The sequence below is a fragment of the Haemaphysalis longicornis genome, unplaced genomic scaffold, assembly GCF_048455015.1.
Source record: "Haemaphysalis longicornis isolate Haplotype H1 unplaced genomic scaffold, Haemaphysalis longicornis Haplotype H1 scaffold_9, whole genome shotgun sequence".
Taxonomy (NCBI): Eukaryota; Metazoa; Arthropoda; class Arachnida; order Ixodida; family Ixodidae; genus Haemaphysalis; species Haemaphysalis longicornis.
Window position 1 is genome coordinate 21,317,408 of NW_027526460.1, and position 71,232 is coordinate 21,388,639.

General features: G+C 47.9%; 3 protein-coding genes across 3 annotated transcripts in view; 2 read left to right on the forward strand and 1 right to left on the reverse strand.

Annotated features, from left to right (window-relative positions):
• Nucleotides 1–5,106: 5,106 nt before the first annotated feature.
• Nucleotides 5,107–10,020, reverse strand: Sa1 (stromal antigen). The gene is made up of 2 exons (XM_077682409.1): nucleotides 9,167–10,020; nucleotides 5,107–8,400 (listed from the first exon to the last, which is right to left on the reverse strand). The coding sequence occupies exons 1-2, from the start codon at nucleotides 9,827–9,829 to the stop codon at nucleotides 5,767–5,769; spliced, it is 3,297 nt and encodes a 1,098-aa protein (XP_077538535.1). The 5' UTR covers nucleotides 9,830–10,020; the 3' UTR covers nucleotides 5,107–5,766.
• Nucleotides 10,021–10,166: 146 nt separating this feature from the next.
• On the forward strand, nucleotides 10,167–58,046 carry Ctps (CTP synthase). Its single transcript, XM_077682410.1, has 15 exons — nucleotides 10,167–10,325; nucleotides 10,731–10,911; nucleotides 10,996–11,165; nucleotides 12,137–12,238; nucleotides 12,299–12,415; nucleotides 12,492–12,575; nucleotides 16,094–16,273; nucleotides 16,462–16,650; nucleotides 21,599–21,687; nucleotides 26,749–26,843; nucleotides 27,040–27,146; nucleotides 27,999–28,095; nucleotides 28,886–29,038; nucleotides 44,769–44,998; nucleotides 51,770–58,046. Exons 1-15 carry the CDS (start codon nucleotides 10,242–10,244, stop codon nucleotides 52,055–52,057), a joined length of 2,166 nt encoding a protein of 721 aa, XP_077538536.1. The 5' UTR covers nucleotides 10,167–10,241; the 3' UTR covers nucleotides 52,058–58,046.
• Nucleotides 58,047–69,780: 11,734 nt separating this feature from the next.
• Nucleotides 69,781–71,232, forward strand: part of LOC144152031 (uncharacterized) — a 12,789-nt gene continuing 11,337 nt past the window's right edge. The window contains exon 1 of the mRNA XM_077683223.1: nucleotides 69,781–69,935. Within this exon, the coding sequence (XP_077539349.1) occupies nucleotide 69,935 (1 nt within the window). The 5' untranslated portion in view covers nucleotides 69,781–69,934. The remainder of the gene's footprint in view (nucleotides 69,936–71,232) is intronic.

Sequence of the window (71,232 nt, forward strand, 5' to 3'; positions counted from 1 at the left end):
TCACGTTGAGCTTAACAATGGGCCAAGCAATTTTAAACTCATTGAAACTCATTGTAAATCAAAGCCTGGGGTGCAAGTTACATGCTGCTAATGCAATAAAAGTTGTGTGCATGATGGGTGTTGCAACTGTTGACAGGAATTAATGCATATGGCTCAAGAAATTGACCGCTACGTGGAAAAGCACCCTTGCCCTGATCCGTCGGGTTACTTCAAAGAAGTGGGGCGCCGATGAACGCATTCTTCGCATTTTGGTAAATGGCGTGTTGGTTCCAAAGGCGACGTACGGGTATAACTTCTATAGACTCACAAAAAAACAACGAGAGTCTGTAGAATACCTTAACCGCGAAGCCATGCAAGTTGTCTCTGGTCTTCCTAGCTTCGCAATGGTTAATAATCTCCACCTTCACTCACGGATGAACACCACTGAAGACAGAGCTGAAAGCTTAGACGCCTCACAACTACTACGCCTCGAAAGCACTCAAGCCGGCAGGGCCATTCTTCGTCAACTTGGTCACTTGCTGGACACGAAGCTTCTGATCTACCAACCGCCTGAACCATGGAAACAAATAGCCATCGTTGATCACCGGCCTATTCCCAAAAACACAAGTACAGCACATCCGACACGCCACCAACGAGCAGCAACGACACACCTGAGAGAGCTCCAGTGTACCGACGACGACGAAGGGGTGCGCAGGATTTACACTGACGCAGCTCTTCAAGATGATCAGGTCGGCATAGCGTGGTACTGCGACAAGACCAACACTAAAGGAGACAAGGCTCTCCGTGGTACCCCATCTGTGAAGGAAGCGGAACTGAGGGCCTTACTCCTAGCAACGGAAGACGTGCACAGAATTGCCGCCACAAGCCCCACTGAGGCACCAACCACTTTCCTGCTCTGTATGGACTGCAAGAAGCCGTGAGAGAATGTGGAAAAAATAACACGCACAGTTAAACAGTCGCAAGAATTCGTGGACTCGCAAGAGACCTTCGACAAGTCGACCGCACAATTACAATTCGCTGGGTCCCTGGTCGTAACGGGATACCGGGCAACGAGGAGGCACACAAGGCAGCACGAAAGATGCTTTCCAACCGCAATGATTGCCATAAACCTCCGTCGCGACCGACGTCTTCCCCACTCTCCAAGCGTTGACACCTCCATCTCTGGAGCTGCTGGCCGACGAGTTGGAAGAGGAAGGGAATGACCAAGATTATGACAACGACGAAGTTATTGCCAAAGCACGTGCTGAGCGACGTGCAGCACTTCGACTTCGTCTACCTGAAGAGGATGAACCTATCCCATCCGGTTATAACCAGTGGGCAACGGTCACACTCCGACGTATTCGGACGAACACTGCCGTAACGCCGCACATCATGGCACGCTCTCGTCCACACCCCGGCGACGGTACCTGCAAACAGTGCGGATCACCTGACAGCCAACAAGTCGCTGACCTTGACCATCTGCTATGGAGCTGCCCTGCCTTGAAGGACCAGAAAAACCGCGCACATGCGCTCATTCCTCCACAAGTCAGGCCACAAAACGCTGCGGGAGTGGACCCATCCCGGGGTCTACAGAACACAGGAAGATGCTCCTCAACTCTCTTCTCGTATATGTTGGAGAAGCCGCCATACAGGACCACATTTAGCTGCAACACTCACTGCCATCCCCCCCCCCATCTCCCCCTCCGGTGATGACAAAGGTCAAGGCACGGAGTGTAATTAGGATTAATAAATACATATTACAACAATTAATGCATATGTGAAAAGACGTTTTCATGCAGTGTCTGGCAATGCTTCATTGGAATCCGTAGGGCTTTCCGCATCAATTCATGACCAAGTACGAAGCACGGAGTTACCACCACACCTTTAAACCAAAGTGAAGCGCGGCAGTTGAAACAACGGACAGGTTACAATGCTACAAAAAAGCAAAGACCATTTTATCGATAAGAAAGGTAGTAGGCACCGTTTTTCAGGACATTCTAGGAATATTCCATCAACTAACTGCACAATGGTAAGACTATAAGGAATAAACTACCCCTCTGTTGAGACAACGATGGGGGAACACGAAGCTTTCCAAAATTAAGCACAAACACCAAACGAACCAACCCAGAAGCGACTATGCACTCTTTATGCAAACACCTGTTTCTTTTACTGCACTGCGATTGTGCTGTGTAGTACTTTACTGATACCAGGGTTTGTACGGGATTCAAATGCAAAAATTCAAGGGTTTTCAAGGACCAGAAAACACATTTTCAAGGTCCCCATCTTGTGTTTTATCTGGGATTACTTACAACTTTTTTAACAAAATGCAAAATTTTGATATTGCCTAATACCTAAGAATATTAATGCACATTTAGATAGGCGCTATGGGTTCATGAATGCTCCCCCAGCTTTATTTTTTTTTTCATAGTTTATATTTAGAGGTTTTTCTTTTTTCTTGGTGTTTTGCCAAGGCTGCTTGATTTCAAAACTTGGTTAATGTTGCCTGCATCTCCTGCTTTGTCAGCAAGAGTATCAGCTGAAATTAACTCAGCAAGTGTTGCTGCAAGGCAGGATGAACTATTTACACGTCCACCATTTGCACGTAAAAGCAAACGCAGATGGAGCGTATGAGGCACAGCAAACATGCAATGAAAGGCTGTCCACAGGCTAAATGGAACATGCAAGATAGAGAACAGAAGCTGGCTTTCACGGATTGTATCGTGACATGAATTCTAGTGAGGAGTGCTGCTCCCAATGTGGCCTCGTAATAATGAGAATCCACAACTCGTAATTTCACGCAATACACTGAAACTTGATTGTTACAATGTTTCTTTACATTTATAACACCTAAAATTCACGACGAACACTTTAAATTCTTGTGAAAAGATAGGGCCATTGGTTATCTCCAGAAAAATCAAGGGTTTTCAAGGACCCTTTAAAAATTCCAGGACTTTCCAGGCCTTGAAATTTACACTTCTAAATTCAAGGGTTTTCAAGGACCTGTGCGAACCTTGTGATACGAGCATTCCATGGCTTTCCCCACCATTCAACCATCGTCATTAGACGGAGGGGCGCATTTTCTGTCTAATTTTTCATGTCCATGCACCCCTCTCCAAATCCAAACTGCTTTGACCGCGTCAGAATGGCAGAATCGCACAGATGCCGGCTTCATAAAATGAGGGACCCAGGTTTGATTCCAACCATGGAAAGCATTTTCTTCATCATCATCATCGTCAGAAAAAGTTGGCTTTCTTGCAGTGCGTTTCAAGGTGGACTGCAGACAATATTAGTGAGAGGCTTAAAACGTTTGCCTTAACAGGTGAGTATTGCACAGTGTTACTTTGGACTGTCTGAAAGAACAGCCGGAAAATAAAAGAAGCCAGCACAGACTGGCACACAAGCAAGATCTATTTCACCAATACAACATGCCATCCCAGATATACTCTCTCAGTGGCAAAATTTCATGAATGTGGATTTTAACTGGTTCTTCGCCTCTCATATGCTCCGGATTTGACCTATCTGGTTCCTCCTTGCTCATAAACCTGAAAATCTGGCTGGACGACAGAAGCTCATCCACTGAAGATGCCATCACCGCCGTGGATGTGTACTATTTCACTGCTCCTGCTCATTACTACAATAAATGTTTGTCTCTCTCTCTCTCTCTCAACAATTCCCACTTTTGCCGCAGGATACAAAGACTTCAAAGCTCCGTAGGCCAACTGCAGAAAAAAAAAAGAATTTTTTTGCAGTAAAAGCCATTGAACTTGTACTATTACAGTACCCACCAAACATCTGTCACAGCTGTAAAGAAAGCTTTATTTCAAAGAATTGATTTGAAGAAGTGACTCGGAGCACATTGTCCGAACTGAAGCCCATCGATTCATTTTATACATTTGCTTGCTAGGGGTGCCACTTGACCCCACAAACTTTCGCAAGGCACAGCATTATAGCTTTTAGTACGTACAACACCACAGATGCATGATGAGCGGAGGATTTTGTTCTAACGCAGAACGCAACACATGCCTGGCTCCATGTGTATGTTCGATGCATCGTCGTCAGCACTTTTTTAATGCGCTTCCCACGTCTCAGTGCAGTTGCAGGTTGGCCTTACTTATGTGAGGGGAGGAATGATCAATAAACTCGCAACCTGCTCGTTAGACATTTTTTGCACATACGGATGGTCACCTGAAATTCTTCAATAAGTACAGTCTAGTCCACTTATAACAATATCCAAGTACCAAGGAAATCCATCGTTATAACCGATAATTGTTATAAGCGGGTTGCGAAATAAAAGGACAGAACAGAGCTCAAAACATTTTATTCGCACGCCAGCAAGGTCGTACTACTACTACTACTAATTTGCGGTTAAGAAGCCACAGTCGGTAACCTTTGTTTGCCGCGTGTGATGCTAGCACAAATCTTTTCCAAGAGCATCCATAGGTGCTTCACCTAGCCGAGGTAAATGTCCTTGGCGGAAACAAAGTCCCCGTGGGACTGTCACGCATTGGGCCTCCTACGAAAACACTACCCGAGTAGGTTGCACAACCGCGTCATTACAGTAGTCACTGTTGCACTTTCGGTGCACAATATAACCGGATCCAATCAATATATCCGATATCATGGCACTGGAGCATTGTAATAAGCGGCTTATTTTACCATAGAAATACAAAAGTTGACGGTGCCATAGCTGTTCATCGTTATACCCGATATATTGCTATAAACAGTACCGTTAAAGTGGACTCAATGGTACTTCCGTCGTGCTTCCAGCAATAAAAGACACCAGCTTTACAATTCTGCACTACACCTCATTCTCGCTAATTTTTGTAGATGCTTTCACCATTCAACTGAGTTGGGATGACGTGTTGTCAAGGATGGAAGCAAGGCTATGCTACACTGACGTTGCCGCAGTCAACACCTGGAAGGAGCTCAATAGATTCAAGAGACAGAAAAAGCTACTGCTGTTCTTAGCAAGTATTATCACTAAATACCTTCTTCTGGCAACAGATCACTACAGTTGCGGTTAACTGCAGCCATTGGCTACTAAACATAAACAGGTCACAGTAAAAACTGCCGCCCAGCCCTGTTGTCTCATGCATGATGCATCAGAGCGGCAGAAAAACAAGTAACTGCAGCGAACGTGTACTTTTATTTATGAAAGGAATGTTGCATGCCACACAGGTAAAGACAGTATATAGCCAAGCAAGGGAACTTTACCTAATGCAAGACAACAATGCCTCTGTCAAAGGTCGCGTGACAAAAATGTGTTTTTTTTTGTGCTTGTATAGTAAGGTTACAAACTTCTGTTACTGAAGATACGGTAATAAAAATGATCAGAAATAACGTGATGAGTAAATGATCTATATTAAATTTTATCTGACAATATACTGTAAATAAGAACTGCTTATTGATGTACAGGGCCTTGCACAATAAAGGCGATCACACAGACACACACACACACACAAAAAAAAAAAAACGTTCATTTGGCGAGACTTTTCGGCTATTTGAACCCAAGCCTTACATTAACACGACATGTGCATACTTGTAATGTGTAAAGCGTATAAGAGCAGTCATGCTCCAGTCTGTCTGCAACGAGGCTAACTCTAATCGTGTGTACAAAGAGTGAAACACAAGAAGTTAAAAACAAAATGGACAATTATTTACTTGACGTCCTTGGATCTTTTCGCTTGCTGGGCTAGTCCTACCACCATGAGAAATCTGCAGCCAAGGAGCAAAAGAAAAGCATGGCGTAAGTGCGAGATTGCAATGTACAAGATGCCAGAGAGAGGCTCAGTGCCGGAACTCGGAGTCGGAGCCCCGGTCGGAGTCCTCCTCCTCGACGTGGTCGTCGTCCTCGCGCTGGCGCCTGCGCCCGCGGTACTGGCGCCCCGGGGCCCTCGCCACGGGCTGCTCGGCCTCGCCGTGCACCAGGCTGGTGCGGTAGAGCAGCAGAGGCTGCCAGTCGTCGGCGCGCGAGGCCGGCAGCTTGGCCTGCACGTGCCGGTCCAGGTACTGCAGGACAACCTTCTTGTCCTGCTTCATCAGCTTGTTGGTGAACTCGCACAGAAGCTCGAGGAAAGGAAGATTGGGCGGTGGCCCCAGGGGGTTCAGCGGGTTCTCGAAGGGCGTGCACGCGAAGACGATGCCCTCGCGGTGGAGGGCGGCCACCGAGTCCCGGTTCTTGACCTGGTCCAGGCCAAAGGACAGGGCGAACCGCTTGGCCAGTTCCTTGATGGCCGCGAAGCCCTCGTCCTGCCGGGAGATGTTCCCCAGCTGGTCTCGGTCGAGCGCGCTGAAGAGGGACGTCAGGGACTGCACCATGGTGCGGGCGCAGTTGACCTTGTTGATTTCGCGCGCTTTTCCCAGCGTGGCCTTGATGATGTCGCCGTAGTCGTTGTAGAACCGGACGTAGTGCTTGAAAACGTCTGATGCCTGACGCACGCTGATGACATTGTAGACGACAAGCTTGCAGAAGGAAGCCAGAAAGTTTCGACGCTTGTGGAGCTCCTCAATCTTGCGGTGTTCGTCCTGCTCGTCGTCTGCGGACGACTCGTCTTCTACAAAGACGTTGCTTTGGATGAAGTCGCCGAGGTTTGCTTGCAAGGAGCGATCGGGTTCGTAGACCAGGCCGCTGAACGGTTCACCTTCGCCGAGCAGCCGGCAAAAGATGATTAGCAGGTCACATATGGTGACGAAGGCTTCCTCCTGAAGTGCCCCAGTGCAGTGCCGGAGCATGTAGACCATGGTCTCCATGAACTCTCTAAGACGGTTCCGTAGAGCATGGATGTGCGACATCTGAATGTTGCCTTCGTCCAGGACTGCAAGGTCCCACATGATACCCGACGAACAGCAGGAAATGGCGTGCTTGACGCCTTCCAGAGAAAGGCTGCGCTCGCCAGCACCTTTGACCCAGAAGTCAAATATTCCTTCCCAGATGGTCCATGGGCCCAAGTTGTGGCAAATATAGAAGATTGACACTTTCTTAAGTGCCGACTGTACAGCGTAGATGTCGTCATCATCAGCATCTTCACCGGCCTCTGCATAAGCAGACAGGGCTTGCTTATATCGGCCGACAAGGGAATCGACTAAAGTGCCTCGTGACACGGCACAACGGGAGTGAACAGCCAGCTCCTCACTGCAGAGGGCTTCATAAGTCTTCGCACATGTCTCCAACACTTCTGTGTTGTCATGGCGTTCCACAATCTCCTGGATGAGCTTCAGAAGCGCGTCAAGCGACTTCTCCTGCCGGCTAGAAGTGTAAATCTCCAGGTCAAAATACTGCGGCAGCACCATGAGATTGGCAATTTTTTCCTGATCTGCAATGTATTTGCAAAGCAGACTAGGCAGTGCCTGAATGAAGTGCTCCGTCAGCTTGACGCGGTCGTCGGCTACCTGCTTCATTTCCTTGTTTGACATCTGCTTTCGGTTGGGGCCTCTCCCTACGGGCGGTTCGCCCGTGGCGGCCTGCTTGGTGCAGCAGACCATGATCTCGATAAGCGACGTCTCCTGCCGATCGTCCAGCTGCTCTTCCTCCGGCCCTGGCTCCTCCAGCAGCAGGTCAGTCATGCACTCCCAGTCTTTCATCATGGGGTTGCTGTCGATCAGGCTGTCCACCAGGTACGCCCCGTGCTCGTGCAGTTCGCTCTCGATGAAGAACTGCACCAGGTCACGGATGAGGGGCGTGTTGACCGAGCGCTTCTTGCCCCGTCGCGTGCGCAGACCCTGCACGGCCGCTTCGTCCGGCTGGAAGAGCCGCTCGTTGAGGAACTCCCCGGCTGCCTGAGCCACGGCTCGGTGCGAGCTGTACACCAACTCGTAGACGTGTTCGCAGTCCTTGTCCGTCAGGATCTCCCGGTGGAACTTGTGGATGCTGATGACCAGCTTGACGGCGTGGACAGCCACCTCGTACTCCTTGTCCAGGGTCATGGTCACTATGCGGTCCTTGAACTTGTTGGTGAAGAGCTCCATCTTGCTGGTGAGCTCTTCGGATGCGTACAGGGGAAGTAGCGCTTGCAGGCAGCGCAGCCGGACGTCCCCGACCTTGTCGTGCAGCGTCCAGCCCAGGTACTTGAGGTAGCTGTCGTCTAAGAAGTGTTGATGGAACTTCTTCATCCACTGACCAATCTCGAGCATGCAGATGGAGCGCACCTCGGGGAGGGTGTCCCGGTACCGATGGACAAATACACTCTTGAACATGTAGGTGAGCATGTTCTTGATCTCCTCCATGTTCTCTTCCAGGTCCTGCCGTTTGGTCATGAGCAGCTCAAGGCGCTCGGTGGCACGCTTGTCCTTGGTCTTCTGCCGCTCGGCCTCATACTGGCGCTGCGTGTTGTCCAGGTTGATGCTTAGGTTGAGGGCCACGTCAACAAGTGCCGTCATCAACTTCATTGCAGCCAACGTGGATGTATGCCGGAAAGCCCGAACCTGCATTGGAGCACGGCGACACTCAGTTGTGTGAAATGGTCAATTTGTCAGCTACAACCCAAGCACACAAGGTCTATTCTGTAGCGGGTTTCGGTACTAAGCAGATTAAAGGTGCTATAAAGACAAAATACAAAACAGGCTGCTCTGTACCGATAACAATAATACCGATCTTACCACAAACTTCAAACAAATAATGGAATTCAGGAAAACAGATGCAGCAGCGGCAGCTCACTAGCCACTTTCCGATTTCTCTATGACTTCACGGAATCTCGTTTGGGAGATTGGCGGCCACTGACCTAAGTCACCGCACAAAAACACAACTGGGCGATCGTACAGGGGCCTCCAGTTAACACGCAGAAAACTGTTTTTGGTGCTGGTCTATATTATGTCACTCCTGCCCATAACATGCCACTGTAGTGTGAAATTTAAAATTTCGATATTTCCTGCGTTTTCTCGATTGATAAACGTCACTCATGAATGAAATATACCAAAACCTAGTTCTTTCAAATTGAACAAATTTGTATTTGTCTTTATGGCACCTTGGCGCACAGAAAAACAGTCATGGAAGACAACCAAACATGCTGGCAAGATCGCTCTCCTGTCTATGAAACACTGTTATGTAGGTACTTTTATGCATGCTGCTACAGAATATGCAAGAAATGTGGTCCTACACAGGAAAAAAACACAGCATATTTCAGCAGAACTTTAAAAACTGCAAAATGCGCCAGCAGTTTAAACAATTGGCTAGCTGATATGACCTGTTTACCTGCGAGTCGGACAGACCGGTGAGTATCGAGATGACGTTGTCCATCAAGAACTGGTCGTAGATAATACTGTACTGGCACTGGCGCACCAGGACTTGCACGAATTCGCAGAAACTTTGCCGGAATTTCTTCCACTGGGGACCGCTCATGATGAGCGGGTAATCGCCGCTGTCTTCATCGAACTCCTCCGTCATTTTCCGGATGATTTGGTTGTGCTCCATAGTGGCCTGCATTTGTGGTGTGATTCGGCCCTTGCATCCGGAGCAGTGGAAAAAGAAAGTCATAAGATCCAGAAGTGCGGCATCTCTGTCTTGCTTGTAGGACTCGATCCAGTCGTCGATAACAGCGGTAAGCGAATGACGGCCTTGCCGGACCACATCGTACAGAGTTCCGGGGTCTTCACTGGTGATGCTTTCGGATATGTTGCGCCTTGCTCCACGGCCCCTGCCTCCGCCTCGCCCACGGCCTCTTCCGCGACCACCTTCTCCTACCCGACGTCGCTTTCCCCGAGACCTGGCGCCGTACTCAGTTTCTGGTGAGTTGTCGTTTGAATCGTTGAGCCCGTCATCCAGCTCGGAAAAGAAATCGTCTGGGTCGAGACCCGGGTGGCCATCGTCGTCCTGCCGGCTGCGTTTTCGTCCAGCAATGGCGTTTCGGAGGATCATATCCGCCGATTTTGGCTGCCTTACTTCTTACAGCAGCAGTCTACCGCCTTCTTCACCGCCACTTCGAAGTACCAAGAAGTGTGTGGTACATAAACACACGGCTACAAAATTTGAGCGCGAAGATACGCGAACAGGAACAGCCGCCATTAAACGTTTCTAGCGTCTTGATTGGGTGCTTGATGATGACTTGAGTAGCCTTCTGGACAGGCGTCCCAAATTTCGCGTAAGATTGATATTAAATTATGCAGCTAAATTTAAATTTCTCTGTAACAAATAAATTATACATAAATGTATTGTGGCAATTGTGAAAAAAATTGCGCCACTTTGCGCCCTGGCGGCGGCAGTGGGAAGCGATATTGGTGGGAAGGATGGCGAGGAGGCCGAAAAGCGGGCCTGAGCGAGCATCAAATGAATGACGCGCGCTCTGCGACTCGCAGTGAGCTTGCGGTCACGTTTGACTTCAGTGGCCATACATAAGACCCCAGCGAGCCCGAACGTAAGTAAAGTCGCTGCTCCGACGCGACATTTACCTTTCATGCTACGCACTGAAGCAACTTGGCGGGTAAATAGGGGGCCATCGCAAGCGAATTGGCGGCTAGCGAGAAAAAGCAGGCTTTTCCTCGCAAATGCGCACATCTCCTTCGTCTGTCAGTTGTTGCTGATGGAAATCACAAAGATCCTGCTTAGTGGAGCCGTAAACATACGGAGATGACGGTTTGCCTGTGTTGCGTGTGTGTTTAGGATAGAGAGCTTTTAACTGAACGTTGCCAACAGCCACGTGCTTCTAGTGGTAGTGGAGACAGACAAGCGCTCGTTGCAGCTTTCGTGCCGGTTCTGAACGAAAGACATGCGTGCGCTTGTTCCTTTGTGCGAGTGAAAGTAATGCCAGTCCCATTTCCAGCCCTCTGTTCCCGTGATGAAGTACATTCTGGTCACCGGTGGTGTCATTAGTGGCATTGGCAAAGGCGTGATAGCCAGCAGCGTGGGAACCATCCTCAAGTCATGCGGTCTCCAGGTCACATCCATCAAGATCGATCCGTATATAAACATCGACGCTGGAACGTTCTCGCCGTACGAACATGGTTTGTGAAACCTCAACTCCCCTGTCTACTTCTCAGCCGCCGAGTTGCGCAACAGCCGGTTTTTTTATTTTTATTGATTTATAGGTGAAGTGTACGTTCTTGACGACGGCGGAGAAGTCGATCTTGACCTGGGAAATTATGAGCGCTTTCTGGACATCACGCTACACAAGGACAACAACATCACTACTGGCAAAATCTACCAACATGTCATCAACAAGGAGCGAAAAGGGGACTACCTCGGAAAGACGGTGCAGGTAATAATGTTTTCGAGACTGCGCATTTGACGTGCCGAACCTTTGTGGCCTAGTATTCATGCTGTTACTTGAGGAGGTTACTTGAAAACTAGTGATTTTAATGTTATCAACGAAGCAATGGAAAAATCTGTATAACAAACCCCTGTACATTATTAAAAAATAAATAAAAACCTTGATGCTGTGGAAACCGCAGCTGCGGTGCCAGGGAGTTTAGGAGACTTAGCCAGGACTGTTGGAATATGTATACAAGAAATGTACGGGCATCATAATCCATCAGGAAAACAGCTTGCAAAAGGCACCAGTCAAGGAGACACGGTCTGTCAAGAATTATTAACAGCCAGTCTGAAGGGCATATTTAGGACGATTGATTGAAAGATGAAGAGATACGAGTGAATAGGAAATACTTTAGTTCTTCTGGCAATGTCTTGTTAAATTTGTCCTGAGAAAGCTTGCAAAGAATTTTTCAGTAGCACCTCCAGAAATCAGTCGTAGGTTTAAGGGTAAATGTGAATGAACTTAAAGCAATGCTAAACATCCAAGTGGTGATGCAACCCTTCTGCCTAGGTAACAGAATATGAGAAAACGTGCATAAAGCATGACCGTGTTTACTTGGGCCAAATTATTGGTAATGATTGAAGCTAAGAGGAAGAAGACAGGCATAGAATGTGATGTAGTACATCTGAGACGCACTTTTGGCACTGCGTAGACTGGTAAGCTGGCACAAAAAATTTGGAGGTCACATCTACATTTAGCTCCTCAAAACTGAGAGGCAAAGATGCAGCAGCTCCTTTGCAAAGGAGATGCTGCATTCACCATCTATGCTTTCCAGTCGCTGTAGGTGATATGAGTGTGTGAGACCACCAGCAACAATTTTACATGCCAATGCACATAAAAAAGAATCAGCGCTGAACGACAGTAAGAGAAAGAACCCCATTGCTAATGAGTGTGCTGAAATTGCGTACCTTTTCCAGGTGGTCCCCCACATCACTGATGCAATTCAAGAATGGGTACAGAGGGTTGCGCTTATTCCAGTCAACGACTCCAACCAAACCCCTGAAGTGTGCATTATTGAGGTGAGCTCATTCTTCTCTGTCAGTTGTACTCGAGTGCTGATTGAACTGCCTTCCTTGCAGCTGGGGGGCACAATAGGCGACATTGAAGGGATGCCCTTTGTTGAAGCCTTTCGCCAGTTCCAGTTTCGGGTCAAGAGGGAGAATTTTTGCTGCGTTCACGTCAGCTTGGTGCCTCAGGTATGCCGGCCCTTTCTTGACGCTCTCCCTTCGTAAACTGCATGCTCGATGTCTTCAAAGTGACGATTCTGTGCAGCCCAAAAGCACAGGCGAGCACAAGACAAAGCCAACTCAAGCCAGTGTTCGTGAGCTGCGTGGCTTGGGCCTCTCTCCAGATTTGGTAAGCCACCGGTCATGATAGCTCTTACATCTTCATTTGATTTTTTCTTTTTATTTAAACCAAGATGTGCCCGCTATATGTACAGAGGCAACTATTTATAGCTAAAGCAAGAAGACGTTTACATTCTCTATTTGAATGTACCAGACTCGATGCACGCAGAAACCAGATAACTTAGCGGAGATTATTGAAGAAAAATGAATTTTTTTGCGCCTTATGTTCGTAATGCACTCACCTGAGCTATGGATGAACACATTAAAGTTTTTTGTGTAGTAAAAAAAACCCCAGAAAATTGCTGTATCATCTGTTAATGAGTGCAGGGAGTTGAATAAGTGTTCATGCCAAATATATTTGGATTGTGTTTTACTCTGCAATGGTGTAGCACAAAACAAGTCCAGAGACCCCATTCTGTCCACCACTTTTGTTAGGTATTGGATCTCTGCAGGAATCAGAAGGGCATGGGGAGCGCTGGCTTGGTTCTCATTAATATGTTGTGCTTGCTAACCACAAATTCGAAAGTGTTTGGTCCATACAAAGGGCACCATATACCCCTAAGCACCAGGTGGTAATATGTACGAATGGCAGTCAGTAGTAATGGGATAAATGTGTTATCACAAATATGTAGCGGCGAAATTTCTCGTACAAATATGCTTTACATTCTGTAATTTCAACAGCATTGCATGAGTGAACAGAAGTTTTGCAAAATCAAGACTTGGGCAATCAGTAGTGGACCTAAATAATGCATAGGTCACACACGCATGCGCAGAACATGAAAGCAAGTTTTGAAGATTGCGTGAAAGTGCAGTGGAGACTTCTTAATAACTGAGGCCAGGCAGTAGCCTAGAGGTGCTTGGTTTTGGCAAATAGGCTTCCTGGCAGCACAAGTTGTCCTGTTTGGAAGCGTTTACTTGCCCTCGTTAAAGGGACCATGCAAAGAAAAAAAAAACAGGTCTGGTTCATTTGAAGGATTGCCTCGTTAGAATCATGCTGACACCACTTTTAATGCACCCTTCGCTCAAATAAGCTATATAATTCGGGAACAAAGGGAATGGCCATGCGACCCACTATCTCATTTCCCGCAACAGAACCTATGATGCCATACCAGCCAGCTCTGCGATTGGTGGAGGCCGGCAAACGCAAGCTAGGCAGGGTTTATAAGCTTGCAGAACGAGCTACAGTTGAACGTGGATGTAAAGAAGTTGACAAAAGTTCTCAATTTTTTGTTGCATCCATGCTTTCGTTACATGCAGGTTTCGAGTTGAGACTCGGGGGAATGAAGCAGAAATGAAGCTAAACACCAGTGCTAGACATCAGTGAAGGTTACTTCACCCTTCATGAATTTATTTCACAGCAAAAAACGGCGGGAGTTTAGGCCTTCTGCTTTCGCACGGCTTAGACACTACACGGCGCTCCAAAGAAGCGTGGTCACTTACCCCCGTGTTAACAAACGTAGCTTGTGTATCACTTTTGCCTTGACAATTTTCGGAGCATTAACTCATTACAAGAGCCAAACTGATGCTGAAAGGGTGCCTCTTTGCGAGCTTGATGCTCTTTCCCGCACTAAAGATTGTTGAAGGGGTGCTAGCTGGGATACTATACAAGGCGACAACATTCTTCTTTCTCACTAGTGGAGACGGCATTTAAAATTGTGCGCTTTTCTTTAAAAGAAACAGCTCTTCCTTTCGTAGCGGCAGCACTCATCCGCGACAAATGGATACCAAAGGTATAAGTGTAGAGGCGCGACTACATGCGCCGGCAGGACGGCCTAGCACCTCAACTTAAGGGGGGAGACTGGTCTTAAAACAAGTTATTTAATTTTCCAGTAAACTTTGTGAAACTTGCCAGTCTTGCTATTTTTTCTCCACTGATTTCAAATATGCCACTATTTTTGCAGTAGGTCAATTAGTACCTGAGATAATTAGAGATAATTAACCATTTTTGCCCAAACAATAGACAAAATAGTGTTAGCTGCAAAACTGTAATCTTCATATTTTCCAATACTATGAACCCTGGGGAATGCAATATAGGAAGCAGTTTTCTGATGCACCACTGGGAACTCATTTTACAGCTCATTAAACCTTGGTGGCACCAGTGGCAAAGAACCATTTCGATTGCCTGTTTCAAACACCAAAGTTTAATGAGCTGTAAAATTAGTTCCAAGTGGTGCATCAGAAAACTGCTTCCTATATTGCATTCACCAAGGTTCATAGTATTGGAAAATATGAAGATTACAGTTTTGCAGCTAACACTGTTTTGTCTATTGTTTGGGCAAAAATGGTTAATTATCTCTAATTATCTCGGGAACTAATTGACCTACTGCAAAAATAGTGGCATATTTGAAATCAGTGGACAAAAAATAGCAAGACTGGCAAGTTTCACAAAGTTTACTTGAAAATTAAAAGAAGTTGTTTTAAGACCAGTCTCCCCCCTTAAGTCTGGAACCAAAACCTCACTCACACGTGAAAGCCCACGGTAGTTTGTGATGCGGGCGAAAAAAAGGACGTGAAGGGTAGATACTTTTGCTAGCTGGGGCGGTGTCACGCTACACATGCAAAACCAGAAGTGACTGCTACCTTAGCCACGGTACAGTGCTAGCCCTCTGTTCACCACCACCACCATCATCATCATCATGACGATTAATTTCTGTTAGCTGATTTCAGACGTTTCCATTACTGCTGGCTCCTTGTGGTAGTGCTAGTATTCGGTAAATTAGTTAAGTTCTGCAGTCGATTTTTGAGTAAAAGTGCAAGAAACAATGACTGATCAGGTCGCCGACTTCGTTACATCCAGGTTAGCCCGCTGCGACGTTTCGTTGCATAGAGGTCAAACACATGGGCTTCAATGGGTGTGGAGATTGGGAATTGAAAAACTTCATTAAATCCAGAAATTCGCTGCATAGAGGTTTGTCACATCCAGGTTTAACTGTATTTTCACCTAAGTGTAATGCATATTCATTTTATAGCAGTAAGAATGCTGGGGTTAACAATGGAAGTTATGAAAGTACACGTAAACGTAGAAGTACTAGTGCGTGCTGCTGTTGGTACTGCACGCACTAATGCTAGCTGGACGGCAGTGCGACACTTTGGGGTTGTCTCAGGCGACACTGGCCGATTGGTGTATACGTTCCAGAGATCGCTGCAGAGTAAGCGACGTATTAACGTTCGCTTAATGATCTGTCTTGGTTACGTCATTGCAGATGTCACAAAACACATGATCTGGCAGGAGAATCAAAATTTTAACTTCCAATCCATTAATTTCTCAGTGAATAAAGCATCGTTTGGTGCCGGAGAAGTTCTGCGGGCTCTATTTTTTCTGCGTTAAGGTTCTGCTTAGCAAGATCTCACAGTTCTCGGTTGTGATTTCATTGAAATCAATTTGCAAAGGGAGGGCTCTGTGTGTAGCATTCAAGTTTTTTCTTCCAAGAAGTGTATGGTTGTCATGCAGAGCGAGTTTTATTAGTGATTGCGTCCGGTCAACTGGGTGGGGACTGAGTGCGCTGGCCTCGCTGGCCCTGTTTGCAGATCGTGTGCCGGAGCGAGAACGAGATCACCAAGGCTGTGAAGGACAAGATCTCCAACTTCTGCCACGTGGAGCCCCGACAGGTGCTGTGCATGCACGACGTGCCCAGCATCTACCACGTGCCCATCTTCATGGAGGAGCAGGGCATCGTCGAGCTCTTTGCCGAGCGCCTGCACCTGCAGGTGAGTCGTCGTCTTCCCACCTAAGGTGGCTCCGAGAGCTGGTTTTCACATTTTCCCCCGTTCGACCAAAGTTTATAAGGATCGGGGTGATTTCCTCAGAGAAATCTATTAACAAAAACAGGGAAGCATGCCAGGCCCGTACAAATTGCCCTACCAAGGAGGGTTGTTGGGAACAATCGTTGCCTCAGGTGCCGGCCCCGAGGCCCCGCCGGCTGATGTACAAGTGGCGCGACCTGGCTGTGAAGACGGAGCGCCTCACCCGGGAGGTGACCATTGCCCTGGTGGGCAAGTACATCAAGCTGCAGGACGCCTACTCGTCCGTCATCAAGGCCCTCCAGCACTCCGCCCTCGCCTGCAACCACAAGCTCAAGATCATGGTGGGTGGGCATCCTTCCCGCCTGTATACGAAGTTCCCGGGGCAGAGATGAATGTGTCCGGAACAGCATGTGTCGGCAAATGTTTCGTCTCGTGCAAGGACTGAGGCAATTTTGAAGACTAGGAAGCTTAGCGTAGTGAACCACATGGCGATTGAAACTTATTTTTATGCAGGTGCTGAGAGAAGCGCTCCTTTTCAGGTTTGCATCCACGTTGCTCGAACGCGAAAACGGAGAGATTTCAGTTCAACTTGTGGTTCTTCTAAATTATGCTTACCTAAAGGTTTTCCTTTGTTCCTGAGTGTGTAAAAGTGCTTGAAACGTTGTTTTGGAGGAGGTGCGTGATGAAGAGCTGCTCTAAATTAACCAGTGTGATAATACAGTTGAACCCCGTTATAAGAAGCCAGTACCGGGGAGCAATTTCTGTCTCTTATATGAGAGGTAGGGAATCATGTTTTCATAGGTAGGGAATCAAGTAGGGAACCATGTTTTCACTAACTGATCAACCCATAGTTCAAGTGGGCACCGTACGACTAAAATAAACTCAAAAGAACATCACAGCATATTGCAAAAGGTTTATTCTAATTCATTTTTTACCCCCAGAGTTTATGAAATAGTTCTGAATCTGCTTTATGACTGTATTTACACTGTTTTTGACAACAGCTTCTATAAGCTTCCTCATCTTTAACTGTTTGCGGAAGATGAAGAATTGTAGATGTCAAGTTCACAAGCCTGGTGAACAGTCAGAGTGCACAGCTTCTTCCACTGTGTGCTCTGACTATCCATCATGCCTGCAGGACTCAACATCTGTGATGCTGCTTGATCGGGAGCTAAGCGATTGGGAGAGCCCAGTGTGCACTCCCGGTATTCCTGATTCCTGGCTTGCGCACAAGCCCACATGCACATTCACACTCATACGCGTGTCTGTAAGCCTTAAAGGGACACTGAAGTGAATTTGTCAAGCTCCCGTTTTTGCTTGCACTGCATAGACTGGCTCAAATGAGCACACTTTTCATTGTTTATCCGGTTGACAAGTCGGTAATTATTTTACAAAGCGCGAAATAAGAAAAACTACCATGCGCGGTTTGCGGCGGCCGCACCAACTAAAGGTTGTGACGACGGTAGGAGACGCACCGCGATTGGACGATTTCCAAGGTTAGAATTAAAAAAAATTTCGGTTTCGGTTCTGTAAAACAACATGCTTGACATCCGACGGCATTGTTAGATGGGCATTCTCGATATCTCAGTAATCGTCGTATCGCACTTCTGCCATGTTGTTGGCTGTAAAATGCATAAGATAAGCCTCCCAGGACGGCTTGGAATCATAGCAATCCCTTGCTGAGGCCTACGCAGTGGATGAACGCCCTCCGCAGCCCCGCAGATGCTTAAATGCCATGTGCTTTTCCCCGATAATGGAGCTTGCCTCACTCATGCCTGTATCGTAAAAAGTGTGTTAGCACCAGGCCAAGGGTCTGTTGATTCTGGCCTGTGCCCACTCCCCGCAAGCAGTCGTTGCTTATGGCAACAGCACGCCAACGAGAACTCGCTAGCGCGCGAGTGTCAGCCTGCGCACGTTCTGTGAACTAGTTCATGGAGCAGTGAATGTTACGGCCAAAAAAAGATGAAGTCAGTATAGAAAACATCGGTCGAAAATGAAAAAGTCAACTTGTAAAAAAAAAAAAAAAGGACGTACCCCCGGGGATTCGAACTCGTGACTTGCAAAACACTTGCAATAACATACTTAGCGCTCCAGACCACTCGGCCACGGGCGAGCGCTGCTTACTTTGGAAATATAAGGTATATAATGTATAACCAGTTAACACTTTTATTTAGTTTTAGCATTTTAAGCAGCTTAGGTGACTATTTGTTGTATTGTGCTCGTGCAGTAAGCGTCCCACAAGTTTTCACAATATCTCACGTTTAGCAATTGCATTTCTTAGACGGAAAAGCGTTTGCAGATGCGTAGTCGTGCTGCTGACCGCTGTGCTTGTTCGCTGAGCGCAAAAAAGTGCTTCCCGCACCCTAGTTTTACGCTGTATGGTAAAAGTATCTGTTGATTTTATTTCCTTAGTACCTATAGTGACTTCACTGACTCTTCTCCCACCTTCAAGAGGCTTTATATCTGCCTACTGGCGTACCAGTCAGCGAACCGTCACATGTGCGCTTGTGCAACGCTTGTGTGAAGCGACCTTGACACTGGAACTAGATACAATGTGCAAACTAACGAAGTAAAGAAAGGCACATTCTTCCATTCACAGACGTGTCCTGGCTTCGTTTCAACTGAGCGAACGAATTGCGACGACCCGTCAGCGGCCGGCGGACGAAACGCTGGGCCAACTGACTCTGTCGGAAGGCAGGCGAGCCGTGCAGTAGCTCAGCCAATTGCCAGCTCCTCTCCTCCTGACGTCACACGAAAACGTCACAGAAAATGGGCTAGGGTGCAGAGAGGAGGACAGCATTTTCGAATTGATTTTTCTACTAAATAAATTCGCGTAAACGCGGTCAGAGTGGTCGAAACGGGGCCTAGGGACTCCGGACTACAATTTGCGCTCGTAATCCCGCAATGTTTACAAATCACTTCAGTGCCCTTTAACCACTTCTGTACGTCGCATTTCTATTAGCAGGGGTTCTCGTCGTCGTTTCATAGCTGACTGAACCTCTGTGTGCTGGCTGAAGTTATAATAAGCAGAGATTGCGGGTGTCTGTCCCCTTCGATTCCACAACTGCAGTTAGTGACTGGTGGCACCACATCTAAAGTTACAATGTCTGTGAAGGAAAGTTTGACATCCACCTAAAGCAGCCATACGGCTACAAAGGAAAGCTATACAGCTTTCTCAGAAACTTCGTAGTTAAAGAAAAATTCGTCTTTGTCCAGGATTCGAACCCGGGACCACCGCTTAACCGGAGCAGTCGCTCTACCAACTGAGCTAACCAGGAGGCTAGTAGTTTGTAGCACGAGAGCTAATTGATCAACAACTTGAAGTGTAGGACATCTAATCCACGATAACATCTAATCCACGATAGTATCAATGGGTGCAGGCAAAGGCACGAGAGTTTACTAATGAGTCCCTGGTGAGGGACACGGTCGAAAGCTTTGGAAAAGTCAATAAAGATGACATCTGTTTGAAAAGAAGAATCTAGATTAAAGGTGTTGTGCCACCAAATTTTAACTCTGTAAAAAGCCTGCTGTAGGCTTCCTCTGCATGCAACGACCCTCAACACGAAGTGCTGGGTACAGCAAGCGCTTAATATATATTTTAATTCGCTTCTAAAAATGACCTAAATGCTCTTCTGGAAATCGGGACCCATCGCTAGCGCCACTAACCATGACGTCAGTGAATTGCCAGCATAACAAAGTTTGTGACCTCATACAACGTTAGCGACTCGAGCGACGTCAACGTGAACTCCAGTTACCACAGTTTGTTTGGTCGCTTGGTCGTATCAGGCACACTATGCCGATACGACGGCGACGCCGACGCGACGCCGACGAGTCGCGAAACCATCAGCCAACTGCCGAATTGCCAGACCGCGTTGTCACACTACGCCGACGGCGCACAAACACGTTGGCCGATGGAAAGTCGTCGTAGTGTGACTGACTCACCTACCGAAGACACCAACAAAACCGGTCGCCTGACTGGTCGCCCGACGCGTCGTCAGGAATCGACCGAGAAGCGAAAACTGCGCCCCGACAACATTCGTGCCGCAATGAACGCGGCTCTATTTTGTTAGTTTCTAGAGTGTAATAAACTCAGTAAGTTCCATGAAGCCCATACAACTCAACACTAGCGCTAATGCGATCCGTATTTTGGCGTTCGACGCTTCGGCTGTGCTCTTCGGAGACGCCGCTACCTCGGAATGCGTGTGCGATCGGCTCGCCTGTAGAAAATATAAGGTCAATTTCGTGCAGAAGAAGAGTTACGTAGGGTAATTTGGGTAATAAGAGATCAGTATCGGCAAAGGTTTTTAACGTTAAACGTAAAACCAAAGTACGGCAAGCACTATCCCTTCAGTGCAAAATCGCAGTTGCAGCCGGGCACACTTATTTCTTCGAGCGCTTTCGCAAAAGAGCAGAGTTGATGGCGATAAGCTGTTGCGGGGGCTTCGTGGAACCTTGCTGCGCAAGTGCTATTTAAGAAATTTGAGTTTACAAGTCAGGAATTCCGTAAACTAGCTAGTAAACACCGACGTACGACTCCAAGGATGGGCCTCCATCTAGTATACCGGCTATATCGCGGTGTGAAACAATTTGTTTGGTGGCTCAGTGGTCTCGCGCGTTGCGCCCACCCGATCAACGTTGCGGGTTCGATTCGCGGCGGGGGCAACTTTTTTTTTTTTTTTTTTCTAGCGTTTTTTTTTTTTTTAGCATTTTGATGGTTTGCATATCCATGGTTTTCATTTGTCTGCATCCGAGGATGCAGGCAAAGAATCCGTGTTGGAGCTGTGGCGGCTTGATGTGACGAGTCGGCGTGTTTACTTCCGTGGTGAAGCACGTATGTGGGGGAGCAGACGCCGCAGTAAAGTCGCAACGTACCGCAGCGCCGCATGGTAGACACACGTTGCAGAGCGTCCTCGCAACACTGTGACGTCACTGCTTGAATCGGCGCCCAGAAACCGAAACCGAATCCTGTTCACATGAATCGTGTGATAATAAATTTTTTACTCAGAATAGGTGCATGTGAGAGTATGTATCATGCTTTCTAACGAAATATAAAACGTTTGCAACAAAGAATGCACAAGCAACAAATTTGGTGGCACACCTTTAAGGCTAAGATCTGTAGTAAGCTGGAAAAGCTGGGTTTCACATGAAAAACCCCAGCGGAACTAGGAAGCCAGTGCCTGAGCGCGTGCACTCCACGCGTTAACTGGCATCAAGTGTGTCCGCCTCCAACCCTGCCCTAATGTGCTGTCTCAGGGGTGTTATTTCTTTCTGCACCCACGTTCTTCTCCCCAGTATATAGATGCGGAAGAGCTGGAGCCTGCCATGAAGACGGACCACCCAGTCAAGTTCCATGCGGCCTGGCAGAACCTCTGCACTGCAGAGTAAGTGGTCCTTTCAACGGCAGAGCGCACATTTGGGAGCTTCGGGCCCAGAGATCTGCAGAGAGGGAGAAATGTGGGAGGAAGGAAGATTGCAAGGAAGCTTCATAAACGATTACACTGTAGCCAAAGCAAGCAGCACGTAGGACTAAGAAAAGGGGGAACACTGCACGGGCGCTGATTTCACGCAGTGCATTTCTACTGAGTACTTGTAGTTGTCAACCGTCCCTTGCATCGTACTGTTACCAAATAAGCGTGTAAAGTAACTGGGCCGATTGTATAAAGCAATTCGCTCCATCCCACTGACCTGGTCCATGACCAGGGGTGCAACAGCTGCTCCAATTGTGCCATTTTGATACAATTTTCTATTTGTGAGCCAAGCTGTGCCGAAGCCATAAAATTCATTCAGATTGCGCCACGCTGTGCCAGAACACCTGACTGAGCGTAAAACTTTTGTTTGGCTAACTTCAGCGGAGAATAAACGGCACATTGACGTCGTCCAATCCATCCGGTCGGGCCAGGAGTCGTGCAGACAGCCCTTCATGCGCAGTCCATAATGCCTGTTCTAGCTCACTCACTACAAAGCGTATAAACGGACTTCAGCGCAGACAAGTGCTTGATGTGCTACCAATCCAGTAAAAAATTTGCCGTTTGGACATGGTCATTGTGCTGTGTGGTGGAAGCACTGCCCAACCCACAGCCCCTTTTGTAGTAGCAGAGCTCACTTGCATGCAATGTCATTAGTACGAACCCGTTTTCAGCATACTATTGGCTAAAATGCAGACTGGTCGACTAATGATTTTGACTTCGGCGCGAGTGCAGTGACCCCTGTAGTGTTAAAGGCCAACTGCGATGAAAATTTACCTGCCCCAAATTCTGTTTCAACGTGTGGTATATACCACTAAAGTCTCTTGTGAACTAATTTTAAGCTCCACACACGCGCAGTATTTTTATTAAAACAGTTTGAAAACATGCCACTTCAGCCAATGGAGCACCTAGCGGAGCGTCGCCACTACTGGTCGCCACTGCGGCGAACTTCCGGATGTGACGTTCCAGTCAGGACCCCCGAGCGGCCGTTGCCTCTCATCAGTAACCCTTTTACGCGTGGTCTTACGCGAGTGAGCAGTGTAATTTGTGCATCTTGCATGAGTAATTGCTTTTACACGTTTCCGTAATGCGAGCAGCTAAAGAAGCGCTGGGTTTCCGAGACATAAAGAGCAAATTTGAAGAGTGCCGGGGCCGGTCGACGCGGGCAATACACCGTCGGCGAGCGAGTACGGCAGTAGCATAACGGCTGATTTCGTGGTCGCGACGGCGACAGCAGGCTTTTGGTCGACTCGACGAGCACGCGAGACATGTGTACGGCCTACGCGAGGCAATACGCTGTTGGCACGGCTGGTTGGTAGGGTTGCCACCTTTCCCCGAAAAAAAAAAAAACGGCAGTTCAGATTGGGGGGGGGGGGGGGGGGGGGGGAGTAGAAGGTTGAGTTTGTGTTGAAAAAAAGACACCATTTTTTTTATTGACATGCAATGCCATTTCTTGTAGATACAGAGAAAGCAGCATAACGTTTGCACTGAAGGCGATTGAAGTTTTGGCTATTGCTCTGCATGTGCTGCACTGAAGAGTAACTGCACTTGCTTGCGGCATTCCGTTGTGCTGTTCCTCCCTTTGGTCCCCTTCCATCTCGGGAATCATGCTCGGCCGCGCATTTCATCTGCTCGCGTTTCTTTGCACAGCTGTCGACACATATTGGTTGTTGTAGTACATGTATTTACGCTTACAAAAGGCCAAAAATGAATAACTGCGGCACGATAGCCAAACAACCGGCCAATGTCGGCCGTTTTTAGGTACAAACCGGCAACCGGCCTGCTGTCTAAAAAACCGGTGGGGCCGGTCCAAAACCGGTCAGGTGGCAACTCTACTGGTCGGTGCGTCGGCGTGCGAACGACTACGGCAGCTGTGAGGTGCACTGCAAGCGTGCGATCGGGCGTCTCTACGAGTGGGCAATACGCAGAACGGCCGACGCGAGACCATACGCTGTTGTGGTGCCGGTCGGGGTGCGAATGAGTACGGCAGGTAGCTGTGCGCCCCCCGCACGATCGCGGCCGGTCGACTCTTCGAGAGCGTGAGTGGCGTGAGTACGGCTGACGTGAGGCGATACCCTATTGTCACTGTTATCACACCGGTCAGATTGCGACAGAATTTCAGCATGCGGCGCACTGCTCGGAATTGATTCATTCAAACAATATTATGCGACATTTCGCTCACCGGTTAGAAAAAATTTATATAAATAGGGGGGAGGGGAGCACATTTGGCAGCACTGAGTCGCAGGAAAGGTCTGCAGTGCTTTCGTCGCTGCATGGCATCATTATCTAAAGACTTGGCGTGGGAACCCTGCTAACAGGAACAAAACTGCCTGCGTAAACAAAAATAACAAAATTCTGGATTTGAACTTCGATAACATATGCGCTAACACCGAACTTTACATGCTAGCCGGCATGTTTCGATGCTTGCCTCCCGCGGTAGCTTTTTTTCTTCTCTCACATACACAAGATGGTTCAATCAGCAAGGGGCATATTCGCTGTGCCGGTGCCCATCTGGCGCTGAACACTGCCGTTTGTGTACATATTTCCTAGCTCCCAGCTTCGCCAAGATGCCTCGCGATGCCTGTGTTTTCGTTTTACCGGACGATTATAGGCGCGCCTCAGCAGCTCACTGCGAAGCAATAATGGTTGTACGAAATTCAAAACTCCTTTTCATGCATGTTTTAAGTGTTCGAAAAAATGGACGACTCAAAACACATCACATGCGTGCTGTCTTCTTGTAGGCAACCGTGAGAGAATCCGCAGGCTGCGCCCACTTGATTCCTGAGTGTAACGTCACTTCCGGCGGGCCTTAATGGCCGCCATTTTTTCCCAGTTTCGGTTTGAAAATAGCATTTCTGATCTTCGTTTACGATGCAATGATGCACTTTTGGGCCTTGAAATTTTACAGGTGGCACCTTTTAAGGTAATACTACCGGAAAATCATTCATTTAAGGAGCCGAAAATTTCGTTGCAGTTGGCCTTTAAAGGAGCCATGAAGACAAAATACAAGTTTGGTTTATTAGAAAGCCTGCTTTGTCCTGATAAAAATGATACCGATTTCATCACAAACTTCCAAAAAATAACGGAGATATTAAAGAAATTGTGTGGAGCTGTGGCGACTCGCTAGCCCCTTTCCAGCAACTTTTCTATGACGTCACAGAATCTTGTTTGGGCCATTGGCGGCGGCCGAACTAATCAATCGCCAGGACACATGACTGGACGATTGTAGTGGGGCCACTAGTTCCGTTTGATCGAATCACTTGAATGCTAACGTGCACCTAACCCACTGGAAATTATGTTTTTAGTGATTGCCCATATGACGTCACTCGCGCCGATAACACGTCACTGTGGTGCGAAATTTGAAAGTTGTTAAGTATTTCTTGCATTTTTATCGGTTAAAAAACATCTTTCGTGGCTAGAATGGAGCTGAGTGGGGTACTGAAGCCTAACACTTTAAAGTTAAACAAACTTGTATTTTCTCTTCATGAACCCTTTAAGCATGGGGAAAAGGGCCATTGAAAGAGCGAACTAATGCGGCTGACTGCTGGCAACCCAATCTTGATAAGCTTCATCAGCTTAGTCAGCTTCGTCAGCACTGTTTGTTTTTCATGAACTTTTTTTTTTAATGCTGAAGGTGTGGCACACAGTTTTATGATCCCGGGATTTCAGTGGGTGCCGCAAGGTGGCGCTAGGCATAGAGTTTCATACAAATAACTAGAGGGGAAACTGGCGCTAGTGTCAACGCGAACATGGCAGCGGCGCTTACGCTTCAATGGGAATGATGGGTAGTTTTGGAACCGGATTGCGTAGGATCAAAACGGGCTTATGGCTGCGCAAATTGTGTTTTTTGACAAAAAAGCTCTTACTGCCCGGTTCTCCGTTTACAAATTACATGGCGAACAAGAAAGTTAGTGACGAAAAACCGGTTTTGTACGAAAAAAACGGCGCGTTTAAATACAAAGCAGACGCGGAGTCGAGAAGGTTTGTGGAGCAGGTTTGCCATTTTTCGCCAACTACAGCAGGACGCGGACTTTTTTAAAAACTACTTGTAAAAGTTTCGGCGCTGGTGGTTTGTACTAGTAAGAGAATTTTTGTGCTCATAAGAAAAAAGAAACCGATTACCTTTGGAGAAGTTATATAGTGACATACATCAAGCTGCGTTCCTATCAGCCGCCGGTGCTGCTGTTCTACGCAGTAGGAGCCGGCGTTCGCACGGAAGGTTTGGCTGTTCCAAGCGATTCGCAACCGTCGTCAGCTTCGACAATACATTGCTCTGCCGAATGAGAGCGCCGCAACTCCTAATTAGCAGACAACTTCGCCGCACAGAGTGCTGTCATTTGTGTTTTCGTGCTCGCTGTGCGGCAATGCATTGATAACCCACCCAATTCGCAACTCTGGTTGTAAACATTCCATTCAGGGCGGCGTCAGTGCACGCGAGGCATGCAGTTCAAGGAGAAACGCATTTTGATCACTCCTCCCAACGCCCCGCCTAGGCAAATGCGTTCGTGCAAATCCAAAACGAAAACGAAACTGCCTGCAATCCATAGTAAGTTTTAGGAGCCATCAAGCGCCAATCCGAATCCACAATTACCCATCACGCCCATTGAGGCGTACGATCGCAGCGCCAGTTTCCCCTCTAGTTATATTGTAAGAAACTCTATGGCGCTAGGCTCCCTTGCGATTCTTTTTTACATCGCTCTGTTGTCGGAGATAATCTGCTTGATCCTAGCCATAGACAGCTTCTCTGTAAAATGTTGGGCAGAGTGTTAATATGGGACCACATCCCACTTTTCGTCACATGAAACAGAATGGCATGCTGCACTTTGGGGATCGTGAACCCTATTCTCAAGAGGCGGTGTGTGTGTGTGAATACATCCATGAGCGCTCGTATGCTTTTTTTGTTGTTGTTCATACTAGTACTATTAAAAAGGCAATTAATCCCGATTTTCCTTCTGTCTTTTCTTCCTTTCCTCATAGTGGCATCATTGTTCCAGGAGGGTTTGGAAGTCGCGGAGTGGAAGGCAAGATTGCCGCCATTGAGTGGGCGCGCAAAATGAAAAAGCCATTCTTAGGTGAGCAATTGACGCCTTTCGTGCTTTTCAGGCTGCAGCTGCTGGCACTGTGTCCATGTTTTTTTGTAAACTCTCCCCCCCTTTTCCTTTCTTTTGTTGCCAAAATAAATGATCCTAAGAATGAAAAAAGACTCGCAAGTAGAGCAGGCTCGTTACACTGCCCTGAAGTGGAGGCGGTTTCTTTTGTGTTGTGCAGGCGTCTGTTTGGGTCTTCAGTGTGCCGTGATCGAGTTCGCTCGCAGTGCACTCGGCTGGCAAGATGCCAACTCTGCAGAGATAGATCCCACAACCTCGCATCCTGTGGTGAGTTGGACATGCTTGATGCAGACCCCTTCCTTGCGACTTTTGTCCCACAGAATGCTATGGGAAAGCAAAGTTTGTCCCATAGAATGCTTTATGCGTGTCTTCGCAGCATTAGCAATGACGTGGGGGGGTTCTGTTATTTGGTCAGTGAGTGTGCTCTATGTTTCATACTCTGGTTGGGATTACTAATTATTGCTTGTCAGAATATATTGTAGCGACAAGACGTTGCACGGTTGGTTTACAAAATTAGTTTATTGAGGCGAACCTGTGCCCACAGCACAAACACCGATCGCTTCAAATGTTTCCCCACGACCGTCCCCCCCCCCCCCAACCTTGCTTCGTCGTACAACCGCGTATTGCACGCGTCTTTGTGGAATGGCGCCACGAGAACGTGCTCCCAGTGCTGAGTGAGACGCCTTGTGGGGAAGATTTCATTCATTACATTTGAAACCCTGTTGAACGAGGTCACCATGCAAGATGAAAGTTGCCACCACATAACATCCCACAAATAGAGCTAAACTTAGCAGGATTGCTTTTTACATTTGTTGTAGGCCTTAAAAATGCATTCCAGGACATTTAAATGAGCATTCTTTTTTTTTTCTTTGAGGTAGTTATTGAAGCATGCTTGAGAAATAAAGAATCTTTGTTTTTCATATTGTAAATCGCTGAATACTCACTTTGATTTGAAACTGTGCAAACAAAGCAATTGCTTGTTTCATATTTGCTTTGAATTCAAAAATTAACATTTACACATTTGCTTGAAAACAAGCCTTTGTTTTCTGTGTCCTAAATCCTTTTATAATATTGCTCTGTTTTAACACTGAGGTTTGGTTGTTTGTTTTCTTTGTGCAGATCATTGAGATGCCGGAGCACAATGTTGGCCAGATGGGAGGCACAATGCGCCTTGGCAAGCGGGAGACGGTGTTCAACACCGCGGATTCTGTGCTCAGTGGGTGACAACACGTGTGCCTCGTTTTCCTTTTCTCTTGTTCTTTCTTGGGCTGCCCTCATGCAGTTTGTGCCAATGCAGCTTCCCGCATGCCTCGTTTTCAAGCGCTAGTTTTATGGGTCCCACCATCCTCATGTTCGATCCCTGTGTGTTTTGTGAGAGTTGATAGCCATGGTAACAACACTGCATGCATGCGATTTATCAATGCTAGGGGATGTTGGGCTGCTATCACTGTGATGCTGCACTAGGGTTAGGACCACCCTGTCTTGCTAACCAAGTAGAAAATACATAACGGCAAACCACTTCTCTCTCCTGATGGGTAATTCTGCAGTGCCATGTAGCTGTTCCTCTTGTACGAGCCCGTCATGAGGGGTATGAAGAGGAAGATCAGGGGTGGTATTCTCATGTTTTGTCCGTTACAAACATGTCCGTTTTGAGCAAGCCCTGATTGACTAAAAGCAAACACCCAGATGTGATGCCGTGCAAGCACAGCGGAGCTATGAGCCGCAGCTTTTTGGAGCATACGATTTTTCTTAGCCTTGTTGTTGGTTCGCTGGCGAAACAATAAACACATAAAAGATAGTTTAAAATAGGTCTAGTCGTTTTAAAATGTATTTACAAGAACAGCTGCGCAAAATTCAACGCAAAGCCCGCCTACAACTGGAAGTACGTCGCAATAAAACAGATGCAAAATGGACAAACGTTTTCAAAATGGACGAACACGAGATTACCGCCCCAGGAAAGTGTCGAGTCCTTTTAAGTAGCCGTCTGGCCGCTGCTGTTGCTGCAGGGAAGCTGTACCAGAATGTGGACACAATTGAAGAACGCCACCGGCATCGGTACGAGGTGAACCCTGCCTATGTCGCCGAGTTCGAGAAGGCGGGCCTCAAGTTTGTCGGCAAGGACACCTCGGGAAAGCGCATGGAGGTCATCGAGTTTCCAAGTGAGTCCAAGAGGGCAAGGGGCCAGGGAGACAACACTGTCTGTGCGCTTACAAGCTGTACCCTGTGTTGAGCAGTGCGCGCAGGTTCTTGGGGCACACTTTTGAGGAAGAAGCAACTACACTAAATAAAGTCGCAGGGCTCTTCGGAAAAAAAATGTGGTTGATCCCTCTTTCATAGGAACCGGTGAAATGGGCCTTCACAGGAGCATTAAAATGTTTATTGTGTATCCATATGAACTTGGGCATCGCTATTTATATTTCGTCGGTATGGCACCGTTAGGCGCATCAACATCAGACACTGGATTACGTGCGCCGGGGCATTGCATAAATCCAATTGAAATCCCAGGCGCTTGCAAACCGTGCGAATGAAACCGAACTGAAACCGAAAGCAGTAGGTGGCGGAGGGTGCCTCAATTCCCCCGCGTACCATGTACATGAAGACGCTGGCATCGAGGCGCCAACTGTCGGTGCTTATTAGCGTCATGATGAACTACTTTGCTTCTCCTCCTAGACGGCAGCACCATCTGAATAAAGAATGTAGTGGGAAAGATATAAAGCGCGTTCGTAAACCTGCTTGCGCTTAACGGGGGACGCGGCTTTCAACTTTGGAAAAATGACCAAAACATCGTTTTTTTGAAACCCACATATTCGGCTTCTATGTTTCCTATTCTATGCGTCTGCAAAGTTTTTAGGCTGAAAAGCGTCGCAAAGTGGCATAAAAAAATACTTTTGTCAGGCGCGGTGACAAACTATCAACGCAAAAGGGCCAAAAAACGGCAATTTTCGGAGCGCTCTATCTCCGCAACGGTGCCACCGGGCGCGGCTATTTTGATATGGTTAGATCGGCCGAGCGATCGTCTTTCCGGTTCCGCTCGTCTCTTTTATCTTCGTTCATTCACAAACGCACAAACGGCAGAAAAGAAACGACGCACAAACGAAGCTAGAAATAGATGCTGAAGCGCTATTGGTCCTCCGGTCGGGGCGCAGAACAACGACCCTCCTGATTGGATGTCACGGGCGCAACGCAAGATGGCGGCCGCCTGAGCTGCGTAGCGAGCGGTTCGAGTTCATTTTCGCCGCTTCGCTCGGCCGAGTTTCTGTTCAATCTATGGTATTCAACACGGACGTTATCGCGGTGGGAATGCCGGAGATGACGAGCCAGATTACGGGAAGTTGTGTGGCTCAAAAGGAGGAGGTCATCGAACGCTTCGTGGTGCGCGTGACTCTACCGTCGCCAGACCCCGGAGGGTGACGCGGTGTGCGCGCTTGCGATAGTGAACTTTTAGTCGGGTTTGCGATGTTTACATGCTTAGTTATTGCTGTGTTTTGACTGTGGGCTCGCTAGCCTTGAGAAAGAAACGGTCGACGCGTCAAACGCTGCGGCGCGCACGGCATAGCCGATGCGCATTGGAGCAGCACATGACTGGGCAACCGGTTACGATTGAACGCCAGTAGTTGTAATTAATGCCTGCAATGTTAGATTTAATCTTAAAAGCGACCTGACCAGCCATATCAGGTATAATCAAAGTTCGATATGTCGCGGTAGGCGTGCGCTGCAATGCGCGGGAGCCATATCGCCTTTCTTGCGCAACGTTTCCCGTGCACTTGTAATTTTCATGCAAACAGGTTTGAGTTAGTAATATAGGAATAAAAATATGTTCTCTGCATTAAAAATGTACGTTACTGTCGCAGCATTTAACAGTGATTTTTTAGTGAAATTATTGATACCATTGCTTAGGGCATACTGGCTTTGCTGCGAGAAATATTGGATGCCTTGAATGTGTAATGAACAATTGGAGCAGGGAACGGTATGTGCGGAACCATGGCCAATCTACGCGCGGGTATGTGCTGCGGACCTGCAACGGTCATCATCAGTGCCTGTCTGTGCGTCTTGCAAGGTTATCTCTGGCTTCGCCGTTTTTTGAAGAGACTGCTCTTCCTCGCCTCTCGCTTGGACAACTGATCTAATTAAACACCATTGGAAGTGGTGGAGGTGCGGTTTCAACGTCAACCAGCACGAATCCTGGAGCTTCGAAGCCGCAGGCTCCCAATGCCCACTACCCCCGTTGACGCTGTTGATCAACAAGCACCAGCGATGCCACAGATCGTCTGCGCTGGTTCCATCCGTCAGCGCGATCCCCCATTCTTCAATGGCGAGGGCGATCATGATGCTGAGGATTGGCTGTCGACATACGAGCGGGTGAGTGCTCACAACAAGTGGGATGATCCCGCCAAGTTAAGCAACGTCGAGTTCTATCTCACGCAATTGGCTCAGACGTGGTTTTTGAACAACGCACGTGACTTCAAAATATGGGGCGATTTTAAGACCCGCTTCCTTCAAGCATTTGGCAGCCCGGCCGTACGCAGACTACAAGCAGAACAACGCCTCCGCGGAAGAGCGCAGACGCAGGGGGAGAATTTCATCAGCTACATCGAAGACGTTGTAGATCTGTGCAGGCGCGTCGACGTGACCATGTCTGAAGCAGATAGGGTGAAGCATATTTTAAAAGGCATCGATAATGATGCGTTCACTATGTTGCTTGCCAAGGACCCGAAGACCGTGACGGAGGTCGTGAGCCTCGGCCAAAGCTTTGATGAGCTGCGCAGGCAACGAGTGCTGGTCCGGCGATCTCTGGGGACAAATGCAGAACTCTCCGCTTTGACTTTCAATTCCGAGTACTCTTCACTTGAGACGAAGATAAAGGACTTCGTCCGCGAGGAAGTAGCACGCCAACTATCGATTGTGCCGTTCGTTCAAGAGCCACGCCAGCGGACGGAGGCACCGCCTTCATGCCTTCCTTCGTCTCTTCAGCGCACCATCCGGGAACAGGTCACCGAGGCCCTGCCAACTAATCGCCAAGTGGTAGCAGCTCCTGCTCCCCTTACTGTTCCCCAGGTAGCTACTGTTGCTCTTCCCCTGGCTTCACCGGCTGCTTTAACCGGTCCCCTGACGTATGCTGAATGTGTCACACAGCCACCCCGACCGTTTACCCATTCGTTCGAACCAACCATCCCAGTGACTGTGCCGTCCAGCTATCAGCAAGTCTCCCAATTTCGACGTCCAGTGCAAGTGGTCGCGCAGCAATCCAATCCGTGGCGCACGCCGGACAATCGCCCTATATGCTACTCTTGTGGATACGCCGGACATGTCGCCCGTTACTGCCGCCGTGTGGTGCCGCATCCTGAGGTTTTCAACACTCCAGGATACACGCCTAGGCACGTTCAGCATCGCGTATCCTCGAGGCCTTCCCCAACATCATTTGAGCCCGACCAGCCGACGTTCACCAGTCGCCGATCGCCTTCTCCCCGCCGCCGCTCCCTGTCGCCTATGCGCCGTCAGCCTGCTCCTCCGGAAGTGGGAAACTAATACCCGCAGTTCCAGAGGCACGAACTGCGTACTCGGCGAAAATTCAAAGTCCTCGTGCCTATCCACCGAACGTTATAGATGTAGTTGTTGAAGGAGTCCCTGCTCTCGCTCTAGTCGACACCGGTGCCGCCATATCTGTTATAAGTGCTACACTCTGCCGCTCGCTGAAAAAAGTAATGACGCCGCTTTCTGGACTTTCGCTTCGGACTGCGAGTGCAGCACACGTGTCCCCGATAGCAGCCTGTACTGCTCGAGTGAGTATTCAAGGCACCTGCTATCCCATTGAATTTGTTGTCTTATCTTCGTGCTCCCATGATGTCATCCTTGGCTGGGATTTCCTCTCATGTCATCACGCTGTTATCGACTGTGCCCGAGCTGAACTGGAACTTTTTCCACAGTGTGACGTCTCTGGTGACACAAAACTCGTACTTTCCGAAGACGTCGATATTCCGCCGCGAAGTTCAGTGTTAGTGGCTCTTTCTTGTGGTACCCTGCCGGATGGCCCTGTTCTATTTACGCCATCCAACCTTATTGTTCGCCGAAAGCATTTATTTCTTCCGTTCGCCGTCCTTACGCTGCGTGCTGAACACACCACGATGTTTATTACCAACCTCACAGACAACCCTGTCAGTCTGCTTCGCAGCGAGTCGATTGGCCAAATTGAACCTACTTCCTCCATTCTCAGCTTCGACATTTGCAATGACGCGCCTACCCTGCCGCTAACCGCCCTGACGTCATCCCGTCTCACCGACCAGCTTCTATCCGACGACGTGTTCACGAAGTCTCTCGACACCGCTTTGGATTCTACCCAGCGCAAGCAGCTACTGAACCTTTTGCACGCGTTCCGTTCTTCATTTGACTGTCAACAAGCTCCCCTGGGTAGAACGTCAACGGTAGTTCACCATATCGACACTGGGACGCACGCACCTTTGAGGCAGCGACCTTACAGAGTGTCGGCGTCAGAACGCGGGATTATTAATGAACACGTCGAAGACATGCTGCAACGCGACGTCATTCGTCCGTCACAAAGCCCCTGGTCGTCGCCAGTAGTTTTGGTTACAAAAAAAGATGGGTCCCTAAGGTTCTGCGTCGACTATCGACGCCTTAACAAGATTACCCGTAAAGACGTTTATCCCTTACCTCGGATCGATGACGCTCTCGATTGTCTTCACGGTGCCGAATTCTTTTCCTCCCTAGACTTGCGCTCCGGCTACTGGCAGGTGCCGGTGGCTGAGTGTGACCGGCCCAAAACGGCGTTTGTGACCCCTGATGGGCTTTTTGAATTCAACGTCATGCCCTTTGGGCTATGCAACGCGCCAGCCACCTTTGAGAGAATGATGGACAACATCTTGCGCGGCCTCAAATGGCATATTTGCCTCTGCTACTTAGATGATGTCGTTGTGTTCTCTCCTGACTTCGAAACACATCTTGCTCGTTTGCACCAAGTACTGAGCTGTCTCACTGCAGCTGGACTACAGCTCAATCTCAAGAAGTGTCGTTTTGGTGCACGTAAACTAACCATCCTGGGCCACGTTGTTTCGAAAGACGGCGTGTCACCCGATCCCGAAAAACTGCGTGCCGTTGCCAACTTTCCCAAGCCTAATTCAATGAAGACCCTCCGCAGCTTCATAGGGCTATGCTCTTATTTCTGGCGCTTCGTTCGCAATTTTGCTTCCATCGTCGCCCCACTCACGCGGCTGCTCAACGGCGACAACAGTCTATCCGCGTGGTCTTCTGAGTGTGACGACGCCTTCACATCCCTGCGACGTCTACTAACCTCACCACCTATTCTCCGCCACTACGATCCCAGCGCTCCTACTGCAGTGCACACGGACGCCAGTGGTGTTGGTATCGGTGCCGTGCTCGTTCAGCGCAAGCCCGACTGCGACGAAAATGCCGTTGCGTATGCGAGCAGAACTCTCACCAAGGCTGAGCGCAACTATAGCGTTACTGAAAAAGAATGCCTGGCGATAATTTGGGCCCTTACAAAGTTTCGCCCCTACCTTTATGGCCGGCCCTTCGACGTTGTCACCGACCATCACGCCCTGTGTTGGTTGTCGTCCCTAAAGGATCCCACGGGACGACTGGCCCGTTGGGCCCTCCGCTTACAAGAATATGACATTCGTGTTATCTATCGGTCTGGACGCAAGCATTCTGATGCCGACGCACTCTCGCGCTCCCCTGTGCCTGTTGATGCTACATGCATCGACGCCATGGATCCCTTATTGTCATCGCTCACCCTCACAGACATGGCCTCCCAACAAAGGAAGGATCCATGGATTGCTGCAATCGTTGACTTCTTGTCGCCAGCTTCAAAACGAATTCCGTCTAGGTCCATCCGTCGCCAAGCTGCCCACTTCTCTATTCGAGACAACCTCCTCTACCGCCGGAACTACATGTCAGACGGTCGGAAGTGGTTGCTAGTGGTGCCACGTAGCTTACGAAAAGAGGTGTGTTTCGCCCACCATGCGGATCCGCAGAGCGCCCATGCAGGAGTCCTGAAGACTTATACTAGGCTGCGCCACAGGTATTACTGGAGGGGAATGTACGCCTTCGTGCGCAAGTACGTTCGCGCATGCCCCGAGTGTCAACAACGCAAGACACCTGCTCCGAAGCCAGCTGGCACGCTGCAGCCCTTGCCGTGCCCCGTTCGTCCATTCGAGCGAGTCGGTATCGACCTCTACGGCCCTTTACCACACACCCCTTCTGGCAATCGCTGGATCATCGTGGCTGTAGATCACCTCACGCGCTACGCTGAAACAGCCGCGTTGCCCGCTGCCGCTGCGCGCGACGTCGGGGGATTTATCCTCCGTTCCCTTGTTCTGCGCCACGGTGCACCCCGGGAACTGCTCAGTGACCGGGGGCGGGTATTCCTCTCTGAGGCTGTTAAAGCGCTTCTGACCGAATGCAACATTGTGCATCGCACCACGACCGCATATCATCCGCAAACGAACGGGCTCGCCGAAAGGTTCAACCGTACGTTGGGGGACATGCTTGCGATGTACATCGCTTCGGACCATTCGAACTGGTACGTGGTACTCCCCTTTGTGACGTACGCATACAACACGGCGGTACAGAGCACAACGCGTTTTTCACCTTTCTTTTTACTTTACGGCCGCGAACCTTCTTGTACCATGGACACTATCCTACCATACAGCCCTGACGCTTCCGAACGCCGCCATCTTTCCGAAGTGAGGCATCATGCCGAGAAATGCCGACAGCTTGCCCGTTCGTTCACGGCAAATGACCAGGGTCGTCAGAAGCAGCATCATGACCAGAGCCACTCCTCGCCCACTTTTCATGCTGGTGATCTAGTTTGGCTGTGGATACCTTCTACAACGCCAGGTCTTTCTACGAAGCTGCTTTGCAAATACCACGGCCCTTACCGTGTCATCAGTTCTCCATCACCTGTAAACTACATGGTTGAACCGTTAACTCCGTCAGCCGTCAACAATTGGAGCAGGGAACGGTATGTGCGGAACCATGGCCAATCTACGCGCGGGTATGTGCTGCGGACCTGCAACGGTCATCATCAGTGCCTGTCTGTGCGTCTTGCAAGGTTATCTCTGGCTTCGCCGTTTTTTGAAGAGACTGCTCTTCCTCGCCTCTCGCTTGGACAACTGATCTAATTAAACACCATTGGAAATTTCAAAAGTAGTAAAAAAATATGCTCTTGCATTGAAGTTGGGAGTTATGCAGAATACTCTACGAAGCTTCAAAGTACCTCATTTTCATCCTTGTGGTATGCAAACTTTTGGCCATGAACACCTGCACGTATGAGTACTAAGTTGCTGTGCCAGGCAAGATGATAAAACATAAAAAAAGCCAAAAATGTTCAAATTTAAGTTAAAAAAAATGCTTAACTTGTTGCCATGGTGACAACACTGCAAAAGGAGGCTGTTCAGTGTGATACAGCCAACCAGCTAACCTACTTTGCATTGAAAGCCCATTGAAACCCATCTCCCCCTTCGTTTGGTCTGCAAAGTGGGGTATGTACTCTTCACAGAGGAGCTGAAAATGATGTTTTCTGGAAAGAGAAAGGCTCTAAAAGGCCCTCCAATTTCAAGGAAAGGCATTCCAGAAGCCCCATGTTCAAAAGGACATGAAAGGCTACAACCGTGACGACTTTTGATAAGTGAAACCTATGTTGCAACTTCGGAAGCCGTTTTTTCAAAACAGTTTTTTTTGCCACCTGTGTCGCTTGTACCAGGGATTTCTTTGTGACCGCTGGGTCTATTTTGATTCCGTTTCTTGCATTACATTCCTTGATGAACAGTTCAGGTCGTGACACTTTTGGTTTTCCAGATTTGTTTTTTGTGATTTTTTTATTCAAATAATCGTTCACAGTCGACATGCCTATTGCACATTAACCTCTAAAAAAATGAAAACTAAAAAACATTGTGTTTAAAAAAAAAATTCTAAAACTGTCACGACCTCGTCCATTCATTTGGGAATGCAAAGCACTTCGAACAAGTTTTCTATCATGTTTTATAAGCCGCTCAAGCTCTGTACAAGCGGAACAGAAAGAAAATTTAATACATAAAAAAGTTTTCAAAATACATATTAGTTTGAAATTTTTATGGTGTTATCACGGAAGGATTTCCAGTAGCTGTTCCAATTTTCATCAAAATCCACAAAGAAATAAAAAAGTTGATTTTGAAAGCCACGTCCCCCCTTAAATTCATAGTGCAGTTGGTATAGCGCTATGTACCTCCCGTTGCGGCGAGGAGTTCGTGATTCGAATCCGGGCAGAACCACGTCAACGGAACTTTTTCTGGTAATGTCATTTACGTGATGTATACGACGCCGGTCATATCTTGGTGTACCCGGGCATAAAACACTTTCGTGTTAAAAAGATTGAAGCTGCAGCCTACGGCTTAAGGAGAAGCACTTCAAAGGCACAATCACTCCTAGGGGGGCGGTTCCGGAGAAAACGTCGCACGTGACTGAAGAGTGCTTGCTTGTTTTTGCTGTCTTTTTTTTTTTTTTTTTTTTTGCACTTTTAGTTGTGAATGCTGTCGAAGATTATGACAGTGATGCTACCGCTGCGCCAAACTGCGCCCAAGTGCTCTGGCTGCTACATCCTGCTACATTTCCTCTAATGGCGAATTCCATTGGGCGAACAGGAGCAAGTGCAGCGAGCAGCCAGAGCAGCACACGGGAGTAACGGGGACGTGGGCTTTCGTTCCGCGAATGAAACATTCGCACTGCTCCGGGAGCAGAGAAAAGAGAGGGAGGGCGTGATGTCAAGGGTCATGTGACTAAACTTTTCCCGCGCTTGCTTCCCGGAGCATTTCGCGCGCTCGCGTTGTCCGCACGCAGTTGTTCCGCGCCAGTTTTGCCAGATACGTGCCGGTGGTTTTGTGTCTGCCTTCCTCACGGCGACGAATGATAAAGTAGGCGACGAGTGTTAAAGTAGCAGCAATCCCTCGTCCAGACAGCGGCGCTTAGCTGCTGCCGTACGCACTGAACGACTACTATCCTGGCTGCTAGATTCCGCCATTTTTCCTCCGCCACCCCGGGGATAAAACCAGAAGTGACGTAAAAGAGGTCATGTGACTTCCTCGGCATTCCTGGTTACTCCGCTGGCGACGGAGTACCGAGAACTGCTCTCGGCTGTTCTCGGCGCCAAAAAAGTGCTCCTCCTCAACTAATGAAACACAATGCCCCTGCTCCTGCCCGACCACTGGAAGACGCCAGACCTCGCAAAAGCACTTTGAGTGCAGTTAGAAGTGCTCCTGTTCGCCCAATGGAAAGCGCTATAAATTTGGCGATTCTGCACCCAACCTGCGCCCAAGGGTGTACGCCGACTTTCAGAAACGAAACTAACTACTTGAGGTTCCCCATTGAAAACGACATCGCGGTGCACCTGTTTACAGGACGCAATCCGAGCCAAGCCAAGGCAAACTGGCCCTCGTTGCGATAACGGCGATGATACGTTTTGCGGATGGCGCCTCGTAGGCGTTGTGAAATCTCCCCTTCTACCTGAGTCTGTTGACTGTTAATTCCATGCAGTGCGCTTCGCACCTTTTGGGCTCGCGAGACCGGCTGCCGCCGTCTTCGGGCCGCGATATGCGTCGTGATATGCGTGCCGTAGTCGTGAGTGAAGCTCGGCAACAACGTCAGGTGTTGTGAAATTGCCGTACTCACTCACCAACGCGCCCCGACAGCGTACGCATCGACCGGGTGCTGGCGTCGTTGTGCTGGAAGAAAAGTAGGCAAGAGATGAGGACGCAGGAATCGTAGTTACAGTGGAATCTGTATGTTAGGATTGTGGATACGAATTTCTGATAAGTCCCGGTGAAATTGCATTGTTTGAAATGGGAAAAATTTTGGCTCTTACGGACGAACCTGCGGTGCCCGGCGGATGATACGAACGAGTCGGCGAGGCGCCCGACTGCCGAGCGAGCAAGCTACGGCGGCGTACGGGCTCTCTGCCCTTTTTGTCGCTTTCTCCAGGAATGGCCGGGCTGTTGCTTTCTGCTCGCGAAAACGCGGTGCACTCACAGGCATGCTGACGCCGCCGCGAAACCACCCGCACACTTCAGGGGGCGCGGCCGGCCGCGGAAACATGGCGGCGATTTCGGTCGCGAAGTGGTACGGGGCGCTCTGGAGGCAACTTCTAACCGCTCTTTAAAATACCGCTCAAAGCACACACGAACTTTCTTGGGCGGTAAATAAGCTAATAATGTGAGTGAGAACGGTGCTATAAAACATCAACCGCGCCGCTAGTGAAAGTGCCTATGAAATATCTGTCGGGGTGCTAAGCCTAAACATCCCTGACGGAGCCAGCCGGCTGTCTCGAGCGCTACGTAACTGCCGCCATGAGGTGCAAGACTTCCCATTGGCACAAGTCGTCAGGCTCCTCCCACTGCCACGCGCGTCGTGCGTAATTTTCAGACCGCTGGCACCGAATCGCCGACGCGGTCGTGAAAATATCGCGCGCACAACGCTGATGCGCACGAATCGCGTGCAAAAATGCTCTTGTAGTGAGCTTGGGGACCGCTAGTGACGAGATGAAAGTCCAGAAAGGACCGCTCGGCGACATGAAGGTTCAAAAAAGCGGAAAAACGCCGCGGATTTCTTTATGCGAAAGTAAGAAAAGAAATAACCGATAACTTGTTTTAGTGCTTAATTTTTTTGTCTGTGTTGTTCATACGAATTTCAGATGATACGAATATTTTTTGCGGTCCCGCGAGGTTCGTTTCAATGAGGTTTTACTGTAAACAGATGAGAGTTTAAAAAGTACTGGGGGGAGAAAATAGTATGCAAGGGCAGGAAACGGTGAGAGTTCGGGCCGCGCGCCAGCGCGCGAGTACGGCAATTTCACGACGCCTGACGTTGCCGGGCTTCACGAGTACGGCATGCATAGGAGGATGCCTGTCTTAGATTTCACGTAAAGTTCATAGAGACATAGAATTCACATACATGGAAATTGAAGGTGAAAAGCGCGCATGTGGCCTCGCAGGGAATTAACATAGTCTCGGGGGGGGGGGGGGGGTTGGATTTCACAATGCCTACAAGGCGCCTGCTCGTTTTGCTGTGGGAACGTCAACTGAAGTTTCTGTGCACAACTGGGTGCGTGTCGTGAGGGGGCAAGATTCAGCCTTGCGCTGCATGTTGGTTGCCAGGAATGGCTGCCCGCTGCCTTTGTAAACAATGGCGCGGCTATCGGTGGCTTGTCGTTTTAGACCCTTACGGTGGCAGCGCTGATGCTGCTAAATAGTGATGCATGTGCAACGGAGAGAAGCGTGATGTTCAATTATGCAGTCAAAGCCGTGGCACCACTGATGTTATTGGTCAGCATTCCCACGGTAGCCTACCAATGGCGCTCGAGTTTAATAATATAAAATAACAACCTTTATTTCAGGTTCCAACTAGTACATGAGGGGGCGAAAGAAAAAGCTGCTTTTGGCAGCTTGACCAGCTCTCGCCCCCTCACAACGAACATAACATGTTCATTGTGACGATCACTTTTTAGTTTGTTCATAGTAAATCTGCTATTCCGCAAAAGTGAGAGCTCGTTTTTTTTTTTTTTTTTTTTTTTTAATTTTTATTGTGCAGGCCGCTGCACAAAGTTCAATGCAGACATTCTTCAGGAGACTGATGAATGTGGGGACAAAAGATCCGTGTTCTGGGTTCTTCTATTTATTTTTTTATTATCGTTCAAGGGCGTACTTTTAGCGATTTCCTGTCAAGAATGCGATACATGTCTTAAAATTGCTTCTATTAACACCTGCTCCGAAAGCTGGTTTTGCTGCTCCAAAACGCACTTTTGCCTGCTCCAAAAGCTGCTCCAAAGCGGCCTAAGCCGGTAGCATCACTGTTATGATTCCTGTAGCTCTTGTAAATAACTCTATTGACCGTCATCACACTCCCCTTTCCTATTTTCACTCTTCCCCAACTCTGCTACAAAGCCCCCCAAATCACCATTAATGTTTCATCCATTCATTGACTGGCATGGGCTAATGATAATATTTTCCTTTGAAGTGAACACGATGCCAGTACAGTGGAACCCCCGATAATGTGACTTTCAAGGGACCGCATAAAAGGGTCGTATGGCCGGGGTGTTGTATGATAGGGGTACAAGAAAGTGCCGCCCTAGTAGACGGCTTCACACGACAGGGTGGCTAAGAACTTATTTGAATTGATTTGCGAACGCTTAACTGAAATGCCAAGTTCATAAAAGTAAGAGAAACGCTATGGCATCTGCACTAGCCCACAGGCCATGCTCTGCATGCCGTGCGACCCCCACGCCGTGTGGCACTAGCCTGCCAGCTGTGCACCTCGTGCGTGCCAGATAAGCTGGGAAGGCCAACGTGGCCCAGCAAATTGAGAGGGAAAAAGGCGATAGTGTGAAACTGCCAATGCAACCCAGTGGCAACAAAAGGGGAAGTGAAACGAATGATAGTACAAGGCAGAGATGGAGTGAAAAAGAATGGAAAAAAACGTAACAAAGCGACAATGCAGCTTTGAAAGACACTGATAAGCAGAAGTGGTGTGTGCGGAGGCTCAAACAACAAACACGGGGAGAGCGAACATTGGTAAAAGAAACCTGGATTGAGTGGGGGAGGAAAGCGAGAGGTTGGTCATCGCTGTGGGGCATTGCCTGTGTTTTCACGTTTGTTGGCTTGATGGGCGACCTGGACTTTGCCTTCTCATGGTTGGCGCGTTCAGAGTTACTTGATATAGGAGTTGTGAAACTCCCCATGCATCAAAAAGTGGCCGTACGATTGGTCCACTGTTTTGGATTTTGTTTTACAGTGGCGCCATCTATTGGTGACAAAATAAACTATACAACGCGGTTCGCCGTTCAACGACCTGGGCGAAAAAATGGTATTTGGGTACTCACGTAAATTTCTTATGCCGAAAAAGCCCAACACGTACAACCACGCAAGCGTTTTGTATGCATTTGAACCAAGAGTAGTAAAAAAATGGGACCGTGTTTTCAGCGAGATGCGTTGTCGCCTGTGCATTGTTGTCTGCTGCGTGTCATCTGCAGTCTTCCGGCGGCAAAAAGGGTTAAAAATTCACTTCGACGGCTTTACACAGCCTTGAAAGGATTATTTAGAGCCACTTGATCAGCTACTGGATTAATTTTGGCATTCAGTGTGATGTAGGCCGAGCGAGAACTGCAGATTTAGCACCAGGTCGGATCTATGTGGTGCCGAAGTGCCCGTGCAAGCTTCAATCGGCGGAGGCAGTTGCGCAGACGCAGAAATCAACAAAAAACCGCACTTAAATAAGCAATGAATAACTTCGGAAAGTACAAAAATAAAAAGATTATGCACCTTTAAAATAAAGTTTAACGTTAAATTGTCAATTTGAGTAATTACTATGTTTTTTGGATAGTGCGTGCGGTGGCGCCACTGTACGTACAATCGAAAGCAGGGGGGGGGGTCCAGGTGCGGGCCGTTTTTTCGAGGCGGAGTTTCGCAAACTGCCTACATCGAAGAGCTCTGGGCGCATTGGTGCTTTGCTGCCACGTGGGGCCGTCGAAGTTCACGCTCCCGCCCGCCAGTACCCGCCTGCTTGCTCGAGTCTGCTCAGCAAGGGGTTGGGCCCCTGCAGACTGTTTGTCTTAGCACATTAAGCAGGATCAAACGGGGGTTAACCCTTTCCGGTCCAGGACTTTTACCCACTTTCTGGCCGTTCTGCTCCGCAAATAGGTCACCAGCTTCTGGCGTGGTGAAGAAAAACACAAACCGGGCAAGCAAACCTCTCAGGAAATTTATTCTCTTGCATTGTGCTTGCAACTCCTTTACTGATATTTGAGCAGCATGTGCATTCGACAAAATGCGTAGCTCACAGAGTAAGGATCCGTACAGTGCTGTCTCCACCGCTGTCATAGTCTTTGTCACTCGCTTCTGCCAAGTCACTGTCATCACGAACTGATGAAGGCACTCAATTCTCTTCCTCACTGAAGCCATCATCGCTTTCGCACCACCGTAAAAGGCATGCGGTGAGAAAGCGGTCATGCTTCTCAGCGAACAGCGCATACATGAAAACGCTCTGGAATACAGAAGGCCCGTCCCGAACATTGTGCTGCACCCTAGTGCAAAAAGAAGAGAGCTTCAATAAACTAAGTTCGCTTATCCCTTAAGAGATGGCGCATCATGTATAAAAAGAATGCGGGTGCATCGCAGTCAGAAAAACTGAGAAATTTAACCTTGAATACACCAGTCTGGCAGATCCAGACAGCTACGGCTGGTTGCATTTTCGGCCAGGGCCCGACAATGGACCACAAGGGGTTGAGAAATAAAGGTAGGGACGAGGCGGCGTGAAAAGTTGGAAAAACGCCAATTTATCCCCGCCAGCATCCTTCGTATGAAGTGGCACGCGTGCATCCGAGCTTTGTATAATCAGGGTTTTTAATGCAATACTTCTATGGGGAGTTTGCGTGGACCACCATGATCCATCTTAAAGCGGGTTGTAAAACCAGGGAACATATAATCGGGGTTCCAATGTAACTGCTGTTCAAATAGTTCAAAATGGACGTGAGTATTTTTGAAGCAAAGCGACATTTTGTGGTTGCCAATTCGAAAACTGAAGTTTACAATTACAGTCATTGTGAAAATTTTGCTGTTCCATAAAACTCTTGTGATGCTCACACAACATTCTTTCGCTCTGTGACGTTGATTGGCAGGTTTTCCACTCCAACGTAATGGCATACGTGCTTTTACAATGTGGGTCACCTAGAGCTCTCACGCTAAAACACGGGTGTGGTGTTTATTTTTTTTTTATTTTTTCTTCTTTTTTTTCGCATCAACTGCTGCTGGACAGCTTCTGGTGAGCCCTTTATGTCTAACTCCAAAGACGCACGGGCATCGTCTGGCCTGCCTTGACGTTGATACCTTTCGTTAATTAATGTGCTCTTATGTAGTCATGTTTGTCTGTAATATCCCTCTGTTTATGTGTCTTGTAGCATTAGTGCACCTTGTGGAAAGGAATAGTCTAAGCTGCTTCTCCTTTATGGGTTGCAGCTGTGTGCGCTTCCCTTCCAAACATCTGTCCGAGCAGTGCATGTACAAATTTGGTGCAACCTACTTACCACTTATTTTTAATTGTGCTACCGACAGCTTTTGTAGGCAGGCAGATTTGCAAACACACCCGTACCAACTGTTACCACCAACTGCCTTTGCTTTTGCTCAGCCTGCCCAGCATGGGAACGCCAGAATCCTGCCTAAATTGCTCAGCATGGTATACGTTCTTTCCTGGTCATGCTGAAAAGTTGTGCCCATATGACTCATACACCAAGCAAAAGCAGTCCACACCTGGTAGTGCTCAATGATTATAGGAAAATAACTTTTTTGTGTGCGAAGCAGATGTTCCCACCATTCTGTGGGTCAACATGTTTGAATGAAAGTGTGCAGGATGTGTGCAGGATGTGTGCAGGACAAATCTGGCCAGTGCCACAATTGTCCGGCAATTTTTCCCCCTCTATAGCAGAGCGGTTATTGTCAGGAATGTAAATCACGGGAGTAAGACATCTATAGACAGTCGTGCTATGCGGCTGCTAGTAACACAGGAAACATGCAGAAGCTGCACTGAGGGAACTCCAGTGGGACTCAGGGTAAAAAAAAAAAAGGGTTAGTTTAGCCATTGTAGGTGAAGAAATTCAAATGAGAGCTTTACCTTGCCTAGTGAAGTATGCAACCAAGCGGAGCTTTTATCATTTAGCTGGGGTACCCCTCTTTTGTTTATGCTTTCTGTATGTATGAGTGAAAGACTTCTTGAATACTTCCTGATAGTAGAATTCAGGACAATTTGTTCTTGTCTGCACACTGCCTTTTCTCTTTATGTGCATGCTGAAGCCTTTAATTAAGCATGCCAGTAAGGCCACTTCTCACGTTCTTTTTGCAGACCACCCTTACTTTGTGGGTGTGCAGTTCCACCCAGAGTACATCAGCCGGCCACTGAAGCCTTCCCCTCCTTACATGGGTCTCATCTTGGCTTCGTGTGGCCGCCTCAACGGATACTTACTTCGTGGATGCCGCCTGTCACCTCGACAACTGAGTGATGTTGGCTCGTCCTCCGAAGAGGAAGCTCTTCCCATCCAGGCGGAAGCGGCCATTTCGCCAAAAGGCCCCAGGGTAGAGACCGTTCTTTCCTCACTTCACTACGTGTCCACTGCTTAGTTGCACATTTTGCCAATCCCGCTCACCCCTCTCACTTACCAAGCTCCTTCCATGCTTGCAAGTGAACCGTTCGGCTTGTCGTTTCTCTCAGTGACCTTTGTACTGGAAATGTTCGTTGTGAGGGTTGTAGTTCCCTAGCTGTCGGATGTTGGACAGCAAATGTGCTGCCTTGACGGTTGTCTTGCATCGAGGAGTGTACAATGCTATCACTACAGTTTCCCTGCTGTTCAATTTGTCGAACACGTCCTGAAGCTAGGTGTTTTCTCTTTGTTAGAGTTGTGCCTAAGTACCACAGCTTAATTGCGAGAAAGCTTCAATTCTTGTATTCAGCATGTTTTGTGTGGGTTAGGAACACGGTTCAAAGAGTTCCGGCCAGTTTTATAAATCTCAGCAGTTTCCAGTATGGCTGAGCACCTACTGCCCGTAATGCTCCACTTGTAGAAGGTTTTTTGTCGAGCAGGTGTGAAGAGTAGAAGAAAAAAGTCCTGTTCTGGGGCAACCTAAGCTTTCTCCTGTGATATCAGAATGTGCAAGAGTGACTTCTTGCTGATCTGTGAAAGTGTATGTGTGGGTGGCTCTGTCAATTTTGCTGCCAGTGGGAACTGGGGAATCAGACATGAGCCTCTGACGGCTCTTGTCAATGCGGACTGATATTCAGGTTCGGTGACCTTGTTGTTCCGTGCCCATGAGGAAACGTTTCGATGTCTCTCAGGGTTTGATTGGTTGGTGTATAAAATAATATACAGTGGAACCCCGACAATACAGCTTTCAAGGGACTGCGCGAAAGCGTCTTATGACTGGGGTGCCGTATGATCGGGGTGCGGGTAAATGGTGCCCTAGTAGGCGTTCTCATGAAACAGGTGGACTGAGAACTTATTTAAATTACTATATTTAGCACTTTCCGCCACAATTTGCGAACCCATAACTGAAATCACAAGTTTCTAAAAAAGAAAACGCCTATTTTGCACTCTTCCCCTTCCGCGTCCGCGGTGTCTGCGCTAGCCCACGAGCCGTGCGCCACGCGCGCGAGAGATAAGTTGGGAAGGCCGATGGCGCCGAGCAAATTGAGAGGGGGAAAGGCGAGAGTGAAACTGCTGAGGCCAAGCGAAACAAAACGAGCGATTGTATGAGGCGGCGATGGAAAAAAGGTGGGACGGGAAAGAATGCGGCGACGAACGCGGCTTTGAAAGATGCTGATTAACAGAGATCAGGTGGTAAGAGCGGTAAAGGCCAGAAAGAAAAGACCGTGGGGCGATGTGGAGGTTGAAACAACGAATAGAGGGATGCGGGGGGGGAGCATCGTGAAAGGAAGAAACTTGGATTGAGTGGGCGAGGAAAGCGGGGGTTCTATCATCGCTGTGGGGTTGCGGCGTGTGTGTTTTAACGTTCGTTAGCTCAATGGGAGCTTCAAATTCACAGTCCGCTGGCCACCTGGACTTCGACTTCTCGCGGTTGGCGCGTTGGCGTTCTGCTGCCGCGTGGGGCCGTCGAAGGTTAACAGGTGCACTTGCGGACATTAATGTGCACATCAAGCAACATCAATTGGAGGTTAAGATTAAAGAAAGGTTTATCCCCGCCAGGGTCCATCTTATGTAGCGGACCGCATGCACCTGAGTATTGTATAACCAGGGTTTTGGTGCGTTGTTTCTATGAGGAGTTTGCTGGGACCACAGTGATCCGCCGTAAAAAGCAGATCGTCGTAAAACCGGGGGACAAATAATCGGGGTTCCACTGTAGCACGCTTTGAATATGGCGTTCTGTGTCCTGATATTTCCAGTTGAAGTGATAGAGTGAAGCTCTCTGGAATAAAGTTATCAGTGACTAGCTAGGCTGTGCTGTGATATACGGTTATGTGATAATCGCAGGTTGCTCGGTCCTGTATTTTTTTGAGCAGTTCAGTCGCCCTGTTTATACACCTTTGCTATAAATGCATATTTTTCTACCATCACGATGCTGCCATGTTCAAAAGGCTTCCATGTTATCCAAGAAGTGCGCACGTGGTCCAAAGGTGCCCCCTGAAGCGTGTGTGACAAGAGCAGGCAGTGTGCCTAGAATAACCATTCCTGTTACGAACGACAACAGCAGAAGCCACAATAAAGAGTCGTTGCAGCTCTTCCACTCATCAGTTCTCGAATCCAATTATTGTGGGTCTCTCCAGCAGTTCACACAATCCAAGAGGGAAGGCTCTTGGCAAGTGTGCCAGGAATCTATTGTGACTCCCTCCTCCCAAAATTCTGCGCTTAGGAATCCTCCTTATGAGAGTGTACTGGGGTATGCATGGCCGTACTTTGCAGAAGCAACTGCAAGTTCGTTCTGAATTTGTAGCCAAATGATAGCTGGGCAAGTGTTTTTCCTGTTGAGTAGTAAGAGACTGGCATTCTGCTTCAAAAGGAACGTTGCTTGGCAGGAGTTAATGTCGCAATTCTGCTGTTGTGCCAGAACCAGTTTGAATTCACAATGCAGCGTAATGGACAACTGGGCAAGTTCGTAATACAGTTAAACCTCGATGTAACGAAGTCGGTAAAATTCGTAATTTACTTCGTTACATTGAAATTTCGCTACATTGAAATTCGCGGTTTTAATGAAGTGTTCATCCGGTGAAGCATTCCCTGCAAAAGAAAACGTGGCGCGCATACACGGCTGGCGCATTGTTTCTGTTTCTGTCGGTGCTTAATCGTCTACGCGGGCATCAGAGTGAACCGCATGGAGCGTTTCCTCCCCTCAAAAACGCGCCCCGCAAGCCACAGGCGCGCTGACGCAGCCGCGGAGACAACCCGCGCGATGTGAGTATCTCTAGCGAGCACTTCCGCTCGCTGAAACGCAACTCGAGGGTCAAACGAGAGGGGCATGCGAGAAAAAAAAAAAAAAAAGCGGATAACGTGGGCGAAAATTTCACTGTAAAGCGTCATACGCTCCGCTTATGAAAGCGCCAATCGAATATCCTCGGCATCCCCGAGCGCTTCGAAGCTCCCGCCATAGGGTGCGCGCCTCCCCCACGGAGGCCTCCCCAATCGCAGACGCGGGTGTAAAAAAAAAAAAACGCGCGCACAAGGCTCATAAAGCTTCACAAATGCTTGATGGAACGATGAAACCCAACGAGCATGAGCGAACTCGAACGAAGGGCAAAGCGGCGGCGGCGGCGGCCCCGCAAGAGGCAATTAGGCTTACCACAGCGGAGGATGTTTGGTGGGCGCTTTCGTAAGAGGCGCGCATGACGTTTTATTATGGTTTTACTGTGAAAATTTCGCCCACGTTATACGCTTTTTTTTTCTCGCGTGCCCCTCTCGTTTGCCCATTAAGTTGCGTTTCAGCGAGCGGTTATAAGCGGTCGCTGCAGCTACCCCACATCGCGCGGGTGGTCTCCGCGACTGTGTCAGCGCGCATATGGCTTGCGAGGCGCGTTTTTGCGGTGAGAAAACGCCCCATGCCGTTCACGCTGATGCCCGCGTAGACGATTAGGCTCCGACAGAAACAGTGCGCCACCCGTGCATGCACGCCACACAGTTTTTAAGCAAGGGGCTCGCTCAGACTCCGCGGCTCGCTGCATCCGCGGCATCGGGCGGCCCGTGTTGCCGTTTGCGTTTTATTGAGATCCCATTTCGGCACTTGCGTCTCCCAAAATATACCTCTACAACTTAAATTTCGTGCCTAGTTCTCCGTGAAACTTCGTTACATTGAAATTTCGGCAAACGGGACTTCGTTACACAGAGGGTAAAAATACATGGTGTGCATACACTTGAAGTTACGAAAAATTCCGTGGTTCGTTACATCGAGGGTTTCGTTACATTGAAGTTCGTTACATCGAGGTTTAACTGTAGTTATGGTTTACTGACAACGTGCATGGACAAGGGACAAAGGGGTGATTTGTCCTGTTATTCCTCTTCTTTGCCCCTCATTTGTGCGCGCTGATGGTAAGCCTTGAATTCACGAACCATGTGTACGGCTGGCCATTAGTCGTCGCGGGAGAGGGAGTGATAGTGGTTTCCTGAATGCCATTTCGCTGGAGAAAATTGGCGAGCTCTGCTGAAACACTCCCAGTACCATTCATAGTCGTTATCATCAGCCTATGTATGTCCACTGCCGGATAGAAGCCTCTCCCATTGACTTCCAACTGCTCCTATCCTGCACTGTCCTTGTCTATTCTTTGCGGTTAAATTTTCTTACGTTGTCTGTTGATCCAGCCACCACTCTTTTCCTGCTTGAAGGGAAATCTCTTGGTAGCCACACCGTTACCTAAATAGTCCATTGATTGTCAACTCTGTGCATTACGTCCCCTTCTTCCTCTCAAATTGAGCTGGGATATCTTCACTCCTGCCTAATCCAAGTTTGCTCCCTCATCACTCGCTTCCGGTCTCTGCCACTCCTAGCATTCTTTGCATGTCCTGCTGGGCATCTTTCAGGATGCTTAGTAAGTCCCCCAGTTTCTTCCCATTAGTCATCACCGGGTGTACGTAATGGTTGTATGCCTTTCTGTTTAGTGGTAGCGGTAGCCTGCTGGTCATTACTTCTAAATGCGTGCCGAATGCTGTCTGGCCCGCAGTAATTCTATGCCTGATTTTCCTTCTTGTGGTTTAAATTGGCACTCGCAACTTCTAGCGTTTTGTTGTCCAGGCTGAGTGGGACACTTCCTGCGTGTGTATTTAACATTAATTTTTACTTGTTCATAGTTACCTTACACCCTTTGTGGTTCAAACCTTTTACCCACTTTTCGGCCGTCCTGGTCCGAAAATCTCTTGCCAGTTTCTGGTGCCGCAAAGAAAAACTCAACCTTAGCAAGAAAAACTCGCAGGATATTTATTTTCGCTCTTGCATTCTGCTTGGAACTCCTTTAGTGATATTTGAGCAGCGTGTAAAACCGCTCGAAGCATTCTCCTGGGCACAGGCACGGGTTGTTACTGCAGGTTATGCATAAATACTGTTTCCCTCCTGCCTCCTTTTATTTTTCTATCGCTACTAACAGCATGTCTGATGGAGGCACGCAATTCTCTTCCTCACTGAAGTCATCATTGCTTTCGCTAAGTGCACCACCGTAAAATGCTTGCGATGGGAAAGCGGCCGTGCTTCTCAGGGAACAGAGTGCACGTGAAGACGCTCTGGTATCCAGAAGGCCCGGGCTGAACACTGTGCTGCATTTCTGTGCAGAAAGAAGTAAACTTCAACTAACAAAGTTAACTTATCCCTCAAGAGATGGTGGCGCATCATGTAGAAAGGATGTGAGCGCATCGCAGTGAGAAAAACTGCGAACTTCAGCCTCGAAGACCCAAGTCGGGCGGAACCCGACAGTTGACTGCTACGGCTGTGCTGCGTTTTCGGGCAGGGCCTGACAACGGACCACTAAGGGTTAATACCCCTGTTCTTCCCTGTTCGCCCCCCCACCCCTGTTCTCCCTCCGGTAAGCCCGCTGTTTACACTCGAAAAAACAAGTTGATAAACACGACGCAGTTGCAGAGTTTTTTTGCTCAGATAAAGCACATGTATAAAATACTTGGTCAATAGTACGAATAATACGCTAGGATATTTTTTTCCCCGTGTTTTGTGAACGTGAACATTTAATTGTTTTTAATTTCTCTGGAGTCTAGTCAGGTTCAGTGCAGGTTCTCTCAGGTCAGGTTCTCTTGTTTCCTTAGTTTCTTTTCCTATTAATTTCTTCCTGTCTAAGTTGTTTTTGTCTATAGTCTCATTAGGTTTAGAATGAAGGTAAACCTTCTATCTTGGGTGCAAGATAGACCATTTCGCCTTGCTCTGGTCTTCTCTTGGTTGTTTCTCATGGCTGTAATGGTGCTATTTTTCACTTGTCGGAAGTAAGCATAGCTTATCTTTTGTTTTTTCTTGGTGATTGCCCTGTCAGCTGTGATGCTTTAATTCTGGGAACATATATCTTTCTAACTTGTGGAAAAAGTGGTCTGCTCAGTATTGATCAAATGTTGAGTAAAAGTCGTTTGAATTTTCTTGGTGTTACCAGGAAAGGAAAAAATGGCGAATAATTGATGTTTGAATTTAGAAATCTACTCCCAAACAGACTTGCACTGCTCCGAAACTACCCTTTTAGTGCTCCAAAGCTGCTCCATAACAGCATTATTCCTGCTCCCTGAGCTGCTGCAAGAGGCTCAAGCCCGCTTCCACCCCTGTAAGATGGTTGACGTATGGCTTGGTTCAGTAGTTATTGTGTGTGTACAAAGCACCATTAGTCGAGCTGGAACTTGAGGACTCGGCTATGCCCATTTGGCTCTGCAACAACGTACGTAAAAAGAAATTCACTTGACTGAACAAGGCATCATCGAACGATACAGCATTCATGATGGGCCACTCCTGTTGTCATCGCTGTGAAGAAAGCAAGCGGCATTCGTCTTTGTGGGGACTACCATAGTACTGCCAGCAAGGCATGGCACCAATCGAAGCATCTTATCCTGTAACTTTGTGGTAGTGGTACTTAAGGTAGGAGGGTCCCATGCAAGCCTTTCGGTCGCTCAAGGTCATGGAATAAACATTCAACGTTCTGCTGGTTGACACATCGAAGGGGTTGTATTGAAAGCGAAAACGCCTGTGTGTCGAGATTGTGGCGCACGTTAAAGACCCCCAGGTGGTCGAAATTAATCCGGAGCCCTCGGCTACAGCCTGCCTCACAGTCCAAGTGTAGCTTCGGCGCGTTAAGCCCCGTACCTGTCAGCTCGGCTGGGATGGTCATGTCTTAGAGTTTGTTGCCTGCCCCCCCTGCTGTCGTTGCAGGTTTCCCTCGCCGGCCGGGACTCCCTGCACCACCACGAGCTGCACCACCACGAGCTGCACCTCCACGATCTGCACCACTCGCACGCGCTTGCGCCGGGCTTCTCCCGGAGCGAGGACTACCGCTCGGTCACCAGCTCCCACGAGGAGCCCGAGGAGCCCGCCCGCTCAGAGGGCCACGACGTGCCTCCCCAGTTCAACGGCAACGCCCTGGACGGCAGGGACAATGAGGCTTACAGCGGCAGCCCACCACACGCCAAGCCATCCAAGAGTGGTCAGCACGATTCATAACTGCTTCCGAACTCTGCCATCTCTCCAGTCGCTCTTGTTTGGTTTACTTTACGCTGCTTCGCATTTAGGATCATGTATTTGTAACAGAGCCGACACTTATTCTGGGTTTTGCTCAGAACCCTTTATATTTGAATTTCTGTTTAAGATTTACACCACGCTAGCAGTTTTCCTGCACGCAAAAACTGACACCTTGTAACGCTGTTTCTTTTAACGTTAGGTATCTAAGCTTCTACTGCTGTTATGCGAATGGGATTTCTGCTAGCTGCTATTTGAAGCTAACCGGTAGTCGCAACCTTGTGTTACCTTTGAGCCCACCAAAAACCGCGTACAGGACACTTGTGTTTGCCATTATACCCATTGTATTCATTTCAGGAGGGATGCTCAGGCTTCTGAATTAATATACGAATGTATGTTCATTCATAACAACTAGGGAAGCCACGATTTGTGCCAGAATGCCATTGGTGCACATTTTACGTTTAAGGCTTATCTGAGATGATGCTAGTGTGTTCATCATATGAATTATTCTGCTAATGGATGACCAAAAACACGAGTGCTCCGTCAGGCTGGCTGTACAACAAGGAAGCACAGGAGGTAGTGTAATTGTGAGATTCCTTTTTTTTTTATTGCAAAGCTCGAGCCAGCGCTTTATTAGATTTGGTTGTGCTGGTTGTTGGAGCGTTGCACGTGCTGTTCATTATGGCATTGTGGTACTTGCACCCCATTGCGCAAGTGCTGCACTGCGGAAAGATAGTTGACGGCTTTTCTTCCACGTGTGGGAAAGCAAACCCGAAGCCGGCAGAATATGCTTGGCTGGTATTGCACGATGGGGGCACCATGAATTGGCTCAGGTGGTGCAAGCCACACCTTGCATTTTACGATTCGTTTCAGCAATTTTCTAAATGCTCTTCCTGGACATCATTAGTGTGGGCTGAAACAAAGGTGCTGTGGTGTGGGTGCCTCGAAGTGTGTCCAAGGAACGAAAATAGGCCTGTACTACGACTGTCTAGATCGGGCAAATCACTAATTGAAGGGGGTGCATTATCTTTGTTGCATTTTAATGAAGCTAAGTATCATTACATTGTAAACGTGATTGTGCCAAGACCGTTTTTTTGCTGATTATTGCTTAACACTTCTGTTATACTGTGCTAAAGCACTCAGTGATAGAATGTAGTTGCAAGAAGATTACTCCCTTAAACTTGATGGCATTTACTCAGCCAGGTAAATTCCCACTTTTGTGGTACCATTCGGAGAGTAGTGGTTTGGGCGAGTTGGTACATAGTGAAGCACACTGTGTGTTTATATTTGTCCCTCGTCTTGTGCTGCACTTTAGTACTTCACTATCCGGAGTCTGGAACATGATGCAAAGCAACAGCGTGATACAGGTTTGTGCTGTGGTTTTTAGTTGTGTGCCCTCCATAGAATTTCCTCTGGCATTGAGGACTCGCATTCAGCAGTAAGCGAGAAAAGGGCAGGCTACCCGCAAACTGCCAGTGTGGCACGCCACTATACCTCTTCAACATTTCTGAGATGCGGCAGATGTGATTGACATTTAAAACCCTTAGTAGTTTTATTTATTTACTTCCCTTTCCCGCCTTTTTGCATCGAATTCGTGCATTATTTTTAATGAACAGGGGTTGAGTCAAAGCACAAGTAAGAACAACATAACACTGGTTCTTTTCGTGTCTTTGCGGGTTTATTTGATGCACAATAGTGTAAGAAACTACAAAAATGCGAATAGATTTTTTTAGATGTCTCGAAAGACTATACACGATAACTTAAAAGCAAGGCCTGGAAACGTCACCATTGTCTAAGCGAAACAAAGCACTTCTGTTTCCGGATAAAGGCTGTATAAAAAGGGCAAGAATTCCGGGCATTGTAATGCAAGTGTGGAAGGAGGAACTTGAGAAGCTTAGGAAGAAGAAAAACGATCACAGGCATGTTGCTGTCCTCCTGTCAAGGAGCTGAAATCAGCCTAGCTGTGGAATTTTACTTTTCGAGCACCATTTCAATTATGCTTTCTGTGTTCTGGAATCTCTTGCCCAAGTGGCCGTAATTTACGTTTTTGAAGACTTGTGCTTCCCTAAAACATGGAAAAGAAATTTTCATTTGGCAGGCAGGGTGCTTGATGTCATGTTTGTATGCAAAAGAGAAACCAAGGATCGTGATGATGATGGGGTGGGGGTGCCCACAGCAACGTTAGTATTAATAATTTTGCCTTCTTCATTAAAAAAAAAAATCTGCTTATATTTCGTCGTTCTTTTAGGCAATTTAGGCTATGCTGATTTATAACGTTAAGGTTCCTGTCTGATTTTTTCTCTACTTTTTTTTCAACCAACATTTAAACCTTCTTTTACTAACCTCTATTGCTTTCCAATTCATAAACTGTTGAGCTTTGGAAAGCTGGATGTGCCCCCTCATCGAGCACTGGCCAGAAATCCTTGCACTTGGTGGCAATATGTCGTATGATTTCTAATTCCTTCTCGAACTTGCAGATAATTATTATTCCTGTGCCTGCGTGCGAAAAAGCATCCCTGTTGCAACGAGCCACCTTGGCTTCAAAAACCAATGCGCTCCCTTTAGTATTAATCATATAACTTTGACCTTGTGATCTCTCGCTTCCCAATTCGGTAGGTGTGTAAGGATTTCTTTGTTTCCATCATTTTTTCCCAGTTGTCTATCGTTCTTTAACTTTGATTGGCTTGAGCACTCCTCCTTCACTTCTAAGTTTCATATACTTGGTCCTGAGCCGTCTGGTTCTTTCTCTCTACTGCATGTCCACACTTTTTATGTAGAGGTATCGTAACATTCTTGCCGCCCATTTCTGGTCAACTCTGTTTGTAAGCAATCCTTCAAGACATATTTTGCTCTGCGTTTCACTCACTTCAAAAGGGGTCCATCTTATGTCTCCCTGCACTGCCTCATATTCTTGTTTTACTGCGCGCTCCTAATTCCAGTTGACCAACCGCCCCCGATTCCCTTCTAGCCCTGATTGAACCTGATTTGACGCACAGTCCTTAGTTTAAAAAGTGGCCATTACCCCATTCCAGATTCCTCTCACTACTCCTTACTTTTTGTATCCCCATAGTGTGCTAGGTGCTTTGCCTCATGAAGTCCCATTGATTTAAAGTCTGCTGATCAAGGTCACCGAATGCAAGAATGCCATGCAACCAAGAAAGGGCATTGTTATGCAGTGCTGAGGGACGTCGGTGTGGGGCAATGCCAGCACTGCCGGAACTTTTCTTCACCTTGCCACTGCACCTTGCCACTACTTAAGAACTACCTAAAGTGGCTGGATAAGCAACCGTGCTAGGCGCAGAGGCTGCTTTATGAGCAAACTGAGGGCGTGGCAGCTACACAGGATGCACTGGGCAGGACAGTATGGAGAGGAGGTTAGAAATTATACGGCTGAGTTCCAGCTGGCGTGGCCTTATCTTTCTGTTTCTGGGCAGCGTACTGGCTCTATCACCTTCGCTGTCTCCCAGTAGTTTCATCGTGTGGAAGAAAAAAGTACTTTGACTCGCACTAGTTTTGTAGGGAAGAGGGATGGAGCGCTTTGAACGACATTGATGCTCAGTGTCTAGTCAAGCTGAACAAACCCGAAGTGGTGGCCTAGCTAAAAAGGAAAGAGATATCCAGGAATAACTAAGGGGTGCTTCCTTTTTACTCAGGTGCTACCACTCACATTCACCTCAGTGAGTGTCAACTTTAGAGTGAAAGATCTGCTACACTACATCTTTCAAGGTCATCCTTCACATCACAAGTGACCTTTAGCACAAGTGAAAGGATGAATTCAATCATTGAGTAGATCAAACTGTCACGAAGCACATAGTCCTTGCTTTTGATCATGATAGCTAAGTTCAGAGGGGTTAAACCTGAGCCATATTTTTTCTCCCATTCCTAAATTTTCTTTGCGCATTTTTGGGACGCTTCACCTTCAACTGCCCGTATGCCCATGTATTTTTCTTTTGTTATCTGTGCTATTGTTGCTCGGAACACAATGAGGATGCCATCTAGTGAGCAGTGCCGAAAACCACTGTTTTCTCTCCCTCCTAGAATTACTCAAGTTGATCACTGGCTGGCACTTGCATCTTTCTGGCTCAAATTGTGGCAGCACCGTAACTTTCGATAGGTATTGCCATCTCAAGATGTTTTCCACTATTGGAAGCGCTTCTAGTTGTTGTTCTCATTACAGTAAAGTTCAGTGTATAATGAATTCAGGAACGTGTACCGTAGAACGTCACTGAAATGCGTTTAGATAAATAAAGGGATAACCATTAGAGAAATAACTGCTCTGAAATCTCCCATCACCTCTGCACTGCACGCAGTGCGGGTGTGTTTCAAATGAACGAGGAATTTTTACAGGAATGCCCAGTTCTACATACAATTCTTGATGACATGGTTGTAATAACACTGTTGATTTCTTGCATTGCTCAATTAATCAAGCTTTCTTCTTTTTTTTTTTTTTTTTTTTTTCAGAATTGTCATAAATCATGTGAGCAACATGATTATAGCATTCAGTTTGTTCGATCCATTCTAGGTTGTAGCCAAATTCATAGCTGCTTCTAGTGGCTAACATGCTCAACTTTCACCGTGGAAGCTTTCGGGATTTTCTGAAAGCATAACTTATTGCCCCGCAGGAGAACATATGTTTTCTAGTTCACTGTGAGCTCTTCTTGATATTGGGTGTTTACTAATGAATTCTAACTGAGTTATCCCAATAATTGACTCCGGTAGTTCTGAAAAGTTTAGGGAGGGTTTCTCACATTAATGCACCATGGTACTGCAATAAAACGTGCTGTTGGGCTAGTTGGTACATACTGGATGGAGACCCGCCGCGGTGGCTCAGTGGCTAAGGCGTTGCGCTGCTGAGCACGAGGTCGCGGGTTCGATTCCCGGCCGCGGCGACCGCTTTTCTGAAGGACGTGAAAAGCAAAAGCGCCCTTGTGTTCGAGATTCCGGCGCACGTTAAAGATCCCCAGGTGGTCAAAATTAATCCGGAGCCCTTCACTGCGGCGTGCCTCATCGCCTGCGTTGTGTCGGCGCGTTAAACCCTACAATCAATCACATACTGAATGGGAGAGGCTTAGTGCAAACGATGGCAGACGAAACAGTCTCTTGTCTCGTCTGCCACCGTCCTCGTCGTCTTTGCGCTAAGCCTCCCATTTAATGCACCATGGTTTAATTTCCTGGTACTTGATCAGCAGGAATCTATTTTGTAGCATCTTTTAAACACCGCAATTATTACGATAAGGAGTCTTAAATATATTTTGTCCATTTTTCTTTTCTAGCAGAAACATTTTGTGAGCAACCGTCTTTCTGTTTTCGCTTAATAAATGGTAAATGTTATGTGAGATGTGTCAAAAAGAACCTTTGACTTGCCTTCCTGTATTACACGTGGACTTTTTTTTTTCCCCTCTCATTTTAAGCGCAGTGGAATCGCCTAGCCTTGTACGTGTTAAAGGGATTTGCTGTTGACAATGTTTGTCTTGCCTTCGTTTCAGTGTACTATTGATGCTCACAAGTGCAGAATTTTTTTTTTTTTTCCCTTTAGTAAAGCCTGGTGATGACTGTTGGAACGGCCTATTGCAGCGAAAAAAGAACAAACCATTATAGGCTGTGTTACCAGTGGCAAGTTTGCTGTTGTCTTTGTGTGTTGCAGAATCAACGTCGTATGTCAATGATGCTACACACACTCATGCACTACAGCCAGAACCTTCACAGACTGACGTCGCACCTTCCATATGTTGCCAAACGTGATGAATGCCTGCACACGTAAGCCTTTACAGCAGATGCTGTACGCATAACGTGGACAGTATTTCTAGCGCAGTTGCATAAAAGAGGGGTCTCAACCTTCCCCCAAGGGTTTAGTAAACCGTGGCCTTCCAGTGGAGAGATGGCAAGCTGTATTTAAATGCTAACATATTGGGACCGCTGTTTTCGTGTACATAGGAAATAAAGCACTGATGAAATTTGTCTGATTTGTCACCCACACACTGTGTCTGTGCTTATTGTTAATAGTGCACTGCTTTTTTGAGGGGCATCATTCATAGCCATCTTTATTGGCCTTGTGATATGGTGCTGCGCTGGATGTCGCAATGCAAGGATGCGCTGGTGTTCCAGAAACAGTGTCTCCGAGAGGACAGAGTAATTATATAGCTCGATATTGATGCAATGCAAAGAGAAGACGCACTCCAGCTGGGCTAACCATCCTCTGAGGTGATGATGGGTGGGTCCCAGTTTTTGTAGGTGTACCAATGGCTGGGTCAGAAGATTCAGGTCACCGGGTCACCGCTTGAGGACGGTGGCTGGTACAGGCCACGAGATGTGTGTCTTCACACATTTATTGCCCTTGAGGTGGCCTGCTGAACATGTGGGTGACAAGCAACCACCCAGTATGATCACTTTGAGCATTGTTCTCAGGAGGCCCGAGTTGTGTCGGCTAATATTTCTCAGGAGGCAGGGCCGTTGGAGGACAAGGATGCCATGGAGGTGATGCCAGTACCATTCGCGATGTGGGTTCACATCACATTCATGGTCAGCGATGTCGCGGTGTGGCAGGGTAAGGGGAAGCAGTAGCACCCACGGCAACACCACTGACCCTGGCACCCAGCTGGTACGGAACCCTGCATGATATGTGATGCTTGCACGGTCTCTGCTGCTGTTCAGTCTTATCATGGTTTCAGGGGGAAGGGGGTTCTACAATTTCATTCATCTGCCAACTTGGTGGGTGCGCCACAGCTGTGGCACAGCCAGCCATTGTGAAAAGGATCATACCTTTGCACAGCTGGTGGGACTTCAAAATAACCAGGTGGCCTGCTAGCCCAATTTGCAATTCTGCTACTAGTCTTGTCCTGCAAGTCTGTTGTCGATACCCCTTCCAAAAAAATGCAGTGCCATTCCACTCCGTGAAGGTGGATGATGATGATGATGAAACTTTGTCTCGGACCACGCAGGAGGAGCATTCAGTGGGATTGTAGCCACGCTGACGGTTTGCGCTTTCTGCCTCGCGGTATTTGGGCTCCCGGCGGGCATCGCGTTGACTCTTGGCCTCCGCTGCCTGATCGTCATCGATCTCTTGCTGCAGCCTTTGTTGTGAACCACAAGAAACCAGGACGTCACGGTAAAGCGTAACTAGAAACGCGCTTCCTCTCCTTTATTTACTAATGATGATAGTGTGCACGCCCCACTTCTACCTTCTCTACTTCCACAACATCCTCCCCCGGGCTCTTGACAGTTTCGAGGGGATACAACTTTTGTACTGGACGCGTCGAGAACTGACCCACCGAAAGTTGAACTTTGCAGGCACGAACTGTGTTGTCACGTCCAGGAAATGTCTATTCTATGACTCCCGTTTTCCACAATCCTCTTGGGCCTCTTCCTTCAATAAGGACGACGTCTCCAATCTTGAGCTGCAGAATTCTTTGTACGGACATGATGGAACGATGAAAGCTGAAGCATGTACTCCCTCTTCCATCGCAGCCAAAATGCATTCATCAGCGCCAACCGATAATACCATTTTTTCGTAATGTCGGTAGCAAGTTGTTCTAGGAGATCGTATGACACAGTGGGTAGAGCAGTCAGTTGTCTACCGATGAGAAAGTGAGCTGGGGTCAAAACTTAAGGCTCACCGTTGGAATTGCTCACAAAAAGTAATGGGGGGGATATAACTACCACTTCAATTTTGCACCGGATGGTGTTCAACCGTTCTGCACTCACTGAAGTTCTGCCGACAACAGTTCAGAGTGCTTGCTTGACGCTGTCAACAAGTCTCTCCCAAAAGCCTCCCCACCAGGGTGCAGCATCTGCATTGAAATTCCAAGTTATCACCTGTTTAGTGCAGAAGTTATGAATTTCAGGAGAAGTGCAAACACGGAAGAGTGATCGAAGCTTTCGGTTGGTGTGTCTAAAAGTATTGCCATTGTCGGAGTAGATGGTATTGGGCACTCCTCTTCGCGCTATATATCGCTTGAATGCCAAGATAGACGAGTCTGCCTCATAGCTGGAAACTTGCTCCAAGTGTATGGCTCTCGTCACGGCACAAGTTACCAGAAGAATATATATAGGTCTTTGTCACTCCGTTGTCTTTAACCAGCAGTGGTCCAGCAAAGTCAATGCCGACGACGTCAAACGGACTTGACTTCCGGTGTCTGTCAGCTGGAACTGGTGGTGTAGAAGCAGAACCTTGTGTAGAAACAGGCCTGGTGTTGAAGCAGCACGGCCATTTTGGAACCAGAGACGCTGGAGCACCTACTCTGCTTCTGCCCCACCACGCGGGGCCAAGAGCAGAGCTCTACTGAGCGCTCCAGCGTCAAGGCCTTCCCATGGATGACACGGAGGACCTCCTGTTCCCGAAGGGTGGTCATATATCATCACCAGCCTATCTACGCCCACTGCAGGGCAAAGTCCTCTCCCATTAATCCTCTCCCAATTGCCCCAGTCCTGGGCTAACTGCGACCAATTTATCCCTGCAAACTTCTTGTTCTCATCTGCCCATCTAACTTTCTGCCAGCCCCTGCCACGCTTTCCTTCTCCAGGGATCCACTCTGTTACCCTTAATGACCAATGGTTATCTTGCCTTCGCATTACATGCCCTGCCCACGTCCATTTCTTCCTCTTAATTTCTACTACTATGTCCTTAACACGCGTTTGTTCCCTGACCCACTCCGCTCTCTTGTCCCTTAATGTTACACCTATCATCTTCCGTTCCATTGCGCGCTGAATCGTCCTTAATTTAAGTTGAACCTTTTTAGTGAGCCTCCAAGTTTCTGCCCCGTAGGTGAGTGCCGGTAAGATGCAGCTGTCATACACTTTCTTCTTCAAGGACAACGGCAGGCTGCCATTTATTATCTGAGAACGCCTGCCGAATGCACTCCACCCCATTCTTATCCTTCAAATCAGCTCTGCCTCATGGTTGGAATCTGGGGTCACAACTTGGCCTAAGTAGATATATTCGCTTACCACTTCCACTGCCTCGCCACCTATCTCAAACCGCTGTGCTGTCCCGAGGTTATTGATCATTACTTTGGTTTTCTGCATATTAATTTTCAGGCCCACGGTTCTACTCTAGACCTGTCCAGTGTGGAAACCATGCTTTGCAATTCGTCCCCCGAGTTACTTAGCAAGGCAACGTCATAAGCAAATCTGAGAGGTATTCTCCATTAACCCTTGCTTCTACCTGTTCCCAATCCAACGTTGTGAATACTTCTTGTAAATATGCTGTAAATAACATTGGAGAGATTGTGTCTCCTTGTCTGACGTCCTTCCTTATAGGTATTTTACTGCTATCCTTATGGAGGATGATGGTAGCTGTGGACCCACTGTAGATATCCTCTAGTATTCTTACATAATGCTCATCTACCCCCTGGTTCCGTAATGCCTGAATGACTGCTAGGGTTTCGACCGAGTCAAATGCTTTCTCATAATCTATGAAGGCTATATATAGGGGTTCAATATACTCAGCGCACTTCTCTATCACCTGATTGATCGTGTGAATATGGTCCATTGTTAAAGGGTGTTGCAGCAACACAACGGGAAGCCTTCGCCCATCTGCTCCATTACCTCGAGACGACCGGCCTCGCGCAGCGGCTGTAGACCGGTGTGCAGTCCGGACTGACAGCTCTATCTTATTCTTTATCCTCTGTTTATATCTTTCTCTGTCTCTCTCTCTACTTCATCCTTTCACTCCCCGTATACTCCCCTTCCCCCGCACTGGGTTGTATGCAGGTGAGCTTCCTTCCGAGCTCAAAAATATTCCCACTGCACTTCCTTTCCTTTTATTTTCCCACAAACCACAACAATCCACCTATTTTTTCTTTACAAGTAGGCTTCACTGTGCAGCATGCGTTGCGGGAAAGCCAGCTTGCAAAAATTAAGCTAACACCGATTTTTTTTTAAAGCTGGCCGCACCGCTAAACGCAAAAGCACTGCTGGGAACTCAGTTTCCAGGAGCAATATACCGCACTTTGTATTAAAATATGAAGCGTTGGAGGCGAACAGGTGGCCAAAGTGGGGAGAAGGGGAGCGGCTTTTCTCTGTCAACGCACGCAAAAAAGGGGGGTGTTCGCTTATAACAGCTCCGCTATAAAGGATTAACAAAAATTAAAAGGTTAACCCTGTCGAACTAAAAGACAGGGTTAACCCTGTCTTTTAGTTCGAGCACTAATTTATTTATTTCTGTAGGTATATATTTGCATAATCCTTGGTTGTGTTCCGCATTAGAGTGATTACTCTATGGCGCGGGTGAGGTATTCGAAGTATTCGCACGCACTCGTCGACGGTGGCTATTTCAAAATACGTGGCGGTGATCAGTACCTCAATGCAGTTGCTGAGTGTTGAATAAAGCTTGATTTTTAGCACAATATTGGGTTGCACCCTGCAGCCAGTGAATGCGAAAAAAATAGCTTAGATTTGCAAACAATTTAATTAATGGTTAGCACTTGAGTAGCATGTCATTACCATTTTTTATTCTTACGCTACAACGATTTTTAATTAAAAATCTGCGCGCCGGAGCGCAAGCGTAACTATGACAGTTTCATTTAGTGAACAAAAAAATGAAGGAAGCTCACAATAACGCGTAGGATTTGAAGGCAGCGAAGCAGTACGCAACCTTTACGACCATCACGACGGTTTATGTACTCCATCTTTGTTACTTCATCCAAGTGTGACCTTCCTTCATTTTTTGGGAAGTGATAACCATTGGACATCACCTTGGAGGGGCGTGTGCTATAGGGACCGGGCAGCTGGACGGGTGGCGCCACCACTCGGCGCTCCGCTCGTCAGTGGAATGAGCCGGTGCATTGGACTACGCAGCCTCCCGTTATTTTTGTCGTGTTTACTTCGGTGCTTTGTATGTTTTGGTGGCGTTGTGAGCAGACATGTGAGATGAAACGAAGTCTAGACAGGTGTGTTGGGTTCTTAGATGCAGTAATGACTACGTAAACTTGTCAGACGCGTCTAAAGTTGGGTATCGGCTGCAATGGCATGAGCGCTTTTTGCAGCGACCTGCGCTTGGCTCCACCCGTTCTGAGCTCGAATAAAACTACTATTATTAGTATTATTTTTTTCTTAAACGCACTAACGGCTACGCAAACTTATTGGATGCTTGTAAAGTTGGGGAAGGGCTACATTGACTCGAGCGCTTTTTGCAGCGCTCTGCGCCTGGCTCCGCGCGATCTGAGTAGGAATAAAACCATTAGCAATATTAAAATTCCCTTCTACCACTTTAAATTATCTTCGCTGGTTTCAATGTCTACGGTTTCCACGCCGGCCTTAGCGCTGGGATACCTCGATACGTGTGCTTTAAATAGAAATGCACCTGCATACGAGATGGATTACCGTGTACGTAGAAATGTTGCGGTAGTTTCCACTTTCTGTAACCGTAAACTTTGTACCTTCGGTTTTGGCGAGCGACACTGTGACAGCATGGGAGCCTGAAAGCCGAAGTGGAAATCCCACGTTTGTGGTGGTCATTTTATCAAGAGCCAAAGTTATTCACCAACTCAAAAGCCCAAGCTACAAACCATCCCTCCTCCCCTTCCCGTTTTACCACCTGCGTAGAATAAATGCTGGCTCCGATAGTTTAAAAAATGTGGCAGTGTTAACGTCAGCCGGTGTTTTTTAATGCTAAAGTATTCTTTACAGAGTACCTAAAAAATCGTGTAATGCCTGGTGAAGACACCAAAAACGCGCGATTAGTTGCCTCAAATATGGGTGCATGAGCCCGAGTCCTCCACCACAGACATATTTCCGACACGCTGAAAAAGTTTAGATTTGGAGAGGGGGCATTGAAGTTCAAAATTAAACAGAAAAATCATCTCGCCCTCCATTTAATGATTATGATGGTTGAACACAAAGCTTTCTTCGTGCGAAATCGAATGGGAAATGGTCAAAGTCAAAGACGCTGCGATTAAAATACCAAACTGCGTGCTTGTCAAATTCGACGCTTAATTAGTCAAAGTTCTAATCCAGAAGGCAACCAAGGAAACCCATACGATAGATCTTTGCGATAAACGATCATCGTCGTTAGACGGAGGTGTGCATGATTTTTCAATCGTAGGTGGCAGCTTGTAAACCGACCGCAGCATTCAGTTGTGAAGCTGAGTACAGGTTTCGGGCACCCTCCTGTCTTGCGTCCTTCAGCCACGCAGGAATTAGTTTCTGAAAAACCATTTACCAACTAGCCAGCAACCATTGCAATTCTTGTGAAGCAGTGCCACGACAAGCAATAACGTTCTACTATCATGCGGTATTAATATTTATTCTATCAACGATTCCCGATGACTGTAGTAAGAGCATTTCTGTGAAATTAAACACGTTTCAGCCGTCGGTAATGAAGTTACGGAAGCGTCGCCCATCACAATTTCTGTTTTGAGGTAAATCTTCGAAGACACCTCCAAACTTTGTCTTTCGCTTGTGCACGACGTAGACGCCGTTTCGTCATCAACTGCCAAAGGCCAGCGCCGCAGCATTCCTAGATCGGTTGCACACACCCCGGCTTTGTGGGAGCATTTAGCGGCAATATACTCCTCGATTCGCGAAACTGCATGCAGGCATGAAAAAAATTGCATGAAGCAACGAACTTTCACTTCCAGCTTGACTTCCAGCTTGGCGCATTGAGCGTCGTCTGCTATTTGTAAATACCGAGTATGGGCGTAAATAACACACATGGTATCCCTCGTAAACGTCACATCCACGCTCAAGATTTACCGATTTGAAAAATGCCCGTGGGGTTACGTACGCTTTGCAAGCCGCACCGCAGAAAAACGACTGAAAGCCATGCACAACTACGCTGTGCTGACCGCCACCGGCATTCCACTGACGAGCGGTTCGCCACGGGCGGCGCTGTTCGCTGAAACGATGGTGGTGCCATACAACGGCCGCCCGGTCCCTATGACGTGTCTTTCTCCTTCCAAGCAAGCATTGCCACGATTACGGTGAACGCTGGAGTTTTTTATTTTTATTTTTTATTTTATATTTTTTATTTATTTTTATCTTACGGGCGCACGTCGATAACTGCACTTCTCCATAAGAGCAACCTGCCCACAGTATCTGAGAGGAATCGAATCCTACGCCTTAAATTTTTCTATCAAATAGTTACTGGACAGTATGCTATTGACACCTCCAACATCTTTCACTTTTCAACTGGTTACGATACAAGACGCCGACATACGCTAACAGTCACACCACTCAATCCACGCAACAACTGTTTCAAATACTCATACTTCACAAGAACCATTGTCGATTGGAACAACATCTCTAACAATGCGGTAACCGAAAAAACACAATCTGCGTTCGAGTCGCACCTGCTCACATGATGCATCTTCTTCTGTTTTCTGTATACAGGGTGTCCCAGCTATCATGCACCAAGATTTTAAAAAAGACTAATGGCGTAACTCGAAGAAAACCTATTGGATAATGTTTGCAGTACTGTGGAGAAGCGGAGAGCATTTTTTCGTTAATGAGACTTAATTAATTAATTGTAATTAATTATCTAACTCGCGAAGTACTGTCCTAATCACTGAAGTGTCAATGAGGCACTTGTAGGTACCCACGAGGGGCATCTAACTGCGGTATTTTCAGCGACGAACTAATTGCGTACACATTTATTCTGACTGTTGAAGAAAACCCGCGAAATATGAAAAATACCACGTGACGGCGCGTCCGCGCGCATCGTAAAGCAACGCCCTCAAACAGGCTGCCTCTGAGTTAGCCAGAATGAAATAAACACAAGAAAGAAAGAAGAAATCGCCACCGAGTTTGTGCCTTATCTGCACACGCGCCTTATCAAGGTGATGCGCTGCCTCTTCGGGCGGGTAACACCGGAAGCAGTTGCTTTCAATCAGCTTATTTGGGGACGCTGCTTTACAATGCGCGCGGATGCGCCGTCACGTGGTATTTTTCATATTTCGCGGGTTTTCTTTATCAGTCAGAATAAATGAGTGCGCAATTATTTCATCGCTGAAAATACCGCAGTTAGATGCCCCTCGTCGATACCTACAAATGCCTCATTGACACTTCAGTGATTAGGACAGTAATTATCGAGTTAGATAATTAATTACAAATAATTAGTTAAGTCTAATTAACGAAACAATTAGTCACCGCTTCTTCACAGTACTGCAAACATTATCCACTAGGTTCTCTTCGAGTTACGCCATTACTCTTTTTTTAAAACATGGTGCATGATAGCTGGGACACCCTGTATTTTGGTCTATGTTTGTGTGTGTGTTTTGCCGTGAGTTACTCATGTAAATTATGTTTCTCCCACCCTGCTAAGATCTTGAACAAAGATCGCAGTATTAATAAATAAATAAATAAATAAATAAATAAATAAACCTTGGCCAATCTCTTTAAGTGGGTATGCTTGGCTTGACAAACGCCGCGAGGTACGCACACACGAGTGCTCAGGATTTTCGTGGTTTTTTAAACTGCCGTACGATCACCTCAATCTTGGCCAATCTCCCTAAGTTGGTATGCTTGGCTCGATAGACGTGCCTGGGGGTCGCCACAAGGCACGCACACACGAGCGCCCGGCATTTTCTTGTTTTATTTTTTAAAACTGCCGAGCGATCGCCGCTCAGAATGCGCTCACGTGCGCTCGGCATTTTCTTGGTATTTTTAACTGTGGGCACCGAACTATAACGATTTTCTGAACAGCTTCGCTGTTAAAAGAAGTGGTAGAGAAATAACATGACAGAAAACTGCCACTTTTAAGAGGTGGCTTGCGGCACAAGTGGCTCGTTGGTTTTGAAGTGAATAGGAAATTTCTTTGCATCAATTCGGCATAAATTTGGAAACGCAAATTAGTAACACAAAAAAGTAACATTTCGTAATGCTTTTCTTGATGTGCCCACTTAACGAAAAAGGAGAAACTCGATAACGCTTCCTCAGCTCTGCGAGTTATCATGCAAGAAAATATATTTCATGCGAAGTCACAAGGTCCACATTGGGTTTGCATTTGCAACTGCGCTGACCATAGTGTGACCAGCCATCAATGAGGCCAGGACGCCCTAACCTATTTAACTGCAGCATTTTTTTTCTTTAGCCAATCTAAAGATCTAAATCAGACGCAGCGCAGATCAGCGCAGATCAGCGCAGCGAAATCTAGATCAGCGCAGACAATCTAAAGTTTGTCTGCGCTGGTGTCTGCGCAGAACAAAATACGCCACAACCAATCATCATCTCCACTTTTCTCTGTCCCCGAGGCTGGGGGGAGGAGAAAGAGGGAGAGGTCGCGCGACCATTAGCCAATCAGTATCGAGGGTTGCGCATGCTGCCTGATCGTCTCTCTACCAATCGCGACGTCGCTATGGCGGGCGGTTATGTGACGTTCCCGTACCTGCTGTTTGTTTACAGATATAAATGGACCTTTTTTTCCAGTAGCGATCTTCGCATGCGGGAGCTGCCGGTCCGCCATTCTTGGCAGGCGCCTCCGGCAAAATAAACAAAAGGGCGCCCCTCAGCTTTCTGCTTGGGGAGCGGCTATGCGGTCGGGAGACGAACATTATTTTTTCTCTTTCGAAATCTCGTAGTGAGTTCGTACGCTCACACACAAAAAAAGGCTTTCTAAGGAAGGGAACAAAGTCGTTTAGGCTGACCACGCTGCGAGCACTGGGCTGCCAGTGAGGGTGCAACGCAAATAAAGAAAAAGTAAAGTAAAATGGGTGCTTCGACCACTGCAGATTAGTCACAGGAACGTGCACCTGCTACCATGACATTCGTGTGAAAAGAACGGGTGGAAGGAGGGACTGCAGGACTGCAGTTCTCCAAAAGCCCAACTTTTTTGGGGGGCGTGCCTTACTGCCATTTCTAATTCGCCGTGGCGGCCTCTAGGAGGACGGGCACTGGAAAAGGATCCATTCCGTCGCGATAGGAGCGGTAGTTCAGTAATTTCAATAGCATTAACTTCTGAAGCTACAAGGTAATGGACAGCATGGAACCATGGACCACATAGAGAAGAGAGAGCATATGCCGGGAAGGAATCAGCGGGAAAGCGCTGTGGAATTCAGTCTACTTCAGTCAACATTTCCCATCTTACTGTGTTACCTCTTGGCTGTACTCGAGGTCCCGTAAAAATGGCGCCCCGCGCAGTCGCGCTGGAGACGCGCAGGCTAAGAGAGTTCGGCGCGCCTGTTCGATTGTGTTCACTGCGGCAATGGCGAGCGCATATGTTCATCACATGCTGTGGCACACCGTCTGAGTATGTGTTGCTTGTGCACCGGTCACACGCAAACAAACTAAGCACTTATGCGTCCTCATCTAACTCAGAGGGCGGTCAATACAGTAGACTCCCGTTAAGAGGAACTCGAAGGAACCGTGAAAATTTGTTCGTGTTATAAGAAATTTGTCTTAAAAGCAGAGTTTTTTTTAAATGCAGAGCATTTCTTTAACTCACGATGTCACCCGGCGTTGGCGTGCCTCGGTATCCGCAACAGCCGTTCCAGGTGCGCCCTCTCCCCCACTCCTCCTCGCCTGCTCTCCGCTGCTCCTCGCGTTTCGCACTTGATCTCGCCCCCACTGCTCTCTGCGCATGCGCCGCGTTGCTATGGCAACGGAGGCGCGTCGCCTGCGTCGTCTGCTTCCTCTCCGCCGCGGCTGCGCTCCGCGGCGCCGAAGTCAAACGGGAGCGCGCGGCCTCGTCCGCAACAGCCGTTCCAGGTGCGCCCTCTCCCCCACTCCTCCTCGCCTGCTCTCAGCTGCTCCTCGCGTGTTCTCTGCCTGCTCGGATCGCGTTCAGCAACAGGTGGGGCGCGCATGCGTCGTAGTTTGGCGCGGGAGCAACAACAGTTGTGGCGTGACCGTGACGTAGTCGTGACGTGGTCGTGGCGCGGTCGTGCCGTGATGGGGCGGTTCTCGGCGTTCGCTCTCGCTGTCAATTTCTTTCGAACCAGATAATAAATGATGTCACGCGACCACTTAATTACGACTCCTCATTAATTACAATAATTATAACAACAACAACAATAACAACCAACAGCAACAACTGCAACAACATTAACGTAACCCAACCTACTTAACGTCGTGCGCCCCCCGAAAATGCTCTGCATTTGACCGTGCCCCCCGCGAGGGGGATGTTGAAGGTAAGTTGCGCTTGCGGTGAACACAGAGACGGGCACGGGAAAAAAAGTAGACTTTTGCATTGTGCTCGTTACGAGAGAGCAAAAGTGTTGTTCGTCTTAACCGGAGTCTACTGTATACATTTTTGTACACTATATAAATAGGCCCAGCCAGGGCCGTAGCCAGAATTTTTTTTCGGGAGGAGGGGGCGCGGAGGAGGTACGGGTTATCGGAAGGGTGGAGTTTGGCCGAAAGGATCACTGAGCCTCGCTTACACGCTGCCTGGAAAAAAATTCGGAAGGGGTTCGAACCACCTCCCCCCGTTTCTGGTTACGTTCCTGGGCCCAGCACGAGTTCCAGAACTAGAAAAATATTTTTTTTACCGGCAGTTGATTACGCGCACAAGTTAGTATGAATTTCGCGCTGTTTCCAAGACCGACAGAGCGCTTGGGCCATCAGCTTCGAAGTACACAGAACAATACTTCTGCTATTTGCGCCTGCATATCCTGCTTCAAACGCTTGGTCGTACGTCCCGGAAGAACAATAACAAATTTGGCATCGCGTGACGGCTGTGGACTTACAAGCTTCATGTTGGGGATGAAAACAATACCGACAGGTCCATGCTCGACCATGGCTGCGTGCAGCTAGCTGTCACTGCGCCTCCTCCCACGCTCGGCGCGCAGCTGTACTCGCTGTATTGTTTCAGAACTTGGCAATGATGCGCTCCTTATATTGACGAACGCGGCCAAAAAACAGCTCACTGCTGCAACTGGCTCCAGTTTGAGGCACTCGGTGGCCTTGTCGAAATATCGTTCCAGCTGTAAAAGTAAGTGTCACTTCTTTTCCTTGAGCTCTGACCTTCTGAGCAAGTGTAAAGCTGTTCAAAACAAAAACTAAAATGTAAAAAAAAGGTACAATCATCTGCTTGGTTAGTGAGCCCAAATTCCTGACCTATTCAAAGAATATAACTGCTGGTAGCCTTTACTACGACGGGTTACGTTTGTAACTTTGGCACATTGAACTTTGCCTTAAGGGATACGCATGATGTTGTCTCTTGTGGACTGAGAGAGAGGTGAGAAAAATGAACAGAGATGGGCGCATGTGAAGGGGCAGGCCGGTAATTGGAGAAACGCGCCTCACAGCTGCGGGCCTGAGGCACATCGGGAGAGCGCGAGAATTTAGAGTTCACGTTGGCATGCACATATGTGGTCCCGGCGATTTGGTGAGACCGGGATATGGTGGTGGCGGTGGTAAAACGTTTATTGAGCCAAAGGGAAGGGGTAGAAGGGCGTGGTTAGCCTCATAAGTCCAGGAGGCCTTTTGTTCGGGCTGCCTCCAATGGGAAGAAAAACCTCTGTGCATGTCAGGTTAAACAATTCACCGACGTCTATCAGTACACTTAAGTCGACAGCGATAGGTAAATTTCCGAAAAAGACACGTGTAGCCGGAAGTCACGTTTTGAAAAGGCGTTTTAGCACAATCAGAAAACGGTGTGGGGGTGACGTCCGAAGTAAGCGTGCTGCGCGTGGCTGCGGGTACCTGTTGTGCAATATTACTAACAGTATTTAGCTTGTTACCGCGTTCACCACCACGTTTCGTGCAAGTTTATCGCCATACATGCTCCATAAGTCCAGAATGTCGTCTGAGTTCCAAGGACCTTCACGCTTCAACCATATGGTGTCAACGGGCATCTGGATGCCGGCCTCTTTCAAGATGGCCGCCGTCATTCCTATCGTCAGCCGAAATGCGAGTTAACCGCTCCAGTGGTCTCAAATTTCCGTCGTCGCCACATAAATCGTGGCTACTGTGACTCTAGAAGCTGAAACAAGTTTACATACGTCAACGTAAACGTAACCGTTGTCGACGTAGCCACGTCAGCGGTATATCCTTACGTGGCATTCTATCCATGGAATGGCTGACATCAGACTGAAGTCGGTCTCATTTATGCCATAACGGAGAAAACCGTTGGTGTATTAAGTTCGTATGGCTCGTATACTTCGAAAATTATCCGCTAACAAAAATGTCTAGTTTGACCCACCACTGCGCACCGAGGGCGCGCACTAGCCTAGCGTGGCACGATCGTGCGTGAGCGGAACCAGAGAGCGCGCGGGTAGAGGTGTTGC

Coding starts and splice junctions, on each gene's coding strand:
- Sa1 (XM_077682409.1), bottom strand. CDS start 9,829: ATGATCCTCCGAAACGCCATTGCTGGACGAAAACGCAGCCGGCAGGAC. Junction 8,401..9,166: donor CCGGTCTGTCCGACTCGCAG/GTAAACAGGTCA, acceptor GCTCCAATGCAG/GTTCGGGCTTTCCGGCATAC.
- Ctps (XM_077682410.1), top strand. CDS start 10,242: ATGACGCGCGCTCTGCGACTCGCAGTGAGCTTGCGGTCACGTTTGACT. Junction 12,239..12,298: donor CTGAAGTGTGCATTATTGAG/GTGAGCTCATTC, acceptor CCTTCCTTGCAG/CTGGGGGGCACAATAGGCGA. Junction 27,147..27,998: donor CCACAACCTCGCATCCTGTG/GTGAGTTGGACA, acceptor TTCTTTGTGCAG/ATCATTGAGATGCCGGAGCA.